Raw genomic sequence first — 72,089 nt, 5'->3', positions numbered from 1 at the left:
TCTCAATCAACCCAAAAGACTCATAAATATCAAAGCTTAATATTTTTTGAAGTTGGAGTGTTTTTTTGGGGGGGATTTGGCTATCTTAGGAGGATATCTGTTTGTGCAGGTAACTATTACTGTGCAGAATTATTAGGCACCTTAATAAAAACCAAATATATTCCCATCTCACTTGTGTATTTTCACCAGGTAAACCAATATAACTGCACAATATTTAGAAATAAACATTTCTGACATGCAAAACCAAAACCCCAAAAAATTAGTGACCAATATAGCCACCTTTCTTTATGATGACACTCAACAGCCTTCCATCCATAGATTCTGTCAGTTGCTTGATCTGTTTACGATCAACATTGCCTGCAGCAGCCAACACAGCCTCCCAGACACTGTTCTGAGAGGTGTACTGTTTTCCCTCCCTGTAGATCTCACATTTTATGAGGGACCACAGGTTCTCTGTGGGGTTCAGATCAAGTGAACAAGGGGGCCATGTCATTATTTTTTCTTTTTTGAGACCTTTACTGGCCAGCCACACTGTGGAGTAGTTGGAGGCATGTGATGGAGCATTGTTCTGCATGAAAATCATGTTTTTCTTGAACGATACTGACTTCTTCCTGTACCACTGCTTGAAGAAGTTGTCTTTCAGAAACTAGCAGTAGGTCTGGGAGTTGAGCTTCACTCCATCCTCAACCCGAAAAGGACCCACAAGTTCATCTTTGATTATACCAGCCCATACCAGTACCCCACCTCCACCTTTCTGGCGTCTGAGTCGGAGTGGAGCTCTCTGCCCTTTACTGATCCAGCCTCTGGCCCATCCATCTGGCCCATCAAGAGTCACTCTCATTTCACCAGTCCATAAAACCTTTGAAAAGTCAGTCTTAAGATATTTCTTGGCCCAGTTTTGACGTTTTATCTTATGTTTCTTGTTTGAAGGTGGTTGTTTTTCAGCCTTCCTTACCTTGGCCATGTCCCTGAGTATCACACACCTTGTGCTTTTTGTTACTCCAGTAACGTTGCAGCTCTGAAATATGGCAAATGGCATCTTGGCAGCTTCACGCTTGATTTTCCTCAATTCATGGACCGTTATTTTGCACCTTTTTTTGCCCAAAACGCTTCTTGCAACCCTGTTGGCTATTTGCCATGAAACACTTGATTGTTTGGTGATCACGCTTCAAAAGTTTGGCAATTTCAAGACTGCATCCCTCTGCAAGACATCTCACAATTATGGACTTTTCACAGCCCGTCAAATCTCTCTTCTGACCCATTTTGCAAAAGGAAATAAAGTCTAAGAATTAAGCACACCTTATATAGGGTTTTAATGTCATTAGACAACACCCCTCCTCATTACAGAGATGCACATCACCTGATTTACTTAATTGGTAGTTGGCTCTCAAGCCTAAACAGCTTGGAGTAGGACAACATGTATAAAAAGTATCATGTGATCAAAATACAACTTGCCTAATAATTCTGCACACAGTGTATGATACTGCTACGTACATACCTATAACAGTTCTCCTATGTACAAGAATATAACTACTATAACATTGGTCCTAGGTTTAATTATATAACTACTATATGTCACGCTCAGGCCCATACTGGGTGGCATGAGCGAGGGAATTGTGGCCCCACTGTGCCACAGACCAGACTACCCTGGAAGAGGTGTGACTAAGCAGCTACCTTGGTGTTCACTGGAGCTTCTGATGGTGAGGTCAGGCTTGTGCGGCAGGTAGCTACCAGGTACCACTCCAGGGTGGTGTGTGGCTGCTGATCCTACTGGGGGACAGAACACAGGCAGGCGGGCACACCTGAGACACTGGCGGGCACAGCTGAGACACTGGCAGGGTGGCGGGCACAGCTGAGACACTGGCAGGCAGGTGGGCACGGCTGAGACACAGGCGGGCACGGCTGATACACTGGCAGGCATGCATGGCTGAGACACTGGCAGGTGGGCACGGCTGAGACTGGCAGGCGGGCACAGCTGGAACAGAAGGGACAGGAACTGACTCGGAAGGCACAGGAACAGGGGCAGGTGTGAGTGGTATATGGGGACAGGTAGGCACCTGTTCAGACTGGAGGAGCAGACACTGATTCAGAAAGGACAGGAACACAGTTATGAGTGATATATGGGAACAGGTAGGGACCTGTTCAGACTGGAAGGACAAAGACCCACGAGGTGTGGGACGAGAGCGGAGCAGAACCGCAAGGAGCAGGGCAGAACTGCAAGGAGTGGAGCAAAGACCAGAACCGCAGGAGGCGGAGCAAAGAGAAGAGCCAAAGGAATCGGAGCTAAGAGCAGAAATGCAGGAGGCGGGGCAAAGAGCAGAAATGTAGGAGGCGGAGCTAATAGCAGAACCGCGAGAGAAGGAGCGGAGCATAGGACGTGGAGCTAAGAGCAGAACCACTGGAGGCAGAGTAAAGGGCAGAATCGCAAGAGGCGGAGCAAAGAGCTCAAGAAAACACACAGTGGAATAGGAAAGGCTACAGACAGGGATACAAATGGACACAGGTATAGGACTAAGTTCAGACAGGATCAGGAATGGGACAAGGGCAAGGACTCAGACCAGGGTACGAGGCCCCACTGGGTGGCTGAAACAAGAGACACTTGGCACAGGTACAGGCCAGGGTACAAAGACCCTCTGGGTGGGTGAAACAAGAGACACTAGACATGGGTACAGGCCAGGGTACAAAGCTTCACTGGGTGGCTGACACAAGAGTATTAGCAAGACAGGACCTGGCACCTCAGCGGCAAGACACTAACTGAGGAAATAAGTTGTTCACACATCCTCCAATGGGTGGGGATGCCTTAAGTATCAGAGGCCTCTCGGCAATTGGCAGGGGACACCTTAGGAAGGTGCACACAGTCTCAATAAGAATCAGGAGTTGCCAGCGCTACTCCCTATGCACACAGCCAGGAAGCATGCACAGAGCAGGCAGGAGACATGAGGCACACAGCATTGAACCGGCAAAAGACAGAACTCACAGCATGGCCCGGAGGAGTGAGTAAGTTGGTGTGTAAAGCAGGTGTGGGATGGGAGGCAATACCGGCAGAGTTGTTACACTATAATACTGCCTCTATGTAGAAGAATATACAGGTGATTCTCACAAAACTAAGTTATCATCAAAAAGTTAATTTATTTCAGTTTTTCACTACAAAAAGTCATTACAGAGTAATCTACAGTATTTCAAGTGTTTATTTCTGTTAATGTTAATTAATATGGCTTACAGTTAATGAAAACCCAAAAGTCATTATCTCAGTAAATTAGAATAATTAACAAAAAACACCTGCAAAGGCTTCCTAAGCATTTAAAAAGGTCTCTTAAGGTACCTTCACACGAAACGACTTTACAACGAGAACGACAACGAGCTGATCGCTGCAGCGTCGCTGTTTACATCGCTGTAGAGATGTCAAACACAGCAGCTCCAGAACGACGCAGGAGCGATCCTGTGACGTAGCGGTGACGCACTTATCGTTCTCACAGGTCGTTAGCTCCATGTTTAACATTGCTGGCATCGTTGCTTTTGCTGTCAAACACGACGATACACGGCGATCTGACGACCAAATAAAGTTCTGGCCTTCTAGCTCCGACCAGCGATATCACAGCAGGATCCAGATCGCTGCTGCGTGTCAAACACAACGATATCGCTATCCAGGACGCTGCAACGTCACGGATCGTTGTCGTTCTCGTTGTAAAGTCGTTTCGTGTGAAGGTACCTTAAGTCTTTTTCAGTAGGCTCCACAATCATAGGGAGGACTGCTGACTTGACAGATGTCCAGAAGGCAGTCATTGACACACTCCACAAGGAAAGTAAATTTTGCATTTCATTTTGAAATCAAGGTCCCAGAGTCTGGAGGAAGAGTGGAGAGGCACACAATCCTAGCTGCTTGAGGTCTAGTGTGAAGTTTCTTCTTATCTGCATCTTCAAAACATTTCTAGAATTCGCCCTTTTCTTACTTTCGACTCTGCAAAAACTCTTACTGTCTCACTTATTCATTCTCGTCTGGACTATTGTAACTCTCTACTAATCGGCCTCCCTCTTACCAAACTCTCCCCGCTCCAATCTGTCCTGAATGCTGCTGCCAGGATCATATTCCTCACCAACCGTTACACCGATGCCTCTACCTTGTGCCAGTCATTACACTGGCTACCGATCCACTCCAGAATCCAGTACAAAACTACTCCCCTCATCCACAAAGCACTCCATGGCTCAGCACCACCCTACATCTCCTCTCTGGTCTCAGTCTACCACCCTACCCGTGCCCTCCGCTCCGCTAATGACCTCAGGTTAGCATCCTCAATAATCAGAACCTCCCACGTGCTGCGCCGATTCTTTGGAATGCATTACCTAGGTTAATACGATTAATCCCCAATCCCCACAGTTTTAAGCGTGCCCTAAAAACTCATTTGTTCAGACTGGCCTACCGTCTCAATGCATTAACCTAACCATCCCTGTGTGGCCCATTAAAAAAAAAAGCATAATCAGGTTCCTCGCATCATGTTCTCATACACTTTATGTAGTTAATAGCACTCTGTGTCTGTACTGCTACATACTTAGGCAGTTAACTGGTTCATGCAGCTTTACATGAACACCCGATTCTTACACTATGACTGGTCCAAATAACTAAAGCAATTGTTACCATCCACCTCTCGTGTCTCCCCTTTTCCTCATAGTTTGTAAGCTTGCGAGCAGGGCCCTCATTCCTATTGGTATCTGTTTTGAACTGTGATTTCGTTGTACAGACAATAGACATTACAGCATAAGTCCCCTCTATAATTTGTAAAGCGCTGCGGAATATGTTGGCGCTATATAAATAAAAATTATTATTATTCTTATTATTAAGTTTCCACAATCAGTGAAGACATGAGCAATAACTGGAACATACCACAGAGTTGTCACAGAAACACGGACATATCGACTCTATCATTGAAGCCCGTTGCTTTCTTCTAGCGCGTGCGTGCCCTTCGTGTCACAGGATGTACAATCAAGGTTGGATCAGTTTTGCATTAAGTACGAGATTTTATTTCTTGCAAAGCTAGGCACGTGGTATATGTGATATTCTGCCCTTGTGAATTTTTTTTATGTCAGTAAGACTATTAGACCATTATTTGTCCAGTTTGGGGAACATTTCAATTCCATCCACTCAGGTAAAGGGGTTCCTCATTTGATAAGCCATATGTTAGGCGCCGGGATTCTCCCACTGCACGGGTAGATCCCAAGCCTTGTCTCCCTCTGTGGTCTCCCATTCTTCTTCGACCACAGTGGAGCCTGCTCAGCAGAGACGTCGGTCTCAGCATCTTGCTCAGACTTGTGCTGTTTGTTTAGTTACTGCTGGCTCTCCAGTTACAGCTATTGTAACGAGCAATAGGCGGCAGCGAACAGACATTCCTGGGTCTAAATCGATAAATCAATCCACCGAGCATGCTCATGAAACGACCTCTCATTGGTGGTCAGTTGTCAGCTGCTCAGGTAATGTGCCGGCTCTGGATTGGCCCGTGAGCAAGGTCCCTTCTGATTGGCACAATCTATAAAAGGATCTTTGGCGTGCCCATTGGTGCACTAAGATCATTTATGTTACATGCGTGTGTGGAACACTACGGTAGTGTGGACTTGTTTGCGTGTGCTCAGGGCAGGCGTATGGCCTTTAGAATTCTGGCTTCTCCGTAGAGGAGTTCGTGCGTGTGCTCAGGGCGGGTGTATAGCCCTTAGAATTCCGGCACCTCCGGAGAGGAGTTCGTGCGTGTGCTCAGGGCGGGCGTATAGCCCTTAGAATTCCAGCACCTCCGGAAAGGAGTTCGTGTGAGTGCACACGGTGTGACTGTGTCCACTACCTGTTCCCTTGCCCCTGAGAGGGTAGCACTCACCTGAGTGCTAACGGGGATTTCACATAGCGCCACTTCCACTAGCGTGGCGTCTAGCTGCACCATATTTTTTCTACCTCTCTGTGAAGCTAACAGAGCCGGGTAATTACCTTCAGTTCACACAGGGTGACATTTAACCCTGTGTGCTTTCTAGATCGCTTGTCGCACACGTCCGCCATTGTTCACTAGCTGCGGTTTTACATCTCTGCACAGTGGGCCCCGGGTTGCGATCGCACTTCATCTTTATTTATATTTAGTGCGATCCGCCAACCCTAACACCACATGAGACAGTGTCACGGAGGGAACCTGGAAGCATTACGGTTTGCGGGCTTGGAGAGGGTCGCCTTACCACCGCAGAGAGGCGTTCTTCATAAGCTTCTTCTCAGACGAGCAGCAAGGTGGATCCTGCGAACACGTGCACTAGAAGCAACAGGCTTCAATGATAGTCGATATGTCCGTGTTTCTGTGGCAACTTTGTGGTATGTTCCAGTTATTGCTCATGTACATATTGTTCACTTTTTAATTATATGTTATTATTATTTGTATTCATTGTTTTTTTCACTCTAGTGGGTAATTGACGTCATTCATTATTGTGAAGGCGTCAGGGAGAGGGGAGGGACTTCACCTGCTCTTGGTATATGGACCTCCTCATTTCCTCTCGCCTGTAGGACCCATAGAAGCGCAATTGTGCAAAATGGCCGTCGTCCGTGTATCCAACGCATTTCTCCCCTGCTGAAGATGTTTTAATTGTCTGAATAAAGCATGGATTTTACAGGCCGGTGAGTGCCACCCTCATCTTTTTCTGCTATATGAGTTTTGGAAATGTTTTTTCTTGGGTGAGCACCCGTAAGTCCTGGCTTATATGCCTATAGCGTTTAAAACCCCAGAGTCAGGTATACCAACTTGTGTGGTGCAGCGGTGCAGATCGCTTGCTTCTTCGCGTGGACTACTATAATACTGTTCCTATGTTCAAGGATATAACCAGGCTCGGACTGGCCCACCGGAGAAGTGGAGGATTCTCTGGTGGGCCCAGGCACTGACACCTGCTGGCATACTGGCCAGCAGCTGCCTAGGGCCCCCACTGCTTCAAGGGCCCCCTCTGCTCCAGGAGCCCCTAGGCAGTGGCTGAGGCCCCTGAGTCAAGGGGGCCTGTCCTGTGCCAGCCTGGCAGCAGCTGGAGACAGGATCCTGTCCCCGCTGCTAAAGTAAAATGAATATTCATGCTTCCCCACGCCCCTATGGCATGAATACCATTTCTCTTTAATAGCGGGCAGCGTTAGCCACAGGCTGCAGCTAACACTGCCCACATGTAAAGCCCCTCCACCACACCACACACACACTCACACAAAGCACTGCACCACATACACACACGCAGGCACACAGACACACAGCACATCCTGGCATTCTGCTTCCTGTCTGAGACAGCCCAGCTCGATGACGTCATCATCCAGCGTGCTGTCTCAGACAGAAAGCTGCCGGGGAGGAAGAGGGTGCCGGAATGTGCTGCTGCTGCAGGGAGGTGAGCTGTGCTGTGTGCCTGCATGTGTGTATGTGGTGCGGTGCTCTGTGTGTGTGTGTGAGAGAGCGATGCAGTGCTTTGTGTGTGTGTGTGTGTGTGTGAGAGGGGTGGTGGGGAAGTACAATGATATTGGTGGGGGGAGGCAATGATGCAGGTGATGGGCAATGATGGTGGTGGGGGGAGGCAATGGTGGAGGTGATGGGCAATGATGATGAGGGGAGGCAATGATGGAGGTGATTAGGCAATGATGGTGGGGGAGGCAATGATGGAGGTGATGGGCAATGATGGCGGTGGGGAAGGCAATGATGGAGGTGATGGGCAATGATGATGGTGGGGGGAGGCAATGATGAAGGTGATGATGGAGGTGATGAAATGAACAATGATGGTGGTGGGGAAAGAGGCAATGACGGAGGTGGTGGAATGGGCAGTGATGGTGGTGGGGGAGAAGGCAATGATGGAGGTGGTGATGGGGTTGAGAGGGGCTGCATTATACTTTATGAGGGGACTACATTATATTCTGTGGGGGGACTGCATTATTCTCAGGGGACTACAGTACATTATATTCTGGGGGGCTACATATTACTATATGAGGGGGCTACAGTATACTCTATGGGGGCTGCATTATATTCTGTGGTGGGATACATTATACTATATGAGGGGGGGCAGCATTATGCCCTATGAGGGGGCTACATTATATTCTATGGTGGGGACTGTGTTATACCTGAAGGGGTTGCATTATATTTTGTGGGGTGCTGCACTATATTCTATGAGAGGGGGCTGCATTATATTTTATGAGGGGGGCTACATTATATTCTGTGAGGGAGGCTACATTATATTCTATGAGGGGGCGACATATTCTATGAGGGGGCTACCCCTCTATGATTCTACCTCAACACCTGCTACATAATTAAGACGTGTACTACCTTATATTATACCCTAATATTAGCGTGTTTTACCACACAATTGGTGGTCTTGTAATTATTTCTAAGTAGCTACATAGTGGGCCCCAAGAATGATTTTCTCTGGTAGGCCCAACCTGCTCCAGTCCGACGCTGGATATAACTACTATAATACTGTACCCTATGTACAAGGATATAGCTACTATAATACTGCTCCCTATGTTCAAGAATATAACTGCTATAATACTGCCCCTATGTACAGGAATATAACTACTATAATGCTACCCCTATGTACAGGAATATAACTACTATAATGCTACCCCTATGTACAAGAATATAACTACTATAATACTGCCCCTATGTACAAAAATATAACAACTATAATACTGCCCCCTATGTACAAGAATATAACAACTATAATACTGCCCCCTATGTACAAAAATATAACAACTATAATACTGCTCCTATGAGCAAGAATACATTAAAAACTTTTATTCTCAAGGGAAAAAAAAGTCATTGTTCCACTTCTGGTAAAATAGTTCTTTATTTTAAGTCCATTAAAAATTTGCAAAAATTACAAAGGATGCATAGACAGGGCAAGGGAGCAAGACGCGTTTTGAACACTCACTTGCGTTCAGTATCACAGCTTGGCTACACAATCAATAGGATTTACTAAGTAAAATAAAGAACTGTTTTACCAGACACTGGAACAACAACTTTTTTTTTCCTTGAGCATATTATATGGTGTGGATCCACCTGGTTCCGTGCAAGCTGTACTTCAAGTACTGGGTGAGCTGGCTTTCTCTTTACTACATATAAAAACTTTTATGCACAAAAATTACAAAAGTATTCTATTCGTGATACCTTTATTGGCTAACAAGAAGAATTATATTTTCAAGCTTTCAGGGCACAGAGGCTTGTTCTGCAGGCAGGTTTACAAATTAATTACTGAGAAAAGAGTACAAAATGTATGAAATGTTACAATAGGACATTTGTGCATAGGGTGGATGGGGTGATGCATCCTAAAGATACAAATGGTGAACCTGATAGTTTAGTTATCTGGAGTCAGTCTGGTCAAGGGTGAAATGTGTCCATGGGGTGAGTCATAAATCCAGGTGATAGATTGAGTCCTATTGTCAAAGAGTTTAACATCCTTATCAGTTTGAATTCCAAGATTGTCCTCTCTCCTTAAAATGAACTTTCAGTGTTAAGACTTTTAAATCCATCATAAAGTGTCCAGGTCCAGAGAAATGTTTTCTCACAGATGTGTCCAGCTCATTCTTCATTGTGTGCCTGTGTAGGTTCATCCTTGTTTGTAGTTTTTGCATGGTTTTCCCAATATAGATACCTCCTGGGCACCATGTACATTGTAAAATGTACACCACATTGGAGGTGCGTATGGAGGGGTCTGCAGAGATCGCTGCTAGCCGAATGATCACTTGTCTGGCAGCTATCAATTATGCTTGGGGGTCCTATTTTTTTTTGTTCTCTTTTTCTACATATATATATTTTTTTTTATTACAACATTAATAATAATACTGATGATGATATTGAAGACAATGCAAGCTCTAATTAACTGTATAGAACTTGAGAGTAGGGAGAGGGTAATTGGATGGCTTCACGTGCTGCGTGATGAAATGCAGGATAGGAATTTCTGTATGAAGGAACAGATAGGCTGACTCAGAGGAAAATAAAATCTCCTACGGAAACTAAACCTCGCTATCGAAACTGAAACCTTGAAAAAAAAGTCTATGTGCAGCGGAAAGAGGGGATTCCCTGCCTGGCAAATACCCAATTATGTCTCTGTCAGACAAGAAACTCTTCACAAGAGAAAGACAACACATCACCCAGAGAAAGCAGCAAAACAGTCACCAGGAAAGGGGTACTCCCTCCCTTCCTGCTTGTTGACCACAAAGTGAGGAGGAGTGCACGCAATAAAAAAATCTATTATGTTGTATCAGTTGTTGAAAATGTCTAAAGGTACCGTCACATTAAGCGACGCTGCAGCGATATCGACAACGATGCCGATCGCTGCAGCGTTGCTGTTTGTTCGCTGGAGAGCTGTCACACAGACCGCTCTACAGCGACCAACGATGCCAAAGTACCCAGGTAACCAGGGTAAACATCGGGTTACTAAGCGCAGGGCTGCGCTTAGTAACCCAATGTTTACCCTGGTTACCAGTGTAAATGTAAAAAAACAAATACTACATACTTACATTCTGGTGTCTGTCCCCCGGCGTCCGCTTCCCTGCACTGTGTGAGCGCCGGCCCTAACAGCAGAGCGGTGACGTCACCGCTGTGCTCTGCTTTACGGCCGGCACTGACACAGTGCAGGAAGCTCTGAGCAGCAGCGCGGACGCCGGGGGACGTGACAGACATCAGAGGGTGAGTATGTACTGTTTTTTTTTACTTTTACAATGGTAACCAGGATAAATATCGGGTTACTAAGCGCGGCCCTGCGCTTAGTAACCCGATATTTACCCTGGTTACCATTGTAAAACATTGCTGGCATCGTTGCTTTTGCTGTCAAACACAACGATACACGCCGATCTGACGACCAAATAAAGTTCTGGACTTTCAGCAACGACCAGCGATATCACATCGGGATCCAGATCGCTGCTACGTGTCAAACACAACGATATCGCTGCAACGTCACGGATCGCTATCGTTATCGCTGCAAAGTCGTTTAGTGTGAAGGTACCTTAATTCTCAATGTATGTGAAATTTTCTGCTTATTGTAGATCCACCTCTGTATGACGGCCATAAGAACACTCATGCAGTGATGTTTTCAAATGTTTTCTTACAGCATAAGGGTAGAATTGAAGAGGGGACAGCCATTTAAATGTTTAATCACAGATTCTATAGTGAGAGGCTTCAACCACTAGAGGGACCTCCGACACAGAAGAGATACCTGCCACCAAAGAAACCTCTACCAAAACAGAGGTCTATGCCACAAATGAGGCTCCTAGCACTCTACCATTCAAGATGTTCTTGTAACCAAAAAGACATCAACCATCAGAGATACGGCTGCAACCAAAGAGGACCCCACAAGTGAAGAATCCTCTATCGCCAAACAAACCAGTGTTACCCAACTTCAGTCCTCAAGAACGTCCAACAGATCATATTTTCAGGATTTCCTTAGTATTGACAGGTGGATAGAATTATGGCTTTTGACTGCACTAAAAAGATCTTTACCACTAAAGAGGTTCCTGCCACAAAAGAAGGGCACCTACCAAAAGTGATACGTATGCCACCAGAGAAATCTCGGCTACTAGAGAGGTGCCTACCACCGAAGAGGTAGTCTCTTATCAGGTAGGTCCGCTGTCATCACAGAAGCCCCTACCAAAAGAGAGGCCCCTATAACTTGAGACCTCTATCGCCAACAATTCCTGCCACCAAAAAGGCTTCTACCACCATAGAGGCCCCTACCACTAAATGCTTCTACCACCAAACAGATTTCTTACCTGTCAACAGGGAGGTCCCAACTGTAATTCCCACACAGCCCTTCATATAGTATAATTGCCCCAAAAAGTGCTCCATACAGTAGTCTTCCATATAGTATAATGGGAAAATCAGCCGCACTCTTATGGTATATCTTTGCAAAAATGTGATGTATTTATTCACATGTGTTGAGACAAAAATGTATATATATATACACACACACACAGCAGGGAGTATAAACGGAGTAGTAACGTTTCGACCCTGCCTCGGGTCTTTCTCAAACTGCGTTTTCTAGATAGTGTGCAAAATAAGAAGTGTGGTCCCTTTAAGGGCTCCTCTTGTTGTGGTGTGCAGGACGTCCTGACACCACAACAAGAGGAGCCCTTAAAGGGACCACACTTCTTATTTTGCACACTATCTAGAAAACGTAGTTTGAGAAAGACCCGAGGCAGGGTCAAAACGTTACTACTCCGTTTATACTCCCTGCTGTGTGTGTGTATATATATATATATATACATTTTTGTCTCAACACATGTGAATAAATACATCACATTTTTGCAAAATTATACCATAAGAGTGCGGCTGATTTTTCTATATTGGACTTATTGTTGGGTTTTTCCCGAGTACAGCCAGCACCAACTTAGCTGAGTGCGCTCCTTTTTTCTTAATATAGTATAATGGGAACACATAGTGCTCCATACAGTATGATAGCCCCACATAGTCCTCCATACAATATAACAGCAACACATAGTGCTTCATACAGTATAATGGGCCCACATAGTCCACCATACAGTATACAGGCCCCACCTAGTGCCAAAAACAATATAATGGCAACACATAGTGCTCAATACAGTATAATAGCCACACATAGTGCTCCATATAGTATAATGGATACAAAAAATGCAACATACAGTATAATGGCCCCAAATATTGCTCTATACAGTATAATAGCTACAAAAGTGCTCAATACAGTATAATGGTCCCACATAGTGCTCCATACAGTATAATGTCCCCACATAGTGCTCCACAGAGTATAATGGCCTCACATAGTGCTCCATACAGTATAATGGGATCAGCATAAGAGTATAATGGCCTCACATAGTGCTCCATACGTTATAATGGGATCAGCATAGTGCTCCATACAGTATAATGGTACCACATAGTCCTCCATACAGTGTAATGGACCCACATAGTGCTTTATACAGTATAATAGGCCTTGCATAGTGCTCCATGTAGTAAAATGGGCCCACATAGTGCTCCATACAGTATAATGGCCCGGGGCAGACACAGACAGCTTGGGACCGCTGTACAGGAAATGTGTCTGGGCCCCCTCCTTTTAAGGCGACAAAGCTCTCTGTCAACCCAATTATTGCCTTCCGCCCCATCAACCCCATCATTGCCCTCTCCTCCACCTACACACACACAGACACAACACCATTCACATCTCTACACTAAGGGACTGTGCTATACATAAGTGAGTACACTATATACTAAGGGACTGTGTTAGACATAATCGATAATAACATCTTCCTCCACCTCCCCCTGTTCCTAAATCCATTATAAATCCCCCTTCCTCCAATCCCAATCCCCCACACCCCTCATTGTCCTCCTCCCCCCGCATCCCATTATTGCTCTCTCCCCACCCCCATATTTGCCCTCTTCACCACCTCCATTACTTTCTCCCCACCACCCCATTATTGCCCATTCCACCACCTCCATCATTGCCTCCTCCCCACCACCCCCATAATTGTCCTTTCCACCGCCACATCATTGTCTTCTCCCCACCACCCCATCATTACCCATTCCACCACCTCCATCATTTCCTTCTCCCCCCACCACCCCCATCATTGTCCTTTCCACTGCCACCATCATTGCCTTCTCCCCCACCACCCCATCATCACCTATTCCACCACCTCCATCATTTCCTCCTCTCCCACCACTCCCATCATTGTCCTTACCACCACCATCATCGTCTTCTCCCCACAACCCCCATCATTGCCTTCTCCCCACCACCCCAGCATTACCCATTCCATCACCTCCATCATTTCCTCCTCCCCACCACCTCAATCTTTGTCCTTTCCACTGCCATCATCATTGTCTTCTCCCCCACCACCCCCATCATTACCCATTCCATGACCTCCATCAGTTCCTCCTCCCCACCACCCCCATCATTACCCATTCTATGACCTTCATCATTGCCTCCTCCCCCACCATCCCCTTCATTGTCCTTTCCACCACCACCATCATTGTCTTTCCCACCACCCCCATCATTGCCCATTACACCACCTCCATCATTTCCTCCTCCCCACCACCCCCATTATTGCCCTCTCCATCAACCCAATCATTGCCTTTCACCCCATCACCCCCATCATTGTCCTCTCTGTCAACCCAATCATTGCCTTCCGCCCCATCATTGCCCTCTCCTCCACCTACACACACAAACACTGCACCATTCACCTCTCTGCACACACAGACACACACAGCACCATTCACCTCTCTGCACGCACACACACACATACACAGCACCATTCACCTCTCTGCATACACACACGCAGAGCACCATTCACCTCTCTGCATACACACCTCACCGCACTATTCACCTCTCTGCATTCACAGACACAGCACCATTCACCTCTCTGCACACTCAGACATAGCACCATTCACCTCTCTGCATACACACACACACAGCACCATTCACCTCTCTGCATACACACACCTCACCTCTGCGCTCGGTATCCTGAAGCTACAGCATCGCCAGCAGCTTCCTGTCTCGCACAGCCGCGGCACTCAATGATGATGTCATTCAGCCGCTGCTGTGTGTGAGCCAGGAATCAGGATGGATCCATTTCCTGCAGCTCCGCTGCTGCTGCCATTTTCTCCTGCAGGCAGCGGAGCTGCAGGGATTGCTCCCTGCCTGCCGCACATGAGGGCAATCTGGCCAGGGGCCCCTCGGGGCTGAATAAACTGGCCAGATTGCCCTCTGTGCCCCGGTGCAGCCGCACCGGTTGAACCAGCGATATGTCCGCCCATTAATCGCCCATGTAGTGCACCATACAGTATAATGGCCCCACACAGTGTCCCATACAGTATAATGGCCCCACCTAGGGCTCCATACAGTACAATGGCTCCATATAGTGTTCTATAAAGTATAATTAGCTTCACATTAAAAAATATAAATACTCACCACTGCCTTCCCTCCTCCATCATTGTTTTCAACTGTATCTGCATCTAGGATGCCAATATAGTTGAAAGTGCGATGCTGAGTGAATGTGCAATGCCGGGGCCTAATATACTCGGGGGACCCGTCCGGCATCGTTGGCGAAATATACTCACTCTGCGGGCCAGAGTTTAAAATATGGAAACTAGAAAGACCTCTACCACCAAAAAGGTTCCTGCTACGAAAGTGGCCTCTACCACCAGAGAGGCATCAAGCAAACCTCTACCAACAGAGAAATCTCTTCAACTAGAGAGGCATCGACTACCAAAGAGGTGACCTGCCACTATACAGACCTTTACCCCCATACAGGTTCCTGCCAGAAGAGATGTGTCGACCTCCAAAGAGGTGACTATACAAACCTTTACATCCTGCCACCAGAGAAGGTTCTACCCCCAGATAAATTTCTGTTCTTAGATAAACATTTAGCTCCTGGCCCTTTATGTGAAATCAGCAAAAAGGTTTCTCAAAAATCTCATCACTTCCAGTGCTAATAGTTTTGTGTCCATCAGACTTAAAATTTCAAATATTTGTATTCTTTCATTTTATTGGAAGAGAGACATTTATAGCCTTGCGGATGCTGATATCTGATTGGCTGTTGTGGACAACATTGTCTTATTTTGTAAGAAAAGTTCATATCATTTATGCTGATTGTGTTGATGTCATAATTAAAGGCAGTCCTCACCAGCAGAATATCTCTACTTAATGCACAATGTAATGCCAATTTTGTAATGGTTTTACACGCCGTTTACTCCACTGGTTGCCCATCCACTTTAGAAAATACCAGTACTATAAACTTATCATTCTCACACACACCTCTAGAGCTACAGTGTTGCATTGCCCTACATATTCTCTCTTAGCTCTGTCTGCCATACTACTTGGGCTTTACATTTTGCCAATGATCCAAGACTAACATACTCCACTACTTAGTAACATAGTTAGTAAGGCCGAAAAAAGACATTTGTCCATCCAGTTCAGCCTATATTCCATCATAATAAATCCCCAGATCTACGTCCTTCTACAGAACCTAATAATTGTATGATACAATAATAGTAACATAGTTAGTAAGGCCGAAAAAAGACATTAACTTGAACCTCCTCCTTTCTCCAATAGTTTTCTCAAGCTACACCAGTTCTCTGGAATGCTCTACCCCAGACAATCTGGTTCTTTCTAAACATCCACAATTTATAGAAAATCTTCTTAGGCAGATTTATCACATTTACCAATCTTATATTTTTCCATTTCTTTCATGCACTCAATAATGCTTACATCTGTATATACACAGATAGAGGTTGGTGACTGGTTCGTGCATAGATATTACGTAGTTTATTATGGAGCACACAATAGCTGGAGCATACAAAACAAGCACTTCCCAAAACTACACTTCCGCTGTGTAATCTGCTTGAAAATGATGTAGTGCGCACATATTTTATTTAAGAAGAATGCTCAGGTTTTTTGGAAGTTTTCCTTGACTTCACCACTAGATGTCTCCACAATCAGTAAGCAGTCAAAAATAAATGATCTGCTAGAAGGAAAATAAAACTGATCCGGAAGATCCCATAGACTGGATTCACTTTCCACTTTTGTGACATCCATATTCATTTTGGAATATAACTGTGAAGATGGAGCCCAATTCTGAGCAAAAATATCACCAAGACAGAGGAGACAACAACCTTCTGCCTACTGACAATGCCTCCAGTCAACACTTGGACGTTCCTTCTCCTTCTCTGTGTCAGTTCCATTGTCTACTCCAAGAGCTGCATATGGCTCCAAGACAATCACAAAGATCTTTCCATCCAGATGCTTAACAAATTCCATGCCATGGTGAGCCTCTGGCGCTTCCGTCCTTCTCTATCTTTCCTGTAGTCACCTGCGGCGGTGCACAAGGCACAATTATACCATGGTCCATTTCTCCTGCTGATTACACAATGTTATATTTTTTGTTTCAGATTCCAGAGAATGAGACCTCAGACCACTGTGTGACCAAAATTAAACCCAACGACACTCGCCAGTTTTACAACATCAATCAGGTAAATATTACAACAGCAGGATTCAATATTAAAATTTCATTTTTTACAGGAAACAACTTTTTGAGAATTATAGTACATTGTATCAGAAATGAATCTTACTTTTGTATTCTTTTTGGTAGTTTTTCATTAAATTGTACATCTCTTAAAAGAACGTATGTCATATAGAGCGATACTTCAGGTTATCTTTCCACTTGCCCAAAACTTGTATTGCACAAAAAAGAAATACGTCAGAATCATTATGTTCAACAGGACAGTAAGATTCACACAATCTCCATCTGTCTGTCCCGCTGAAAAAAAAAATCCAAATGGAAGCATGTAGAACCGGTGATTAACGGACACTTTTACCCCTTACTGTTGCAGCCAGTAATGGCCATTTTTCAAATCTGACCTGTATTATTTTATTTAGGAATAACTTTGGAATTCTTTTACTTCTCTAAGTGATTGTGAAATAGTTTTTTTTGTACTTCATGTTAGTTTTGATATTATTCATTTCAAAAAGACGATTTGGAAAACTTCCCATTTTAAATTCTCAAAAACTGCAGTTCATAATGAACATTTCCCATATATCTAATTTATGTTGGCATCATGTAATTTTAGGATGTTAAAATGTATAGATATTTAAGTGCAGTTTTTAAACTTTTGAAGGCATTTTCAAACAAGTTTTTTTAAGGACCAAAAAAGGTTAGTTATGCTTTAAAATAAAAGAAAACAAGAGACCTTTCATCTTCAGCTAGCACCAAACAGTTGCCCCATTGCAGAAACGTGTCAGTTGTAATATATAGCTGATATCTGCTGCTGATAGCGCAGACTTAGAAGCTCACCATACACCAACCCTGCTCGATACATGTATGATGGTTTACAGTAACTGTAATAAAGCTGAGCAATTGGGTTTTATTCATTGATGTAGCCAGTAGAACCTTCCATAACTCTTTAGAGAATGACACCATCCACAGCTCCAGGTGAAATGATCATGCTGAAATATTTGCAGGTGGAATCTGTGGCCCATCTTTGATCTCTCTAGAGAGGATGACACCATCCACAGCTCCTGGTATATTAATCATGTTGACAATAAATTTGCAGGTCGAATCTGTGGCCTGGTGGGTCCGTGAACTTTTTGAGCAAATGCTCCAGTTCTACACAAAACATCAGGAGAAGCTTGTGAGCAACCAGACGGCCTGGAAGCAGCTTCAGGAGGAACTGTATCACCAGGCGAATCTACTGGAGGACTGTGTAAGTTCTCCTCTAATTGACCTACAGCTATTTTGAGTGTTACTCTGGACAGTCACTAATCGACAGGTTTTTATTTCTCCCCAGACCTCCGAAACCACAGGAAAACGTGAGAAGAGGATTTGGAATAAATATTTCAGTACGCTGGAAAAGATTTTAAAAGAGCAGGTAATGGTTCTTCAACTTACGTACCTTTGATTTGATCTTATTGCAAATATCAACAGGATCAGCAGACAGTTTTGACTCTGCCCTGACAGACTTTGTGTGGGAAGAGAAGGATCAAACCTTTTGAATTTCAGAAGCTGATCCTTTCATTCTCCAGAAGACAAGCCACCAACAAAACAAAGGAATCTTGCAGTGACTCATTCAGAGAAGACACAGAAGCGCTAGGTCGAGCTGAAGATTCATGTCTATAGGCCCCGTCACACTTAGCGACGCTAAAGCGATCCCGACAACGATACGACCTGTCAGGGATCGTTGCTGCGTCGCTATGAGGTCGCTGGTGAGATGTCAAACAGTGAGATCTTCCCAACGACGCAGCAGCGATGCGGCGACCTGTAGCGACCTGTACAACGATGTCGTTGGTCGTTGTGACCCTGTCACATGGCAGCTATTATGACGATTCAGACCTCGATGAGGGACGTCCTGTGTGACGTTGTAGTCAACGAGGTCGTTGGTAAGGTGTCAAACACAGCGATGTGTGCTACCCAGCGGGACCTCAACAATCAAAAAAAGGTCCAGGCCATTCCGACACGACCAGCGTTCTCACAGCAGGGGCCTGGTCGCTGCTACGTGTCAAACATAGCGAGATCGCTACTGAGGTCGCTGTTGCGTCACAAACTTGTGACTCAGCAGCGATCTCGCTAGCGACCTCGCTTAGGCTATGTTCACATTAGCGTTGTGCGACGCAGCGTCGGGCGCCGCTGCGGCGACGCATGCGTCATGCACCCCTATATTTAACATGGGGGCGCATGGACATGCATTGCACTTGCGTTTTGTGACGCATGCGTCACTGCGGCGCACGCGTCAGGGCGCACAGGACGCAGCAAGTTGCATTTTTTGTGCGTCCAAAATCAAGCAAAAAAAGGACGCATGCATCACAAAACGCTGCGTTGTGCATACGTTCACATTTGCGTTTTGCGTTGCGTCGCCGACGCTGCGGCGCACAACGCAAATGTGAACGTAGCCTTAGTGTGACGGGGGCTTATGAGAAGAGTTTGGAGAGATAGCAATTGGCCAAATGACTTTTCATTTAACAGCTATCTAATGTGCTTACGGGCCTTTAGATGGATATTAACTACTTTTCACTAAAATCCACACTATAGCCCATGTGGAGTTGGCCAGAAGGCACTTGAAGGCTATCTCCACCATCACAACAAATTTTCTCTCCAATGCATCTAATATGAAAAACTAAGCAACTTAGTTAATCATTTTATTAAAAATGTCTAATAGTTTTGTACAAATGGGTCCTGAGCAAGAATATATATTTTGTTCTCAGCAGACAACAAAAATACCCCTGTGTAGTCAGATACGCAGTCATGCTCCATCTCACTTGTGCTTGGGCTATTGCCAGTCTACTAAATGTAAATTAGTAAAAAGTAAAGCTTGAGAGGTTCTGCAATGAAAAATTGGAGAAAATCTCCAAATACAATTGTGGTGGGTTTATAGTGTCATACACAAGGAAACCTAAGGCTGTAACCAGGGATTGAATAATTTTGCACAAAGTTTTATGAAGCCAATTTCATTTTGTTATCATTATGTATTGGTTGATTACAAAAGAACGTTTTATCCATAATAGGTTGTCAAGGTAGAAAAAGTTTTGGGGATCAAAAACCTTCTGATTGCTCTGTATGTCTTACTGGTTGCCTTTTCACATGTGACTTTTCCATGACAAGTAGATTGTAGAATTTAACCATTTTTACTCTACCTTTCTATTTTACAGGATGACACTGTCTGTGCTCAGTGGATAACCCATGTAAACATCAATCGCTACCTCCTGCACGCCACTAAACTCTCCACAGTCATGAGGAATAGACCTGCTCAGTAGTCAGACAAGGATCTCCAGCCCGTGCTCCCACCGAGTCTTCTGCTATTTATTTATCTATTTTATTATTTATCTATTTATTTTATATTCTTGTGTTTTATATATTTTGGAATAAAATTTATTTTTTGTAAGAACGTCTCACTAGTCTTCACCAGGGCCAGACTGGCCATCGGGCAGTTCTGGCAAATGCCAGAAGGGCCAGTGGCAGTAGTGGGCCGCTCGAGTGTGCCGCTGCCGGCGCACTCCCCGCCCCGCATTCAACAGTTAAATGCAATGATGGAGGAGAGAGCGTCTGCTGATGCTCCCTCTCCCATCATTCCCCGCTCTGCCTGGCGCTGACACTGCTTGTGCGCGATGACGTCATATCATCACGCACCTGCTGTGTGTCGGGCGGGCAGACTGCAGCTGCTGAGACCGGAGCCAGGAGCAGCGCTGGGCACGAGGAGAGGTGAGTAGAGTGTTGTTTTTTTTTATTATATATATATATATCAATGAGTGATAACTGAATTGTGGGGCTTTTGGAGGTAGCTGTATTACATTCTATGGGGGCTGGCTGCATTACATTCTATGGGGGCTGGCTGCATTACATTCTTTGGGGCTGTGCTGCATTACATTCTATGGGGACTGTGCTGCATTACATTCTATGGGGGGCTGTGCTGCATTGCATTCTATGGGGGCTGTGCTGCATTACATTCTATGGGGGCTGTGCTGCATTAGATTCTAGATTCTATGGGGGCTGTGCTGCATTAGATTTTATGGGGGCTGGCTGTATTACATTCTATGGGGGCTGTGCTGCATTACATTCTATGGGGGCTGTGCTGCATTACATTCTATGGGGGCTGTGCTGCATTACATTCTATGGGGGCTGTGCTGCATTACATTCTATGGGGGCTGTGCTGCATTACATTCTATGGGGGCTGTGCTGCATTACATTCTATGGGGGCTGTGCTGCATTACATTCTATGGGGGCTGTGCTGCATTACATTCTATGGGGGCTGTGCTGCATTACATTCTATGGGGGCTGTGCTGCATTACATTCTATGGGGGCTGTGCTGCATTACATTCTATGGGGGCTGTGCTGCATTACATTCTATGGGGGCTGTGCTGCATTAGATTCTATGGGGGCTGGCTGTATTACATTCTATGGGGGCTGTGCTGCATTACATTCTATGGGGGCTGTGCTGCATTACATTCTATGGGGGCTGTGCTGCATTACATTCTATGGGGGCTGTGCTGCATTGCATTCTATGGGGGCTGTGCTGCATTACATTCTATGGGGCTGTGCTGCATTACATTCTATGGGGGCTGTGCTGTATTACATTCTATGGGGGCTGTGCTGTATTACATTTTTGGGGGGCTGTGCTGCATTACATTCTATGGGGCTGTGCTGTATTACATTCTATGGGGGCTGTGCTATATTACATTCTATGGGGGCTGTGCTGTATTACATTCTATGGGGCTGTGCTCTATTACATTCTATGGGGGCTGTGCTGTATTACATTCTATGGGGACTGTGCTGCATTACATTCTATGGGGGCTGTGCTGCATTACATTCTATGGGGGCTGTGCTGCATTACATTCTATGGGGGCTGTGCTGCATTACATTCTATGGGGGCTGTGCTGCATTACATTCTATGGGGGCTGTGCTGTATTACATTCTATGGGGGCTGTGCTGCATTACATTCTATGGGGGCTGTGCTGCATTACATTCTATGGGGGCTGTGCTGCATTACATTCTATGGGGGCTGTGCTGCATTACATTCTATGGGGGCTGTGCTGCATTACATTCTATGGGGGCTGTGCTGCATTACATTCTATGGGGGCTGTGCTGTATTACATTCTATGGGGGCTGTGCTGCATTACATTCTATGGGGGCTGTGCTGCATTAGATTCTATGCGGGCTGGCTGTATTACATTCTATGGGGGCTGTGCTGCATTACATTCTATGGGGGCTGTGCTGCATTACATTCTATGGGGACTGTGCTGTATTACATTCTATGGGGGCTGTTGTTATGGTTCTCAATGGCAAGAGAACATAGCCCAGCATACATAGGAACTAGCTCTTGGAAGGATGGAAACTTAAACTGACCATGAACTAAACCTGCCGCACAACTAACAGTAGCCGGGTAGCGTAGCCTGCGTTTTATCCCTAGACGCCCAGCGCCGGCCGGAGGACTAACTAATCCTGGCAGAGGAAAATATAGTCCTGGCTCACCTCTAGAGAAATTTCCCCGAAAGGCAGACAGAGGCCCCCACATATATTGGCGGTGATTTAAGATGAAAATGACAAACGTAGTATGAAAATAGGTTTAGCAAAATCGAGGTCCGCTTACTAGATAGCAGGAAGACAGAAAGGGTACTTTCATGGTCAGCTGAAAACCCTATCAATACACCATCCTGAAATTACTTTAAGACTCTAGTATTAACTCATAACATCAGAGTGGCAATTTCAGATCACAAGAGCTTTCCAGACACAGAAACGAAACTGCAGCTGTGAACTGGAACAAAATGCAAAAAACAAACAAGGACAAAAGTCTGACTTAGCTGGAAGTTGTCTGGTAGCAGGAACATGCACAGAAAGGCTTCTGATTACAATGTTGACCGGCATGGAAGTGACAGAGGAGCAAGGTTAAATAGCGACTCCCACATCCTGATGGGAACAGGTGAACAGAGGGGATGATGCACACAAGTTCAATTCCACCAGTGGCCACCGGGGGAGCCCAAAATCCAATTTCACAACAGGCTGTGCTGTAATGCTGGATACAGCTGTGATTATATGTTATATAGTCCTGTTACACTCCCCTCAATTCTTGTAACCTACAAGTGTACAAAGATATTATACAGTCACCATGTGACAAGTGGGCCTGTGTACCTTCAAATGCCAGGGCTGAATTTTAGTCCCAGTCCGGCCCTGGTCTTCACCATGCCATTATAAACTTGACCGGATCAGATAATTTCTCTAAAGTAAGATGGATGAAACCACATAAATCAACAGAACATATCTACTGGATAAAGTGGTGAGCTCAAAGTAGACTGATAACATTCAGGGTGTAGCCAATACAAGGGGACACAAGATTCGGATGCAAGTGAGCTTAGATGAACTATTAACCTGGAGTGAGGTTTAATGGGCAGCAGGATGCTGATAGAGAATAGTGTGCTGGAGGGAAGCAAGGGACGAGCAAGAAGAGTAATAGGCAATGCCTGCCATAGAAAACCATTACAGGGGGAGGGGTGTTGAGATTGGCATTGCAGCATGAAGCAGCATTACAGGAGTGCTGTGGATTCACCTGAGAGTTTATCCGGACTTTCACATACTCAGTGATCTGATTTGCAACATGTCAAACATCCATCAGTTTGTTTCTCCTCTCCCAATTGCTTGATATGGCTGGTGCACAGCTGTATTGGTGACTTTTTCATCATCTATGGGCCATGCTGGCCCCTTCCTCAATCGCAGGCTCTTCACATCTAGTTGGCAGCGATGCACGGTGAGCCCTGTTCCACTAATCCCCTAGCATATGCTGTGTCTTACCTGGAGGCCTCTAATTGTGAACACTAAGTTCCATATGTGGGACTAGTGAGCGGATGTCTTCCTGTGGGAAAGTCATCTTCCTCCACCTAATCTTGTCTCTGTACCTTCTGTTGCATCAATGACTACCATATTAAGCCTGGCGCTTCCAGCTGTTTTCAGGGTCGCAGTTGCCTCTCTAGATTGGATAGAAACATCACCCACAGCCCTTCTGCCACTTTCTTTGGATCGTACTCTGGCTGAATTGTGGTAAATGGTGAAAGCACTATGAGTCGCCCGCAGGGCAGTGGGGTACTCGGTACTGGGTCCAGTCGCAAGGGGGGATGTCACGGTGGCTGCGACCCAGTCCGTGGCCCTGGGCCTCAACGTTTTAGGGGAAAATGTTCAAAGTTTTTTGTGACGCCACCTGTGGAGTTTGGTCAGTAGTAGGACCGACGCTGCATTGAGGTCCCCTGGGGGATGTTGCGACAGCACAGATGTTACACTTCCCACAGGTGAAACGGGGTCCCCAGGGGTCCTATGTAGGGCGTGGATGATATAGCTGGTAAATAAATGGAGGAGACAAGCTGTAAGTCTTTACCTGGTTTACTATGGTTGATAGGCCACAGTCCAGGGCACTGGCAACAGGTGAATTAGGAGTCCAGGCAGGCCAGAGACAAGTGGAATCCCCTTGACAGGTAAGGTATAAGCCTTCCACTCTGCGCTTGCTGTAACTGAGGGCCCTGCTGCCACTAAGTGATCACAGGTACCTGTTTGGTAGGCAGCTCGAGCTGTGCTTACTGGGGTCTTTTCACGGAGACTCCAGGCTCCAAGGTGCTGCTGTACCACAGGTGAATATGGGCAAAGTCCATGTAAACCTCTGCCTTCTGGTTCTCTCTGTGTCTTATAGTTCCACAAAAGCCTCGGGCTCCCGGTACCCGGATTCTGCGCACTAACTCCCTGGAGGCCTACTCGTTGCCTCCTGGAGTCCTGTATCTCCTCAGTGCTCCCTTCCTGTCTGTCTTCGCTCACAGACTTTCTGTACAGACTGAACTGACTCCTCCAAACCAGGATCTTTATCCAGGGAAGCTGCCCTAAAACAGCTCCCCCTCCTGGCCTGGATTTGGAAGGTGTTGTGTGTGTGATAACCTGCCAAATGGAATCTCACTTGTCTCCAGGCATAGCACTACCCTCCCCGTGAGGAAGGCAGCACTACTGTGGTACTCGAACTCCTGGGGTGCCACAACTACCTATTAGGTTGGACTGAAAAGCACACATTTCTCAAGTTGATGAAAAGCTTATGAAAGTCATCCAGGAGGTCCAACAATCTGTTCATTCTCTGGATGAAAAATGTGCTAAAGTGGAACAAACAAACTCATTTTAGGTTCCAAAAATGTCTCATCTTTCTGATACCAGTGATACACATGCTGTACAGATTAGAGAATTTTAACTACAGTACATATAGATGATCTTGAAAATAGAGGCTGTCATAATAATTTCAAGCTAAGGGCGGTCACAGTATCTATTCCACTTGAGGACCTTCATGACTCGTTGGTCACTATCTTCAACAAGATCCTTAGTAGACCATCTGATGGAAATATTCAACTGAATAGAGTCCATGAAATAGGAGGCCTTAAGTTCAGAGACACTAACTGCTTGAGCAATGTGATTTGCAGGGTGCACCTCTATAAACAAAAATAATATATTGTGCAATGAGCTGGGGAGATGAGACCTGTGCAATGTAATGTTGTGGAGAATACTATTAATTTAAAGTTTTCCTTACTTACCATTTATCTGTGCAGAATGATGAGTCTGTTCAGGGCCGGCGTCAGCACCCGGGCAAGTGCCGGGGCCCTGAGCAGGCAGGGGCCCCACTCGCCGTCGGGACACTGGCGCGCTATAGTGTCAGCCCCCGCGAGTGGAACCCCCCCTGCTCCGGGCCCCGGCACTTGCGATACCTCTCCCGGTTCCAGCGCTGCAGCGTCTTCCATCCTCTGTGACGTTAGGGTCAGAGGGCGCGAGGACGTCACTAGTGTGCTGCCTCTGCCTGAGCAGTCGCAGCACAGAGAGCAGGAAGACACCGACGGTGAGGAGTCCAGAGCACAGCAGCGTCAAGCAACAAAAGGTGAGTATTTCATTTTTTTTTAATATTTGGAGCAATATATGGGGACCATCAGAAGGGGCCCATATACGAAGCATTATATGGGGCTAATTCTATATGGAGTATCTTATGGGGCTAATAATATAGGGAGCATCTTATGAAGCCAATTCTATAGGGAGCATTATATGGGGCCAATTTAATATGGAGCCAATTTAATATGGAGCATCTTATGGGGCCAATTCAATATGGAGCAGTATATGGGGCCAATTACACATGGAGCAGTATATGGGGCCAATAATATATGAAGCATCTCATGGGACTAATTATATATGGAGCATTTTATATGGCCAATTATATATGGAGCATTATATGGGGCCCATTATACATGGAGCATCTTATGGGGCCAATTATTTTTGGAGCATTATATGGGGCCCATTCTGTATGGAGCATCATATGGGGCCCATTCTGTATGGAGCAATATATGGGACTCAGTATACTGTATGGGGCCGATCATATACTGTATGGAGCATTATATGAGGCCCATTATATATGGAGCAATAGACGGGGCCCATCATATACTGTATGGAGAATTATATGTGGCTCACTATACTGTATGGAGCATTATATGGGGTCAACTCCGTTTTGAGCAATATATGTGGCTCATTCTGTATGGAGCACTCTGTGGTGCCCATTATACTGTGTGGAGCATAACATTGGGCTCATTATTCTGTTTGGAGCAATATATGGGGCTCATTATTCTGTATAGAGGACTATACTGTCCGGTTTCTGAACTAATGTAGAATGTACAATAGATATCACTCATTTAATGTAAGAAGTAAGTGAAATCTTTGGCATTGTACTATACCTATATTTCTCTGCCGTATCGGTGCATTATGAATTGTGGTATGTGTTAAAGGGGCCCACCGGGACTCTTTCGCCTGGAGCCGGCCCTGAGTCTGTTGCTAGAGGAGGCATTTCTGTCTCTGCCAATTATCGCTGGAATCACCCCTTCTATTTCATAATGAAGAAGTATGGACATAACTTCAGGGTCAAATCATCTGAGGACCTTTCTGAGGCATTCCTTTCCTGGACGTGTCTCCTGTCCAGGTTCTAGACCTAACTTTATCCTCAGTATTTCACCCTTACCTACAGTCAATAGGTAGGGACAGTTGCCTCACCGGAGCAGCACAACGAGATTTCGGACACAAAGAAGAGCACAATCCTGAGCAGCATCCGGTGGCGATCCACACAATCCACAGCTACATTTTATGCATCTCACTATAGTGGAGTTTATTTTCCTCTTTTCATTCTCTCCGTTTCAGAACTCTGGTCTCATACCTTTTATAGGAATGGGATCTATTATCCATGTTTTTTTCTTTCCTTTTTTTTCTAACTAATATAATAGGGTTTGTTTTTGTTGAACACTCAACCTGATCTCTTCATGACTGTAAGCTCTTACGGGCAGAATCATTACTCCTCTTGTTTCAATTGTTGAATTATGTGTTGTTTTTGACATATGATTATGTTTGTACATCTACCATCTGAATTGTAAAGTGCTCAGAAATATGTTGGAGCCGGATAAATACGATCATTAAATTTAATATTATTAATAATACTTTTTTCATACACCCATTAGGACCAGGATGCACTCTCAGACTATGTTCATACAACATTTTTTTTAATCTCAGGAGAACCCATCAAGATTTTCAAGCAGAAGATGGGTGTTTTTTTATTTTGCTGAAGTGTGTTTTGTGTATTTTTTTCAGTCATTTCTTGACCATTTTTACAACCTTTTTTTGCTGCCGTAGGTTTTTTTTAAGGTGTTTTCTATTGTTTTCATGACATTTATTCGCTGTTGTTTTCCAGTTGTTTTTTTCACTCCATTGAATAATGAACAAACCGCTGATGATTTTTTAATCAAAAAAATTGCAAAATGCTCCACAATATATCCGGGCTATTTTTCAGCTTTCCCATTGACTTGTATTATAAGGTACAAAGTGTCTTCTGAGCGGAAAGTCTCAGAAGAATGAACATGTCAGCTGTTTGTCATTTTTTAGAGACTAGTAGCGGTTAAAAGACGTTAAAAAACCTGAACATGTTCACAGCAAGTAATTTTTTACATAGAAATGCGAATGTTAATTGTTTTGAACGTTTTCTGATAAGTTTTTATGGCAGATTCCTCTCTGGATTCTTCCTGAAAATGACAATGTGTGCGCACATACTTTATTTAAAAAGAACGTGCTTAAGAGGTTTTGCCTGACTTCACCACTTGGTGTCACTACAATCAGTAAGCAGTCCCAAAAATTTATGTAAGGAAAATAAAACTGATCCGGAAGATCCCAGGTCTTTAGATCACATTCACTTTTGTTACATCCATTTTTATTTGGAATATAATTGAAGATGGAGCCCAAGGCCAAGCAAAAATATCACCACCAAGACAGAGGAGACAACAACCTTCCATCTACTGGAAATGTCTCCAGTCAACACTTGGACGTTCCTTCTCCTTCTCTGTGTCAGTTCCATTGTCTACTCCAAGAGATGCATATGGCTCCAAGACAATCACAAAGATCTTTCCATTCAGATGCTTAACAAATTCCATGCCATGGTGAGCCTCTGGCGCTTCCGTCCTTCTCTATCTTTCCTGTAGTCACCTGCGGCGGTGCAGCTAAAGGTGGTGCACAAGGCACAATCATACCATGGTCAATTTCTCCTGCTGATTTCACAAAGTTATATTTTCTGTTCCAGATTCCAGAGAATGGGACCTCAGACCACTGTGTGACCAAAATTAAACCCAACGACACTCGCCAGCTCTACAACATCTCCCAGGTAAATATTACAAAAAGCAGGATTCAATGTTAAAATATAAGTTTTTACAGTACACACCTTTTTGATAACTATAGTACATTGTATTACAATCGTAATTTTTTTATTTCTTTATTAGGTTTTTCATTAAATTGCACAATTAAAAAAACGAACAATACTACAGGTGGTCTTTCCATCTGCCAAAAACTTACATGGCACAATAAAACGGGATCATTTTGTTCAATGGGACAAAGACTCGCTGCTTGTTTGCTCTGTTGAAAAACGGAATCCTAATGGAAGCATGTCAATTGGGAATTGACAGATAGTTTAACCTCTTGCCGTCGCAGCCAGTTTTTCAAATCTACCCTCTGTTATTTTGCGTAGGAATAACTTTGGAAAGCTTTTACTTATCCAATTAATTTTAAAAAAATTGTGACACAATAAGCTTCTTATTAGTGACAAATGTAAGTCAATATGTTTTGATATTATTTATTTAAAACAGAAAATTTGGAAAAACTTCCAATTTTTAAATCTAAAAAATGACACTCATGAAAAAACTGAAGTTCATAAATAACATCTCATGTATATCTATTTTATGTCCAGATCACAGCAATTTTTAAAACTTTTTAAAACATTTTCAAATAACTTTATTTTTATGCTTTAAAATAAAAGAAAACAAGATACTTACAGAAGCCCTTTCCTCTTCAGGTAGCATCAAATGATTGCGCCCATTACAGAAAAGTCTTGGTTGTAATATATAGCTGATATCTGCTGCTGATAGTGCAGAGATAGAAACTGACTCTGCATAAAGCCTGCTCCATACATGTACACCGGTTTAGGCTACTTTCACACTAGTCCGTCGGTACAGGCCGTTGCAAACCCGCGGCCCGACTTACCGATGGACAGTGTGTTAATGTAGCACAACGTGGGCAGCGGATGCAGTTTTACAACGCATCCGCTGCCCATTGTGAGTTCCGGGGAGGAGGGGGCGGAATTTTGGCTGCGCATGCGCGGTCAAAAATGGCAGACTCGACACACAAAAAAACATTACATGAAACTTTTTGTGTGCCGACGGTCCACCAAAACACGACGCAACCGTCGCACGACGGATGCGACGTGTGGCCATACGTCGCAATGCGTCGCTAATGTTAGTCTATGGGGAAAAAACGCATCCTGCAGACAACTTTGCAGGATGCGTTTTTTCTCCTAAACAACGCATTGCGACGTAGGCAAAACTACGCTAGTGTGAAAGTAGCCTTACAGAAACTGTATTGAAAAAAAAAAGGATTGGGTTTGATTCATTGATGCAGAGAGTAGGACCTTCCATAACTGACCTCGGTATAGAGGATGACACCATCCACAGCTCCTGGTGTGATAATCATGTTGACATATTTGCAGGTAGAATCTGTGGCTCAGTGGGTCCGTGAACTTTTTGAGCAGACTCTCCAATTCTACACAAAACACCAGGAGAAACTTGTGAGCAACCAGACGGCCTGGGAGCAGCTTCAGGAGGAACTGTATCACCAGGCGAATCTACTGGAGGACTGTGTAAGTTCTCCTCTAACTGATCTACAGCCATTCTGAGTGTTACACTGGACAGTCACTAATTGACATGTTTTTCTTTCTCCCCAGACCACTGAAACCACAGGAAAACGTGAGAAGAGGATTTGGAATAATTATTTCAGTACACTGGAAGAGATTTTGAAAGAACAGGTAATGGTTTTTCAAATTATGTTTGATTTGGTTTGATCTTAAGGCTATAATCGGCTAAACCTGCATATATCCACAAGATCAGTAGTTTTTGACTCTGCCCTGACAGATGTTGTGGGGAGAGAGAAGGATCCAAACTGTTGAATTTTAGCAACTGATCCTTTCATTCTTCAGAAGACAAGACACCAACAAAGGAATCTTGTAGTCGCTCATTCATACGTAGAAGACACAGAATCACCAGGTCCAGCTGAGGATTCCTGTCTATGAGAGGAGTCGGGGAGATAGCATTTGGCCGAAGAACGTTTAAGCCAACAGATATCTAATGTGTTTGGGGCCTTTAGACGCATAAAAGCCACTACTCACTAAAATCCACACGATTATCAATTTTGACATTGGCCTGAAGGCACTTAAAGACTTTCTCCACCATCACAACAAATTTTCTTTCCAATGCATCTAATATGAAAAACTAAGCAACTTAGTAAATACTTTTAATAAAAATGTCCAATAGTTTTGTGCAAACAGCTCTTAATCAAGAATATGTGTCCTTGGCAACAGACAACAAAAATATCCCTGTGTAGACAGATACCGTACTAATGCTCCATCTCACGTGTGCTCAGGTTATTGCCAGTCTACTAAATCAAAGATGTCAAACTCATACACAGAGTGCCAAAATTAAAATCTTGGATAAAATTTTATAAAGATATTTATTAAAAAAAAGTCTACAATTGAGGACGTTTTTTTGCTATCATGAACTATAACAATTAATTTTTTCATATGGAAACTGTCATGTTTCCACCCCTCAGTGCGTCTGGGATACAGTTACTGACAGTTCAGCCATCCAATCTGGTACAGGGGCTTGCTGAGGCTGTCAGTACTCTGATTGACAGCTTAGTCATCCAGTCTGTGCAGGGGCGTGCTAAGCTGTCAGTGTGTTGATTGACAGCTTGGCCGTCGAACCTGAGACTGGGAGGTGCTGACTGTCTCCAGGTGTTCATTGTCCCAGGTGAATGCCAGGCTACTTAACTGGGTTGTTTCTCACAGACCTCTCCCAGACGCACATTCAGCTACTGTGTGGTTTGTTCTCTCTGTGCCTTGCTTTCTGTTTGTTGATGTTTTGTTGCCTGACCTTGAACCTCGTTTTGACCATCAGTCTGTTTAACCCCTTTTGCTCTGATTTGCTATCTCCTGGTATTCTGACCTTGGAATGTTACCTGACTATGCCTTTATCTCTTCCTTCTGTTTATAACGTACCCTCCTGGTTTTTTACCTCGGACTCCTTGACTATCCCATCTCACGGTTGTCCGTGAGAGGTGAATCAGCGTCACAGAAACAAACTTAAAGGGGCTGTCACATGAGCAAAGTACATTTTAATTAATAGATCTTAGAATAAAGTATTGGAATAATATAATATGTTATATAAAAGCAGTAACATGCATATGACCCAATGACCTAATTTAAATATGTAATAACAAAGGATAGAAACCTTAAATAACACAGATAATAAAGTATGATGCAAACAATAGTGCCCCCTAACACAGTAAGATACCCCCACAGTGAATTCCTTTACAGTACCCCCTCACGTACAGTATGATGACCCTACTGTACCCTCACTCAATCCCCTCGACAAAGAATGTTGACCCCATCACACTACTGTTCTCCAATATGTAATAACAAAGGATAAAAAACCTTGAATAACACTGATAATAAAGTATGATGCAAACAAAAGTACCCCCAAACACAGTGAGATACCCCCACAGTGAATTCCTCCACAGTACACCCCACACGTATTGTATGATGACCCTACTGTACCCTCCCTCAATTGCCTGGACAAAGAATGGTGACCCCATTACTGTTATGCAACTGTAATCCCCATAGAGCCCTCCATACAGTATAATGACCATAAAACGTGCTCCATACAGTAGAATGGGCTCCACATTGTCTTCTATACAGTATAATGGCCCCACATAGTGCTCCATACAGTATAATAGCCCCAAATAGTGCTCCATAGAGATAATGGCCATAAGAAGTGCTCCATACAGTGTAATGGCCCCACATAATGCTATATACAGTATAATAGTCACAAGAAGTTCTCTATACAGTTTAATGGTCCCACATAGTACTCCATACAGTATAATGGCCCCAAATGGTGCTCCATACAGTAGTATAATAGGCCCCACATAGTGCTCTATACAGTATAATGCTCCCACATAGTGTTCCGTACAGTATAATGCCCCCACTTAGTGCTCCATATAGTACAATAGGCCCCACATAATGCTCCATACAGTATAGTGGCCCCACATAGTGCTCCATAAAGTATAATATCCCCACATTGTGCTCCATACAGTATAATGGCCCCATATAGTCCTCAATACAGTATAATGAGCCAACACAGTGTTCCATAAAGTATACTTCACCCCATATTAAAAAAAGTAAATACTCACCTCTGCCTGTTCCTTTGCTGCTCCAGTCTCTTCATGGTGCCTTCAGATCCTAGATACAGCAGGCGCGTTCTCTCCTCTATCATTTCTTTGAAGTGTATGTGCATCTAGGATGCAGATATAGTTGAAAGTGCAATGCCAAGCAGAAGACCCACCCGGCATCGCGGGCTAAATATATTCAAGGGACCCACCCGACGTCGCAGGCCAAGTATATTCACTATGCCTACCAGATTTAGCTCATAGTTTGACATATGTGTACTAAATGTTAATTAGTAAAATTAAAGCTTGAGAGGATCTGCAATGAAAAATTTGACAAAATATCGACATGTGCCAGGTTTATAGTGTTATACACAAGAAGACCTGAGTTTGTAACCAGGGGTTTAATACTTTTTCACACATTTTTATAAACTTGATTCAATTTTGTTATTATAGAGAAGTGTGTATTAATTGATTACAAAAGAACGTTTTATCCATAATAGGTTGTCAAGGTAGAAAAAATGAAGGGGAGCAAAACTTTCTGATTGCTCTGTATGTCTTACTGGTTGTCTCTTTACACGTGACTCTTTCCATGACAATTAAAATGTAGCGTTTAACCCTTTTTATTCTATCTTTCTATTTTGCAGGATCAAGCAATCTGCGCTCAGTGGATAATCCATGTAAACATCAATCGCTACCTTCTGCACGCCACTAAACTCTCCACAGTCATGAGGAATAAACCTGCTCAGTAGTCCGACATGGATCTCCAGCCCGTGCTCCCACCACGTCTTCTGCCACTTATTTATCTATTTTATTATTTATCTATTTATGACTATTTATCTATTTATTTTACATTATTGTATTTTATATCTTTTGGAATAAAATTTATTTTTTGTAAGGACCTTTCACTAGTCATTATCATGCAGATAATTTATCTAATGATATGGGGATGAAATCATAGATATCAAGAGAACATATCTACTGGATGCACTGGTGAGCTCAAAGTAGACTGATGATGTGACGCCCCAGGGTCCTGGTTGTCACAGTGGCATTGCTTTCCTCACGGGGAGAGTGATGTCACACTTGGAAGCGATGGAGGATTCCTTTTAACAGGTAATTAGAACATACAACACCATTCTGACTTCAGGCCAGAAGGGGGAGCTCTACACCCGACTTCAGGGGAGCTGCTCTCTCTTTGGTCGGGAGGAGGAGTTGCAGTTGCTAGGCGGTTAGGAAGAGTTTGTCAGTTGGTGCCAGACAGCAGACAGGAGCAGTCTGAGGCAGAAGGACAGGTGAGGGGCCGTACAGCCTGAAGTGCTGTAGCTCCTAGATAGCGAGATACAGAAGGAAGAACAGCCTTTAGCTAACGTGCCGGAAAGCGAAGCACAGGCGAGGACACCAGGGGGAGGACAGCAGCAAACAGACTGTCTCCCTGGTAAAGCGCAGACACTGGTAGCCGGAAGATCAAGGCTTTTGTGGGACTCTAAGACACATAGCAGAAACCGGCAGGACAGCTGGATTATGCATCGCCTGTTCACCCTAACACCCAAGAGTCACAGTGACAAATAGAGCCCGGGTCATGATAGAGACCCTGTAAAAAGGCCTGAGTCACCTGTCATACCGGTTTGTGTCCCACTTCACTAAAGAACAGAGATAACTGAGAGGACCTTGCTACAAAGCCATAGGCAGTAAGGGACTATAATAACACAGCGCTAGAAGGAAGGCTTTTAACTCCACCTGATAAAGCTGGACTCTGGACTCGCTTCCAAGCCGGCCGGACCCTGCCTGTACCTGTGATCTCGTGCCCTGGACTGTGGCTGCCTGCTACCATCAGTAAACCAGGCAAAAAGACTACACCCCTGTGTCCTCTGTTCTTTACTGAACCATTCACCATCTTCCATCTATTCACCGGGATCCCTGGGGACCTACTTCACCTGTAGGAAGTTATACTATCTGGCTGCCATAACACTGCCCCAGAGGACCCCTTTAAGCAGCGTTGGTCATCCCTGACTGAATACCACAGGTGGCTTCACGAACTTTATTTCAAAAACCCCTTTAAAGACTGTCCCTTTTGCTTGGGCGCCCATGGCCACAGACCGGGTTGCTGCCACCGTGACCACCCCTTTAATTGCGACCAGACCTGGTACCGAGTACCCCGCGGCCCTGCCGGGCGCACCAATGACATTCAGGATGTAACCAATACAAGAGGATGCACATTTCTGGTGGAAGTTAGCGTAGAGGAACTGTTGACCTGGAGTGAGGTTTAGTGGCCAGCAGGGTGCTGATAAAAAATAGTGTGCGGGAGGGTAAGCAGGGGTAGAGTGAGAAGAGCAATAGGCAATGTCTGCCATAGAAAACATTACTGAGGGGTTGGGATTGGCATGGCAGTATTAGGAAGCATTAGAGAAGTACTTTGGGCCAACTTCCCTGCTTATCAGGACTTTCACACACACTCGGTTATCTGATTTGCAACACCATGTGGGAAATGTGCATTATCACCTACAGTTTTGTTTGTGTCATTTTTGAGATTTAAAAATAAGTTTTTACAAATTCTGTTTTAAATGAATAATATCAAAATATAGTGACTTATATTTACCAATAATATAAAGTACAATGTGTGAAGAAAAACATAACAATTTTAGAATCATGTGGATAAATAAAAGCATTCCAAAGATATTCCTTCACAAAATAATATACCGTAGGTCAAATTTGAAAAATGGCCAAAACTGGCTGCGACGGTAAGGAGTTAAAGTGTCTATTAATCCCCGTTCTAAATGTTTCTATTGGGATTCTGTTTTTCAGTGGGACAGATAAATGGAGACTGTAAATTTTTCTGTCCTGTTGAACAAAAGTATCCTGGTGTATTGTGCAAATCAAGTTTGTAGCAAGTGGAAAGATCATCTGTAGCATCAATCTCTTTGACGTAAGTTCTTTTAAGAAATTTGCAATTTAATGAAAAAGTACCCAAAAAATTATCATTGTGATAGTATGTACTATAGTAATTAATACGTTTTTCCTGTAAAACTTATATTTTAACATTGAATCCAGCTTTTTGCAATATTTACCTGAGAGATGTTGTAGAGCTAGAGAGTATCATTGAGTTTATTTTTTCAGAAAATTTATGTAGTATAAGAGAATAGCACAGCGGGAATAAGCACTAAACATAATGATTTTGAATGCTTTTAATTTTCTACCCTCATATCCATAAAAAGTTATTACACCGCAAAGTGAAAAAAAGCATTTTTCAGGCAAAGTACCCTTCGCCAGGAAAGGAATAGGATATGTGGAATGTCTTTCTTGGGTGAAAAAAATGCAGAATGTTCCCTTGTAACAGTATATTGAAGGGATGGAGTCACTGGACCGTCTAAGGATCCAGAGACAGAGAGTGGAAATTACTTAGGTCCATCCATCAGTTTGATTCTTCTCTCCCAATCACTTTATATGGCGACTGTAGCTGTAATGGTGACTGTTTCATGACCTAAGGGCTCACAGAACCCCCTCCTAAATTGCAGGCTCTTCACATCTAACATAGTAACATAGTTAGCAAGGCCGAAAAAAAGACAATTGTCCACCAGTCCAGCCAGCGGCAATGCACAATGAGCCCTGTTCATTAATCCTGTTCCACTAATCCCTCGGCACATGCTGTGTCTTAGGGTACCGTCTCACTATACGATTTACCAACGATCACGACCTGCGATACGACCTGGCCGTGATCGTTGGTAAGTCGTTGTGTGGTCGCTGGGGAGCTGTCACACAGACCGCTCTCCAGCGACCAACGATGCCGAGGTTCGCTGGTAACCAGGGTAAACATCGGGTTACTAAGCGCAGGGCCGCGCTTAGTAACCCGATGTTTACCGTGGTTACCAGAGTAAAAGTAAAAAAAAAAAAACCGTACATACTCACCATCTGATGTCCTTCAGGTCCCTTGCCGTCTGCTTCCCGCTCTGACTGAGTGCCGCCGTACAGTGAGAGCAGAGTGCAGCGGTGACGTCACCGCTGTGATCTGCTCTCACTTTCCGTACGATTCTCAGCAGGGTCCCTGATCGCTGCTGCGTGTCAGACACTGCGAGATCGTAACTATATCGCTAGAACGTCACGAATCGTGCCGTCGTAGCGATGAAAATGCCACTGTGTGACGGTACCCTTACTTCTGGAAGCCTTTAATTGGGAACAGCACAATTCCTGGGGGATCGCCATCTTCCTCCACCTAAACTTGTTTCTGTATCTCCTGTTGCATCAATACCTCCCATGTTAAGCCTGAAGCTTCTAGCTATTTTTAGGTTCTCAGTCCCCTTTTGAGCGGGAGAACCAGGGCCGTAGTCGTGGCATAGTATATCTGGTTACACGTGCCCAGGCCTCCTGTCACATATAAACAATGTCCCCTCTGCAGCATACCTTTTGCTTCACCCTCTGCACCATCTGGGTCTCATCAGGCTGGCTGAATTTCCGCTGCTTCCGTTGTTGTACAATAAGAGACAGAGTCCTTTTCAAACTTAAAACAAAGAACTTTACTCCTTGCTTGTCGCAGCACATTCTTGTCAGTTACATCATCAGCATTAGGTTCCATACAGTTCATGTTCTCCACTCTCCCTACGCTTTATCCTACGTCCTTCAGTACATTACGGGGTCGTATCGCCTCTTGCTATAACACACTGTCCTCTCTGTGCAAGCTCACTACGCCTGAGAGTTCCCTCGTCCGTTTCGCATCGGTACGGAGGGCGTCTGCCCATGCTATGATCTGCCACATGGCGAGCAACCTGTGTCCCTGAACTGGTCAAGGAACGCTTCTCAAGCTCCTGTCCCAAACTGCGGTAATGCTGCTGCTTCAGCTGCACTTACAGTTAGGTCCATATATATTTGGACAGAGACGACATTTTTCTAATTTTGGTTATAGACATTACCACAATGAATTTTAAGCAAAACAATTCAGATGCAGTTGAAGTTCAGACTTTCAGCTTTCATTTGAGGGTATCCACATTAAAATTGGATGAAGGGTTTAGGAGTTTCAGCTCCTTAACAAGTGCCACCCTGTTTTTAAAGGGACCAAAAGTAATTGGACAATTGACTCCAAGGGTATTTCATGGACAGGTGTGGGCAATCCCTTCGTTATGTCATTCTAAATTAAGCAGATAAAAGGCCTGGAGTTGATTTGAGGTGTGGTGCTTGCATTTGGAAGGTTTTGCTGTGAAGTAAACATGCGGTCAAAGGAGCTCTCCATGCAGGTGAAACAAGCCATCCTTAAGCTGCGAAAACAGAAAAAAAAAACATCCGAGAAATTGCTACAATATTAGGAGTGGCAAAATCTACAGTTTGGTGCATCCTGAGAAAGAAAGAAAGCACTGGTGAACTCATCAATGCAAAAAGACCTGAGCGCCCACGTAAGACAACAGTGGGGGATGATCGCAGAATAATCTCCATGGTGAAGAGAAACTTCTTCACAACAGCCAACCAAGTAAACAACACTCTCCAGGAGGTAGGCGTATCAATATCCAAATCTACCATAAAGAGAAGACTGCATGAAAGTAAATACAGAGGGTTCACTGCACGGTGCAAGCCACTCATAAGCATCAAGAATAAAAAGGCTAGACTGGACTTTGCTATAAAACATCTAAAAAAGCCAGCACAGTTCTGGAAGAACATTCTTTGGACAGATGAAACCAAGATCATCCTCTACCAGAATGATGGAAAGAGAAAAGTATGGCGAAGGCGTGGTGCAGCTCATGATCCAAAGCATACCACATCATCTGTAAAACACAGCGGAGGCAGTGTGATGGCTTGGGCATGCATGGCTGCCAGTGGCACTGGGTCACTAGTGTTTATTGATGATGTCACACAGGACTGAAGCAGCCGAATGAATTCTGAGGTATTCAGAGCCATACTGTGTGCTCAGATCCAGCCAACTGCAGCCAAACTGATTGGTCGTCGTTTCATACTACAGATGGACAACGACTCAAAACATAAAGCCAAAGCAACCCAGGAGTTTATTAAAGCAAAGAAGTGGAATATTCTTGAATGGCCAAGTCAGTCACCTGATCTCAACCCAATTGAGCATGCATTTCACTTGTTAAAGACTAAACTTCAGACAGTAAGGCCCACAAACAAACAGCAACTGAAAACCACCGGAGTGAAGGCCTGGCAGAGCATCAAAAAGGAGGAAACACAGCGTCTGGTGATGTCCATGAGTTCAAGACTTCAGGCAGTCATTGCCAACAAAGGGTTTTCAACCAAGTACTAGAAATGAACATTTTATTTAAAATTATTTAATCTGTCCAATTACTTTTGGTCCCTTTAAAAACAGGGAGGCACATGTTAAGGAGTTGAAACTCCTAAACCCTTCATCCAATTTTAATGTGGATACCCCCAAATGAAAGCTGAAAGTCTGAACTTCAACTGCATCGGAATTGTTTTGTTTAAAATTCATTGTGGTAATGTCTATAACCAAAATTAGAAAAATGTTGTCTGTGTCCAAAAATATATGTATGTCCATCCGGACTCTGAGTGGCTGGGTATCTTGATTACTGTTGCGGAGCTGTCCGCTCTACACGGGCACTAGGCCCCTACTGATTGCAAACAGGAAGACACTTTAATCTTAATAATAATAATCTTTATTTTTATATAGTGCTAACATATTCCGCAGCGCTTTACAGTTTTGCACACATTATCATCCCTGTCCCCGATGGGGCTCACAATCTAAATTCCCTATCAGTATGTCTTTGGAATGTGGGAGGAAACCAGAGTACCCGGAGGAAACCCATGCAAACATGGGGAGAATATACAAACTCCTTGCAGATGTTGTCCAAGGTTGGATTAGAACCCAGGACTCCAGTGCTGCAAGGCTACAGTGCTAACCACTGAGCCACCGTGCTGCCCTTCTTAACACAATCTTAACACAGACAGCCCCTCCTACATAACTATGTATAATATTGTGCCCCATCTAGTGTCCTATTTAGGGTCCTACACGTACCCTATCACTACTGAAATATACATATAGCAAAATGGAATATATACATATCTCACACGTAGCAAAATACTATATACATAGCAGCATAACAACTATACACCTTTAAGTGGGGTAGAGGCATGGCACCCCCTTACACCCTCTCTACATTGGACAGAAACATCACCTACAATACCTGATCATCTCATCCGCCACTTTCTTTGGTTCGTACTCTGGTTGAATTGTGGGAAATGGTGGGATCACTACCCACCAAGGTGGATTTGAAAGCACAAATTTCCCATATTGATGAAAAGCTCATGAAAGTCGTCCAGGAGGTCCAACAATCTGTTCATTCTCTGGATGAAAAAGTTGCTAAAGTGGAACAACCAAACTCAATTTATGCTACTAAATTGTGTCATCTTTCTGATACCAGTGATGCACATACTGCAGATGAGGGACATGTTGAAAATAGAGCACGTCACAATAATCTTAAATTGAGGGATGTCCCAAAATCTATTCCAGTCAAAGGTGTAGCTAGGGGTTCAGCTCAGGGGGATGAAACTTCTCAGTGAGCCCCAGGGGCTGGCTGGCATTTTTCAGCCTGGGGGGCAATCACAAGGCAGTGGCCCTTCAGTTGCGGTGGCCCTACTTTTCCCTAATAATCTCTGGCCACTGCATAAAAGTAGCAGAGATAACAGGCTTTAAAAACAGGCTGGTTCATAGATATGGGAACAGAACGGAGCTTGCTGCATAGATATGGTAGCAGAACCAAGCTTACTCCAGAGATATGGGAGCAGAACCGAGCTTACTCCGGAGATATGGGAGCAGAACCGAGCTTACTACTGAGATATGGGAGCAGAACCGAGCTTACTCCAGAGATACGGGAGCAGAACTGAGCTTACTACAGAGATATGGGAGCAGAACCGAGCTTACTACTGAGATATGGGAGCAGAACCGAGCTTACTACTGAGATATGGGAGCAGAACCAAGCTTACTACTGAGATATGGGAGCAGAACCAAGCTTATTCCAGAGATATGGGAGTAGAACCGAGCTTACTCCGGAGATATGGGAGCAGAACCGAGCTTACTACTGAGATATGGGAGCAGAAACGAGCTTACTCCAGAGATATGGGAGCAGAACCGAGCTTATTCCGGAGATATAGGAGCAGAACCAAGCTTACTACAGAGATATGGGTGCAAAACAGAGCTTACTACAGAAATATGGGAGCAGAACGGAGCTTACTACAGCAGTATGGGAGCAGAACCCAGCTTACTACAGAGATATGGGAGCAGAACGGAGCTTTCTACAGAGATATGGGAGCAGAGCGGAGCTTACTGCAGAGATATGGGAGCAAAACAGAGCTTACTACAGAGATATGGGAGCAAAACAGAGCTTACTACAGAGATATGGGAGCAGAACCGAGCTTAAAACAGAGATATGGGAGCAGAGTGGAGCTTACTGCAGAGATATGGGAGCAGAACCCAGCTTACTACAGAGATATGGGAGCAGAACCGAGCTTACTGCAGAGATATGGGAGCAGAACGGAGCTTACTACAGAGATATGGGAGCAGATCCGAGCTTACTGCAGAGATATGGGAGCAAAACAGAGCTTACTACAGAGATATGGGAGCAGAACAGAGCTTACTACAGAAATAAGGGAGCAGAACCGAGTTTAATAAGTCTACTACATGGAACCAAGCCTGCTACATAGAAACTGGAGCAGAACCGAGATTATGGCATACATACGGTACCATAATCTAGATTACTACATTGATACAGTTCTAGAACCAAGTTTACTGCTTAGATATGGTGCCATAACGGAACTTACTTACAAACATACAACAATACGGCTACACAGTGCCTAGTACTATCACCACTACACAGAGAATACATATTATAATATCACCATTACCTCTACATGAAACTACATTCTATACAAAGACCAATAATACCACCATACACCCTTTACTATGACTGAATCACATTTAGCTGCTACTAAATTTAAAAAAAAATGTTACCTAAAAAGAGCAATATTACAACCTAACAGTAACCGTATATTGGTAGATACCAGTTCCACAGAACAACTGATTACAGTACAGTTATATATAGTAACTTACACATGACGTTCTTTCTGATTCGGATCGTTCACATTTCTATCTGGCCCAGACCAACATGACAACTTCTCCAGCCAGGACTCGTCTGCACAGATTACAACAAAGGCACATTTGACTTCTCACATTTCTAGCGCCGTCTCCATCTATTCCCAACCTACAAAAACTTCCCAATCTGTGTGCACCTAACATCTGTTAGCCAGCATAAGTACATGTGGGGGTTGCCTGGTTGCTAGGGAATCCCCACATGTACTTTTGCTGGCTAACAGATGTAAATCATTCAGCTGCGGCGCTGAAAACTAAATCTCCGAGCACTGAAAAATACTCGGAGGACACCCGAGCGTACTTGGGAAATCTCGAGTAACGAGTATATTCACTCATCACTAAACAAATACGAACGCACCATGTCCAGACCACATATTACCACCACATGATGACCAATAATACCACATACAATGAACAAATACTGCCACACCATGACCAGACCACATATTACCACCACACAGTGACTGAATACTACAATACTGATCATTAATTTAAAAAAAACCCACAATACTAAGTGCTATTTACACGAACTCTGTATTTACTGTCAGTGTACATGTAACACAGTGATCACTGGTGACATTATACACAGGAGCTCTGTATACAGTGTCAGTGTACAGGTAATACAGGGATCACCAGTGACATTATACACAGGAGCTCTGTAAAAAGTGCCAGTGTACAGGTAATACAGTGATCACCACTGCCAGTGACATTATATACAGGAGCTCTGTATATACTGTAGTATACAGTGTATAGTGTCAGTGCACAGGTAATACACTGACTCACCAGTGACGTCTCTAGCTGAAGTCCTTCATCTTTGCTTTTCTCATTCATGCAGCACAGACCGCCATCGCTTCTTCCAGCCAGGACTCGCCTCTGCATAAAATAACACAGTTATCTAGAGCACCGCTTTCAGAGCACATTCCCCACTTTTTCCCTTTCTTCTACACTACACATCTGAATACAGAGATACAATCAATATATAATTGGTTATTATGCAACCTCATAGATTGCAAGCTTACGAGTCCCCCATCATGTGCAGTCCCCCTTACCCCCACTTCATGTGCAGTCCCCCTTACCCCCACTTCATCATGTTCAGCCCAACTCCCCCACTTCATCATGTGCAGCCCAACTCCTCCTTCATCATGTGCAGCCTCCTTTAACCCCCTAATTCCATCATGTGCAGCCTCCTTTAACCCCCTAATTCCATCATGTGCAGCCTCCTTTACCCCCCCAAATTCCATCATGTGCAGCCTCCTTTAACCCCCAAATTACATCATGTGCAGCCTCCTTTAACCCCCAAATTCCATCATGTGCAGCCTCCTTTAACCCCCTAATTCCATCATGTGCAGCCTCCTTTACCCCCCAAATTCCATCATGTGCAGCCTCCTTTAACCCCCAAATTTCATCATGTGTAGCCTCCTTTAACCCCCAAATTCCATCATGTGTAGCCTCCTTTAACCCCCCCCCCAAATTCCATCATGTGCAGCCTCCTTTATCCCCCAAATTCCATCATGTGCAGCCTCCTTTAACCCCCAAATTCCATCATGTGCAGCCTCCTTTATCCACCCAAATTCCATCATGTGCAGCCTCCTTTAACCCCCCAAATTCCGTCATGTGCAGCCTCCTTTAACCCCCCAAATTCCATCATGTGCAGCCTCCTTTAACCCCCCAAATTCCGTCATGTGCAGCCTCCTTTAACCCCCCAAATTCCATCATGTGCAGCCTCCTTTAACCCCCCCAAATTCCATCATGTGCAGCCTCCTTTAACCCCCCCAAATTCCATCATGTGCAGCCTCCTTTATCCCCCCAAATTCCATCACGTGCAGCCTCCTTTAACCCCCCAAATTCCATCATGTGCAGCCTCCTTTATCCACCCAAATTCCATCATGTGCAGCCTCCTTTAACCCCCCAAATTCCGTCATGTGCAGCCTCCTTTAACCCCCCAAATTCCATCATGTGCAGCCTCCTTTAACCCCCCAAATTCCATCATGTGCAGCCTCCTTTAACCCCCCCAAATTCCGTCATGTGCAGCCTCCTTTAACCCCCCAAAATTCCATCATGTGCAGCCTCCTTTAACCCCCCAAATTCCTTCATGTGCAGCCTCCTTTAACCCCCCAAATTCCATCATGTGCAGCCTCCTTTAACCCCCCAAATTCCATCATGTGCAGCCTCCTTTAACCCCCCCAAATTCCATCATGTGCAGCCTCCTTTAACCCCCCAAATTCCATCATGTGCAGCCTCCTTTAACCCCCCCAAATTCCATCATGTGCAGCCTCCTTTATCCCCCCAAATTCCATCATGTGCAGCCTCCTTTAACCCCCCAAATTCCATCATGTGCAGCCTCCTTTATCCCCCCAAATTCCATCATGTGCAGCCTCCTTTAACCCCCCCAAATTCCGTCATGTGCAGCCTCCTTTAACCCCCAAAATTCCATCATGTGCAGCCTCCTTTCACCCCTCCCCACTTCTTCGTTTGCAGTTACCCACCATTTAATTAAAAAAAAAAAAAAAAAAAAAAGTTTTTTTTATACTTACATCACCACTCGCTCCCTTGCAGCGCCTTTCTGCTAGCGTCCTGGCCGGGACATGTCGGCGCGTGCGCGATGACGTCATCGCGCACGCCCGACACCTGACCCGGAAGCATAGAGAGATATCATGGAGGGAGCAGGAGCTGTGCAGCCGTCAAGCTGACAGCCGCGCACACAGCTCCCGAACCCGGCGTGGACGTGTGCGCCGACTGTGACTGCTGCCGGCCGCTTCACAGTGCAGCGGCCGCGTCACAGTGCAGCGCACACGGCCGCGCACAATTTGATGTGCGGCTCTACAGCCACCACCAGGCGGCCGGCCCTGATCAGCTGCTGGGGGAGCGGCCCGGGGGGCATTTGCATCTTTGCCACCCGGCCCAGTCCGCCCCTGGTGAGCCCTATCCAGTTAACCGTGTGGAACTACAGTTGCAGACCCTAATAATGGGGATAGGGGAACCTCAGCAGATAAAAATGCTGTTAATAAAAATAAATCTCTACAAAGACTAACACTGATATTATCACCATACGGTGACCATATGGTGGTAGAGACCTGTCCTGCAAACCATATACGGTAAGTGATCACAATTCAATCATAGAAAGGACTTATTATGACGTTCTTTCTGATGGAGTTCTTTTCTTTTCCTGTCTTTTCCATCTTGCCCAGATCGACATAACTTGTCAAGCCACAAATTGTCTTACAGTTGAATTTTCACATTTTCAGCACGGTCCCTATCTATTTCCAACTTGCACAAACTGCTGATACCCAAATGCTGAGCCGCTGCTGCCATATGTGTCCCTATTATTGCACCTCCTACGTGGCACAAAAACAGTGCTCTTCTTACTGCCCCACATAATAATGCCCATAACCGTGCCCCCACATAGTAATGTCCACCACTGTGCCTTTTATAAAGTAAATGCCTCCTTTATGCCCTCTATATGGAAAAACTGACCGCAAGAAACCCCCATAATAAAGCCCTGTTTAAGTGCCCTAAAAAACAATGTCCACATTTTGACCCCTAGAAAGTAGTAATGCCCATGTGTGCCCCTTTGACAGTCACAATACCCTGAGTACCCTATAACAATAAGTGCCCACTTAGCACAGTATGATGGGCCCACAGCTCCCCCTACACAGTATGATGTCCTCCAAACTTTGTGATTCCCCATAGTAGTCCACACACTGTATGAAAGCCCATCAGTAGTCTCCACACCTTATAGTATCCCCTTAGAAGCCCCCACTCTCTGTGATGGCCCCCTTAGTAGCCCTCACTCTGTATGAGGGTCCCCTTAGCAGCCACTAATTTATATGAGGGCCCCTTTGGTAGCCCCACTCTATAAGAGGGCCCCTTTAGTAGCCCCCACTATATATGAAGGCCCCATTAGTAGCTCCAACCAAATATAAGGGCCCCCTTAGTAACCCCCAGTGTTTATAAATGCCCCCTTAGCAGTCTTCAGTATTTATGAAGGCCCCCTTAGTAGCTCACACACAAAATGGCCCTGACACAATATTAAAATAAGCATCATATACGCACATAAACTGGCGAGTCCAGTGGCAGACAGAAACAGGTTCCAGATAGACAGAAGTGGTGCTGTCATCGCACTGGGACTCTGACGTCCTGTACATGTTGCCTAGCAATGACCTCATCATGTTTCTCCACCTGGCAGGCCTAAAGCGACCTACGGCCTACAAAGCAGGGAGCAATACTGCAGGGAGACCATGTCTCCCTGCTCTCAGGGAGACCATGTCTCCCTGCTCTAACGCTTAATTTATCTGTATTGGAGCACTGTGCACCCCAGTTGGGGGGGGGGGGCAGCAGCTCCGGGTGGACCCCTCTGAGCATGGGGCTTGGGGAGACCGTACCCTCTGCCCCTGATAGCTATGCTCCTGATTCTACTTGAGGAACTTCATGACTCGGAGGTCACCATCTTCGAGAAAATTCTTAGACGACCTTCTGATGGAGATATTGGAGTGGAAAGAATTTATCAAGTACGAGGCCCTTAGTTCAGAGGCACTAACTGCCCACTCATTACGATTTGCTGGGTGCACTTCTATAAAGAAAAGGAAGATATTGTGTGAAAGTCTGTGAGATGGGGCCTGTGGAATATAATGCTGTGGAGGTGACTATTATTCCAGATTTTCCTTACCTTATTTTATTTTTTTTATCTTATTTTATAGGGTTTGGTTTTATTGAACACTACTGTGTTAGGTGGCCTTTAGGTCATTGTCTGTTAGGTTCGCCATAAAAGCTTTAATTAATGCGTGAGTTAAAGATCAAGTAAAATTCAACTAAAGTCTGTCGTGTCACAGTTGTGTCCTTGGAGTAGGCTGAAGCACTTACAGCAGATTGGTCCAATTAATAGAGCTTAAAAAATTGTAGGTACTTTCCAGATCACCATTAAATTGAATTGTTTAACAGTTTTTTTGATCAATGCTGGCTTTTGTTATATATTAAGAACTTTTTTAATAAATATAATTTATTACTGTACTTGTTTGCTGACAAAATTATGGTCTGAAGACAAGTTTTTAGCACCAAGACCTGGAGCTTACCTGATAGCAGTTATCAAGATATGGCCTTGTTGGTGTTTTATAGGACATATGTTACACTGCAGTTACAGAGAAGAATGTCTAGTTTTGAATCGTTTTCTGACGTTTTGTGCCCACACCTTAAAAACTGATATCTTCCATCATTTTTTGGGGATGCCCTTATATAAAGATCATATGGATCTTTGTCAAAGACCACTAACATCGCACTTTTTACAGCTACAGTATTTTATTCCAGCTCCTGAATGGGCAATCTTTAGTAATTTTTCTTACAAAGATTGGATAAGAAAATTAAATATTTTTTTTACATTTGTGTCAGTACCACTAGGAAAATATACTATGTTATCTGCCAACCCAAGCCCAGTCCCTTTATCTTTAGTTTTAGAGAAATTTGAATAGCTTTTCTGAATGAACTGCCTCAATACCGCTACTTAAAGAAAAAATTGACAAAACGCTTTTTTGCTACTTGGAAAATCTTAATTAATACTCTTTCATTACAAACACATGGACTTCATTGTACAAATGTTTTTAGTATACAGAATGGTATGCAGTGGAACTACTTGGTAGTCATGTTGAGGAGAGCCATAAGATCAAATATTAATTAACCTCAAGACTTAAGACATAAGAGATTGAGAGAAGCAACCCATAACGTGTATTGTTTAACCTTACATAAGTTTTCCCAGATCAAAGTGAGACACTAAAGATGGCTGCCATTTCCTGTATCAGCATGTCATGTGCTGGTGTCCAAGATGACGCCCACCCTGATGACCTCATGGATCCACCCACCCTGATGACCTCATGGTTCCACCCATGGACTTGCTCATTGCCCAACCCACTAACCAATGGAATACATCCGATCACTCCCATTTTAGAGCTAACCGAGCCCCCTTACAGGAGATATATAACCTTGTGTTCTGACTGAATAAAGCCCCTTGGAGCTGAGCTATAGATTGATCAAGGAGAGTTCACATCTGACTGTGTGTTGTCATATGTTTATTTCTTTTGGTGCGCACCTGATCAATATCCATTAGGCCAGGAGTAGGCAACTGAAGTGAAGTGAACATTTTATTAATTGTTCAACCCAACAGTCACACAGAAGATACAGCAGGAGGAAGGATCATCCCTAAGTGTAGAATTGTGGATATGTGAGAGGGCATGAATGAGGATAACCAATAGGACTGGACTAATGATTCACCTAACTCTGCTGGAAGGAACATTAAAGTCCCATTTACACTTGCCGACTGTGGCTGCTAAATGACTACTGATTGATGGGTAACGTGGGGACATTAATTGCTTGGGATACAGTTCACATTTGCCACCTACATGTGCTTCTCACAAAATTAGAATATCATCAAAAAGTTAATTTATTTTTAAGTTCTTCACTACAAAAAGTGAAACAGATGTCCAGAAGGCAGTCACTGACACACTCCACAAGGAGGGTAAGCCACAAAAGGTAATTGCTAAAGAAGCTGGCTGTTCAGATTATATTCCAATTTTGTGAGACACACCTGTGACTAGTGCTAATTTGGGCCACTATATAGCTTGAAACAAGACAAACGTGAAAAAGCAATATACAAAATGCACGAAACATGGAGGGTGCAGTGATCAATGTCCAGTCACCCGCTGATTGAGTGTTTTTCTCATTCATTGGGCAATGATCAGCTTTTAATAAGCTTATGATGGAGAACAAGCATTTTAAGGATCACTAGCTCCCAATTATCAACTCATTTAAATGTGTTTTCATATAGTCTCAGAATTTCTTAATGGTGTTATAAAATAATTTGCAACTTCCACCTAAATGTTCTGTTAATTTGCAAATTGCATATAACAGTCAAGAGAACTGTCAGTACATGCGAAACAATCAGTTACCAATTGAAAGCGCCATACCAGGTGTGATGCATTGTACAGGGGAAAGGGTGTGTCTACTTCACTCACCTCTGGGGAGGGAAGAGAATGACCCAACAGGGATCGGCACTCTGGCGCCACCACTTACCCCAGGTCAGTCAGGGAACTGCACCTAGGGCAAATAGTCACCGGAGAGACTTCCCTTATAGATACGAGTTATTGAGGAGCTCACAGTGAGGGGGGAATATACATCACCAGTCCAGGCTGGAGACATATTTGTAAATCTCCCGGCCATCACTGTCAGAGTTCCTCACTAACACAGTACGCTGTGCAGCCACCAGTTCCTCGTTGGATATAAGCCCCGTCTGACAACAGGTTAATATCTGGTCAGAAACCAACCCCAGGTAGCATATTATAACCAACCGAGCATGCGGACGCGGGGATTCATGAATCAAAATAAAAGAGCAGCCCAAGATTAATTTTGTATTTAACCGTCGAAAGGCACACTAGAAAGATACAGGTGTTAGGCGCCAGGATTCTCCCTCTGCACAGGAGGGATCCCAAGCCTTGTCTTCTCCTGCGGTCCCCCATTCAGTCTCGACTGCAGTGAATGCTGCCAAGCAAAGATGTCGGTCTCAGCATCTTGCTCAGAGCCGGTCTGTATGCTTGGTTGCTGCTGCCTCTCCATGTTCAGCTATAGTAACTGGATATTCTCAGCAGTGTGCAGTCACTCCTAAGACTAAAGGTACCTTCACATTAAGCGACGCTGCAGCGATAGCGACAACGATGCCGATCGCTGCAGCGTCGCTGTTTGGTCGCTGGAGAGCTGTCACACAGACCGCTCTCCAGCGACCAACGATGCCGAGGTCCCCGGGTAACCAGGGTAAACATCGGGTTACTAAGCGCAGGGCCGCGCTTAGTAACCCGATGTTTACCCTGGTTACCAGCGTAAAATGTAAAAAAAACACAGTACATACTTACATTCGCGTCCCCCGGCGTCCGCTTCCTGCACTGACTGAGCGCTGGCCCTAACAGCAGAGCGGTGACGTCACCGCTGTGCTGTACTTTCACTTTCACTTTACGGCGCTCAGTCAGTGTGGGAAGCGGACGCCGGGGGACGCGAAGGTGAGTATGCAGTTTGTTTTTTTTACATTTTACACTGGTAACCAGGGTAAACATCGGGTTACTAAGCGCGGCCCTGCGCTTAGTAACCCGATGTTTACCCTGGTTACCAGAGTAAAACATTGCTGGTATCGTTGCTTTTGGTGTCAAACATGACGATACACGCCGGTCTGACGACCAAATAAAGTTCTGAACTTTGTTCAACGACCAGCGATATCACAGCAGGATCCTGATCGCTGCTGCGTGTCAAACTAAACGATATCGCTAGCCAGGACGCTGCAACGTCACGGATCGCTAGCGATATCGTTTAGTGTGAAGGTACCTTAAGTCCAGGTTTCACTCTACTGAGCATGCTCGTGGTTCGACTTTTCATTGGTTGTCGCCTGTCACATGCTCAGGTCCTGGTCTGGCTCTGGATTGGCCAGTGAGCAAGGTCCTGTCAGATTGACAGAAACTATAAAAGGATCTTTGGCGCGCGCCCGTCGGTACACTAAGATCATTCACGTTCAGTCTGTGTGTGGAACCCCACGGTAGTATGGACTCTGCTGTATGAGCTCAAGTCAGGCTCAGTGCCTTTAGAATTCCGGCTTATCCAGAGAGGAGCTTGTGTGTATGAATTCAGGGCAGGCGCTAGTGCCTATAGAATTCCGGCCCCTTCGGAGAGGAGTTCTGTGTGTTATTGGAGTCCACTACTGGTTCCCTTGCCTCAGTGAGATAGCGAACTCCTGTGAAGTCAACAGGGTTCGTGTTAGCGTCTAATCACAGCTCTGCTGCAGACCATCTTTCCATTGCTGTGTGCGATTGGCACAGCCACGTGCTTCTCCACTGAGTAACGTTAACTCGGTGCGAGTCTGTCACACTCGCTGCAAGTCTCGCCATTGTCCTTTTAGCTGCAGTTTATCATCTCTGCACGGTGGACCCCGGGTGGCAAACGCACTTCATTATTATAATTTATTTAGTGCGTGTTGCCCACCCTAACAACAGGTATATATATACAAGAACAATATATATGTAAGTATACAGTCAGGAGTGTAGTACAAGGGTAGGGTACAGATAGATTACAATTGCTGTGTTATGTAGCATGTTACCACAGGGAGGCGCTGATGAATCACAGGTCCAATCTTTGTTACATGATTCTCTGGCCACGTCAGCTAATGGTCCTCTTGCCAATAGAAAAACTGAGTCCAAAATGAGGAGCTGCCTATTATCCCCTAGGCTGCTCCCTCCCACACTCTGCGCCAACCCCTGGGCCATGCAGCATCTCTCCTCCCATATCTGAGAGCATGGTTTTCTGGCGAGAACCGTGGATGCCCATAACTTTCCTCCCAAAGCTCTAAATGGGACGGCGAGAGAATAGCACATGCAAAAAGCCTTATGGACCGTACACACAGATCCATTTTTAATATAGATGTATTTTTGGACCAATGATATGTAACACCCCAGGTAACCGATTGTTACAGTGGCATTGCTTTCCTCACGGGGAGAGTGATGTCATGCTTGGAAGTGAGGAAGGATCCCTTTAACAGGTATTTAGCACATACAACACCATTCTGACTCCAGGCCAGAAGAGGGAGTGTTATGACCTGGTGGCCTAGGAGCAGCATGGACGAGCTCTGGAGTAGGTGGCCTCTATACTGACCGCAGACCCTGAACTTAACACCGCAACTATAAGTAGCCGTGGGATGTTCCTGTCACTCCCTCGACACCTCGTCACAGCCGGAGGACTAATTACCCCTAAAGAAAGAAACAGGAAAACTATCTTGCCTCAGAGAAAATCCCCAAAGGAAAGACAGCCCCCCACAAATATTGACTGTGAGAGGAGAGGGAAATTACAAACGCAGACTGAAAACAGAATTTAGCAAAGGAGGCCACGCTACCTAAAAAGAAAAGACAGGACAGAGTACTGTGCGGTCAGTATTAAAATACTACAAAAATCCACCACAGAGAATACAAAAATCTCCACACCTAACTAAAGGCATGGAGGGTAACTCTGCGACACCAGAGCTTCCAGCTTGGCTGAATAAATCCTTACACAGACAAAGCTGGACAAGAAAAAACATAGCAATTCACTGAACTATAAAGTCCACCGCATGTGGACTGCAAAAACAAAGCCAGGACTTATCTTTGATGATTTGGACAATCCAGCAGGAGAAACCAAGCAGAGATGTGAATCCTCCAGAAAAACAATGGACAACTGGCACTCACTAAAGGGTGAAGCCAGACTAAATAGCCCCGTCCAAAGTGGAAGCACCTGATGACTGCTGTGAAGGACAAACAGCAGCACTACCACTTATAACCACCGGAGGGAGCCCAAGAGCAGAACCCACAACAGAATTCACAACAGTACACCCCCCCTTGAGGAGGGGTCACCGAACCCTCACCAGAGCCCCCAGGCCGATCCGGACGAGCCAAATGGAAGGCACGAACCAAATCGTCAGCATGAACATTGGAGGCAACAACCCAAGAATTATCCTCCTGGCCATAACCCTTCCACTTGACAAGATACTGAAGCCTCCGTCTTGAAAAACGAGAATCCAAGATCTTCTCCACAACATACTCCAACTCCCCATCAATCAACACCGGGGCAGGAGGATCAACAGAGGGAACAACGGGCACCACATATTTCCGCAACAAAGATCTATGAAAAACATTATGGATGGAAAAAGAGACTGGAAGGGCAGAACGAAAAGACACTGGATTGATAATCTCAGAAATCCTATAAGGACCAATAAACCGAGGCTTGAACTTCGGGGAAGAAACCTTCATAGGAACATGACGAGAAGACAACCAGACCAAATCCCCAACCCGAAGCCGGGACCCCACACGCCGACGACGGTTGGCAAAACGCTGAGCCTCCTCCTGAGACAACACCAAATTGTCCACAACATGAGCCCAAATCTGCTGCAACCTGTCAACCACAGAGTCCACCCCAGGACAATCAGAAGACTCAACCTGCCCTAAAGAAAAACGAGGATGAAACCCAGAATTACAAAAGAATGGTGAAACCAAGGTAGCCGAACTAGCCCGATTATTAAGGGCAAACTCGGCCAATGGCAAGAAAGCCACCCAATCATCCTGATCGGCAGACACAAAGCATCTCAAATAAGTTTCGAAAGTCTGGTTAGTTCGCTCGGTTTGGCCGTTTGTCTGAGGATGAAATGCGGAAGAAAAAGACAAATCAATGCCCAGCTTAGCACAAAAGGACCGCCAAAACCTAGAAACAAACTGGGAACCTCTATCAGACACAATATTCTCCGGAATGCCATGCAAACGAACCACATGCTGAAAAAACAACGGAACCAACTCAGAAGAGGAAGGCAATTTAGGCAAAGGTACCAAATGAACCATCTTAGAAAACCGGTCACAGACCACCCAGATAACAGACATCCTCTGGGAAACAGGAAGATCCGAAATAAAATCCATAGAAATATGCGTCCAAGGCCTCTCAGGGACCGGCAAAGGCAAAAGCAACCCACTGGCGCGGGAGCAGCAAGGTTTGGCCCGCGCACAAGTCCCACATGACTGCACAAAAGAACGCACATCCCGTGACAAAGAAGGCCACCAAAAGGACCTACTAACCAAATCTCTGGTACCAAAAATTCCAGGATGGCCAACCAACACAGAACAGTGAACCTCAGAAATAACTTTACTAGTCCATCTGTCAGGAACAAACAGTTTCCCTGCTGGACAGCGATCAGTTTTATCAGCCTGAAACTCCTGAAGAACCCGTCGCAAATCAGGGGAGATGGCAGAAAGAATCACCCCCTCCTTCAGAATACCAACCGGCTCAAGAATCCCAGGGGAATCAGGCAAAAAACTCCTAGAGAGGGCATCAGCCTTAACATTCTTAGAACCCGGAAGATACGAGACAACAAAATCAAAACGGGAGAAAAACAGGGACCATCGGGCCTGTCTAGGATTCAGCCGTTTGGCAGACTGGAGGTAAATCAGATTCTTATGATCGGTCAAGACCACAATACGGTGCTTGGCCCACTCAAGCCAATGTCGCCACTCCTCAAATGCCCACTTCATAGCCAACAACTCACGATTGCCGACATCATAATTGCGTTCCGCAGGTGAAAACTTTCGAGAAAAGAAGGCACACGGTTTCATCAAGGGTCCATCAGAATTCCTCTGAGACAAAACGGCCCCTGCCCCAATCTCAGAAGCGTCAACCTCAATCTGAAAAGGAAGAGAAACATCCGGCTGATGCAACACAGGGGCAGAAGTAAATCGGCGCTTAAGCTCCTGAAAGGCAGAAACAGCCTCAGAGGACCAATTAGCTACATCAGCGCCCTTCCTCGTCAAATCGGTCAGGGGTTTAACCACACTGGAGAAGTTGGCAATGAAACGGCGATAAAAATTAGCAAAGCCCAAAAATTTCTGAAGGCTCTTCACGGATGTGGGCTGGATCCAATCATGAATGGCCTGAACCTTAACCGGATCCATTTCTATACATGATGGAGAAAAAATGAAGCCCAAAAAAGAAACCTTCTGTACTCCAAAGAGGCACTTAGACCCCTTCACAAACAAGGCATTATCACGAAGGACCTGAAATACCATCCTGACTTGTTTCACATGAGACTCCCAATCATCTGAAAAAATCAAAATATCATCCAAATATACAATCATGAATTTATCAAGATAATTCCGAAAAATATCATGCATGAAGGACTGAAACACAGATGGGGCATTAGAGAGTCCGAATGGCATCACAAGATATTCAAAATGGCCCTCGGGCGTATTAAACGCAGTTTTCCATTCGTCACCCTGCTTAATACGAACAAGATTATATGCCCCTCGAAGGTCAATCTTAGTAAACCAACTAGCCCCCTTAATCCTGGCAAACAAATCAGAAAGCAAAGGCAAAGGGTATTGGAATTTGACCGTGATCTTATTCAAGAGGCGATAATCAATACAGGGTCTCAAGGAGCCATCCTTCTTGGCAACAAAAAAAAAACCTGCTCCCAATGGAGAAGAAGATGGCCGAATATGCCCCTTCTCCAAAGACTCCTTTACATAGCTCCGCATGGCGGCATGTTCAGGCACAGACAGGTTGAAAAGTCGGCCCTTAGGAAACTTAGAGCCTGGAATCAAGTCAATAGCACAATCACAGTCCCTATGCGGTGGAAGGGAACTGGACTTGGGCTCATCGAAAACATCCTGGAAATCTGACAGAAACTCAGGAATTTCAGAAGAGGGGGAGGAGGAATTTGACATCAGAGGAACGTCATCATGAACCCCCTGACAACCCCAACTAGTCACAGACATAGATTTCCAATCCAACACCGGATTATGTACCTGTAACCATGGAAACCCCAGCACAATAGCATCATGCAAATTATGCAACACCAGGAAACGACAATCTTCCTGATGGGCTGGCACCATGCACATGGTTAACTGTGTCCAAAACTGAGGTTTATTTTTAGCCAATGGTGTAGCATCAATACCCCTCAAAGGGATAGGACTCCGCAAAGGCTGTAAGGGAAAACCACAACGTCTGGCAAATTCTAAGTCCATCAAATTTAAAGCGGCGCCTCAATCCACAAATGCCATGACAGAGAATGACGATAATGAGCAGATCAGGGTCACAGATAACAGAAATTTAAGTTGTACAGTACTGATGGTAACGGAATTAGCGATTCTCTTGGCACGCTTAGGGCAATCAGAAATAACATGAGCAGAATCGCCGCAGTAAAAGCACAACCTATTCTGACGTCTGAATCCTTGTCGTTCCGCTCTAGACACAATCCTATCACACTGCATTGGCTCAGGACTCCGCTCGGAAGACAATGCCATAGTGTGCACAACTCTGCGCTCACGCAAGCGCCGATCAATTTGAATGGCCAGAGACATAGAATCACTCAGACCTGCAGGCGTGGGGAAGCCCACCATAACATCTTTAACAGATTCAGAAAGACCCTTTCTGAAAATTGCCGCCAAAGCATCCTCATTCCACTTAGTAAGCACAGACCATTTTCTAAATTTCTGGCAATATGATTCTGCCGCTTCTTGACCCTGACACAGGGCCAACAAGGTTTTCTCAGCATGATCCACAGAATTAGGTTCATCATACAATAACCCAAGCGCCTGAAAAAAGGTGTCTACATTAAGCAAGGCCGGATTCCCAGATTCCAGGGAAAATGCCCAATCCTGCGAGTCGCCACGCAGCAGAGAAATTACAATTTTTACCTGCTGAATGGGATCACCAGAGGAACGGGGCTTCAGAGCAAAAAACAGTTTACAGTTATTTTTAAAGCTCAAAAATTTGGACCTGTCCCCAAAAAACAGATCGGGGGTAGGAAATCTAGGCTCTAAAACAGGAGTCTGCACGATATAATCAGAAATACCCTGTACTCTAGCAGCAAGTTGATCCACCCGAGAAGCAAGTCCCTGAACATCCATGTCAGCGCCTAACTCTTGAGCCACCCAGAGGTGAAGAGGGAAAAAAAAACACAACAGAGTACAGAAAAAAAATGGCTCAGCACTTTCTTTCCCTTCTTTTGAGATGCGGTTAACTCATTGTTGGCCAGTTGTACTGTTATGATCTGGTGGCCTAGGAGCAGCATGGACGAGCTCTGGAGTAGGTGGTCTGGAGTACTGACCGCAGACCCTGAACTTAACACCGCAACTATAAGTAGTCGTGGGATGTTCCTGTCACTCCCTCGACACCTCATCACAGACGGTGGACTAATTACCCCTAAAGAAAGAAACAGGAAAACTATCTTGCCTCAGAGAAAATCCCCAAAGGAAAGACAGCCCCCCACAAATATTGACTGTGAGAGGAGAGGGAAATTACAAATGCAGACTGAAAACAGAATTTAGCAAAGGAGGCCACGCTACCTAAAAAGAAAAGACAGGACAGAGTACTGTGCGGTCAGTATTAAAATACTACAAAAATCCACCACAGAGAATACAAAAATCTCCACACCTAACTAAAGGCATGGAGGGTAACTCTGCGACTCCAGAGCTTCCAGCTTGGCTGAATAAATCCTTACACAGACAAAGCTGGACAAGAAAAAACATAGCAATTCACTGAACTATAAAGTCCACCGCGTGTGGACTGCAAAACCAAAGCCAGGACTTATCTTTGATGATGTGGACAATCCAGCAGGAGAAACCAAGCAGAGATGTGAATCCTCCAGAAAAACAATGGACAACTGGCACTCACTAAAGGGTGAAGCCAGACTAAATAGCCCCGTCCAAAGTGGAAGCACCTGATGACTGCTGTGAAGGACAAACAGCAGCACTACCACTTATAACCACCAGAGGGAGCCCAAGAGCAGAACCCACAACAGAATTCACAACAGGGGAGCTCTACACCTGACTTCAGGGGAGCTGCTCTCTCTGGTTGGGACGAGGAGTCAGTTGCTAGGCAGTTGCTAGGCAGTTGGGGGAGTTGGACAGGTGGTGAGAGGAGAGCGAAGGGAGAGGAAGGAAAGCTGGGGCCGTGGAGACGAGTGATTCTGTGGCTCCTGGGAACGAAAGAGAAAGCAGATGAGTCTGTAAAGTGACTGATTGGGGAAGTGGAGCGCAGGAGAGTGAAGAGCTGGAGAGAGAAGCTGCGATTTAGCTTCCTCCACGCTGAGAGCAGATATCGGTAGCCGGAAGACCATGGTTGCGGGGGTAACTTCATGCCCCATGGCAGAAACCAGCGGACAGCAGATTGTAAGTTGCCTGTCCACCATTAATGCCCGAGGACACAGTAGCAGATAGAACCCAGGTCGTGATAGAGATCCTGTAAAAAGGCTCGAGCTACCTGTCGTACGGGTTGTGTCCTACCAACACAGTGGGACAGAGAGAAAACATGAGGCCCTTGTGTGAGGCCTAAGGCAGCAAGGGACTACAACATCACAGCGCTAGTAGGAAGGCTTCCAACCCCACCTGGTTAGAGGGATTCCCAATTCGCCTCCAAGCCGACCGGACGACACCAGCATCCATGATCCGGGACCCTGGACTGTGGCTGCCTTAAACCAAGTAAAGAGGCAAAGAGACTGCAACCCTGTGTCCTCTGTTTTCTTACTACACCACCGACCACCATCTCCTCAACTACACCGGGAGCCCTGGGGACCTTGCTTCACCTGTGGGAAGCCATAAAATCTCAGCTGCCATAACAACACCACACACAGAAGACCCCTTTCAGCAGCATCGGTCATCCCTGACCGAATACCACAGGTGGCATCACTAACTTTTATTATTTCAGAAACCCCTTTAAAGACCGTCCCTTTAACATGGGCACCCAGGGCCATGGACCGGGTTGCCACCGCCGTGACACATCACTTTAAGTACTGGACCCAGTACCGAGTACCCCACGGCCCTGGCGGGCGTTCCAGATCCTCTATGGTACCATGTGCTGTATTTAAACAATGAACAACACATGGACCAGTACAATGCATCTTTTGGTGTACTATCCATTTATTTGGACCATGGCTGCCATATCAATCCACAGCACCCCGCAATTGTGACCCCTCCCACTAAGGGGTAAAAGTTCTCAGAGTTGACTTTGAAGCTAGGTGCAATCCTAGAGAATGTGACACTGCATTTGATCAGTATACATGCCATCCATATACTTCCTTTTTCTGCTGTGTATTTGTCCGCTTGCTATAAGCCTTTTTTTCTGGTTTTGTGTCAACACCGAAATGAGAGGAATAACAAGATTATAATAAACCCGTTTTATACCAAAATTCACAAAATGGTGAGTTCTGCAGTCCATGTGCACATAGTTCATGATTTAATTGATATAATTAAACTGGTATTATCAAGATGCTTCTTGAGCAACTCAGAGCTATGCAGTCTCCTTATTTCCTTGTTGCTTGGGGGCAGGCACTCCTACTAGAATGATAGTTCTGGTCAGGAGCTCCATCCTGCTAATAAACACTAACTGGTATTTCTTGATTAGCGTATAGAAATAACAGTAACTTTGAACAAGCACACGGCTCAGGATAGTGAGAGCCGTGATTTTTATAACTGCCATGGGAACTGCCAATGCTGAAGGCCAGGGAATTGTGATTTTTTAGCACTGATAAGAGCCCTGTCAAAACTAAAGGTACCTTCACACTGAACAACTTAACAACGATATCGCTAGCGATCCGTGACGTTGCAGCATCCTGGATAGCGATATCGTTGTGTTTGACACGCAGCAACGATCAGGATCCTGCTGTGATATCGTTGGTCGGAGCTAGAAGGCCAGCACCTTATTTTGTCGCTGGATCTCCCGCTGACATCGCTGGATCGGTGTGTGTGACACCGATCCAGCGATGTCTTCACTGGTAACCAGGGTAAACATTGGGTTACTAAGCGCAGGGCCGCGCTTAGTAACCCGATATTTACCCTGGTTACCAGTGTAAATGTAAAATAAAAAAAACACATACTCACATTCCGGTGCCGGCGTCCGCTTCCCTGCACTCCTCCTGCATCCTGTGTCAGCGCCGGCCGGCCGTAAAGCAGAGCACAGCGGTGACGTCACCGCTCTGCTTTGGCCGGCGCTTACACAGGATGCAGGAGGAGTGCAGGGAAGCGGACGCCGGGCACCGGAATGTGAGTATGTGTTTTTTTATTTTACATTTACAATGGTAACCAGGGTAAATATCGGGTTACTAAGCGCGGCCCTGCGCTTAGTAACCCGATGTTTACCCTGGTTACCCGGGGACTTCGGCATCGTTGGTCGCTGGAGAGCTGTCTGTGTGACAGCTCTCCAGCGACCACACAGCGACGCTGCAGCGATCGGCATCGTTGTCTAGATCGCTGCAGCGTCGCTAAATGTGACGGTACCTTAAGAGGAAGGTGAGCAGCTAACTGTTGTATAGAAATCAATTGGCGGGAATAGAGGTGGCTGGGATGTAACTATTCCTCACACTTGGCCAGGCTCTGGTGGCCAAGCTCCTTGGAAGCAAGCTTTAATCTATGTAAGATAAAAGCTGTCATTGCTGAAACATGCAAGTCAATTTAAAACTTGCTTTCATCCTAACTATAGCAAATTAATAACATAATAATACCACTTTAACAAAACTACAAACACAATTTATCATTTGAGTACATGCTTGTTTGCTGATATTGCCGGGAGATGTTTGATGAGTCAATGGAAGAATATCTATTGTTATACAAATCCACTGGTTGTCTGTTTGATCATCTGGGGTATTAAACTTATTCAGTTATTTCACCTCTTAAACCCCCTCACTTTGGCCATTTTTTCAGTTACACGACAAAGCAACTACCGTAGTTTATCAGAATAATTTTTATGTAATTGTAGAAAGGAAACAGAAGAAATTTTCCAAAAAAGGGAATTTGGAGACCCACTTACAGTATCTCCATATCACAAACGTTGATGAAGATCATAGATGTTGATGATATTGACCTTATTTCTGAATTTTTTTCTTTCCTCAGATTGTTTGGTCATCCAATGCTTGAAGCCTCTATGTCAGCAGAAAAAGTCTGCAATAATTTGCACAACTTAAGCTAACTGATTACCCACAGTGTTGTTCAGTAGATTTGGTTTCCAGTACCATCTCTATGCTGACAACACCCAATTATACACCTTTTCTCCTGTTATTACGCCAACCTTTTTAGAAAACACCAGTGATTGTCTTACCGCTGTCTCTAACATCATGTCCTCCCTCTATCTGAAACTGAATCTGTCAAAAACTGAACTCCTCGTGTTCTCTCCCTCTACTAACCTACCTTTGCCTGACATTGCCATCTCCGTGTGCGGTTCCACCATTACTCCAAAGCAACATGCCCGCTGCCTTGGGGTCATCCTTGATTCCGAGCTTTCATTCACCCCCCACATCCGATCACTGGCTCGCTCTTCTTATTTGCATCTCAAAAATATTTCTAGAATTCGCCCTTTTCTTACTTTCGACTCTGCAAAAACTCTTACTGTCTCACTTATTCATTCTCGTCTGGACTATTGTAACTCCCTACTAATCGGCCTCCCTCTTACCAAACTCTCCCCGCTCCAATCTGTCCTGAATGCTGCTGCCAGGATCATATTCCTCACCAACCGTTACACCGATGCCTCTACCTTGTGCCAGTCATTACACTGGCTACCCATCCACTCCAGAATCCAGTACAAAACTACTACCCTCATCCACAAAGCACTCCATGGCTCAGCACCACCCTACATCTCCTCTCTGGTCTCAGTCTACCACCCTACCCGTGCCCTCCGCTCGGCTAATGATCTCAGGTTAGCATCCTCAATAATCAGAACCTCCCATTCCCGTCTCCAAGACTTTACACGTGCTGCGCCGATTCTTTGGAATGCACTACCTAGGTTAATACGATTAATCCCCAATCCCCACAGTTTTAAGCGTGCCCTAAAAACACATTTATTCAGACTGGCCTACCGCCTCAATGCATTAACCTAACTATCCCTGTGTGGCCTATTAAAAAAAAACAAAACATAATCAGGTTCCTCGCATCATGTTCTCATACACTTTATGCAGTTAATAGCACTCTGTGTCTGTACTGCTACATACTTAGGCAGTTAACTGGTTCATGCAGCTTTACATGAACACCTGAGCCTTACACTATGGCTGGTCCAAATAACTAAAGCAATTGTTACCATCCACCTCTCGTGTCTCCCCTTTTCCTCATAGTTTGTAAGCTTGCGAGCAGGGCCCTCATTCCTCCTGGTATCTGTTTTGAACTGTGATTTCTGTTATGCTGTAATGTCTATTGTCTGTACAAGTCCCCTCTATAAGTTGTAAAGCGCTGCGGAATATGTTGGTGCTATATAAATAAAAATTATTATTATTATTATTATTATTACTATTCAGATTAGCCACACAATGGCTGCTGAATTTCTGTCTCTGCTTTTATACTGGCTACAATCGTCCCGCCTGATTGGTTGAGCTATACCACCATGTGATATGATGCAATGTTGTGGAAAGTGTAAAAGGTGGTGGCCATTTTAGACAACCGAATCACATTGTTCAAATTCGCTGGGTTCACGGACTTCCTAAAAACTCAATATGAATTAGATTCATATCAAATCTATTCGCTTTTCTCTAGAAAACATATACGATGGAATCTGAAAGTAAAATTACCAAGAAACAAAGATATTCCACTGCAATTAGTTATCTCAGGTTTAAACCTAACTCGAAAGGAGAAGCACGTCTACATGTACAAAAAAACTGCATGAAGTCCATTGAGCAGCATCGAACGTCATATAGAATTTTAAAAGTGGCGTGTGCTCCTCACCACAGTGAGGAACTGGAGTAAGATTTGTGGTGTAAAGTACACAACAGCTAGTCATGAATTAAATGAGCTTTTGGCAGAGTTGGCCGAAAATGCCAAGAAAACAACAAAAGTCACAAAATTTTTGCACAATTTCACGTTACGCAATAAATTTTGATACTTTTCGAAGTGTTTTACTCCAAATTTATGTTGTAAACACTTTAATGAATCAAGGCCTTTATGTAGCTGATCCACCCTGTCCACTGGGTATTGATTACAGGTAGTTTTGTGAGATTTTCCCAGAAATTGTGGAATATAAATCTCATCCTATATACCTATATACGAGTGCCATTAAAATTGGACAGAATCTCTATGGTACCACAAGGAGAAAATTAAGTTACCACTATAGTTAGACAAGTACATCCAAACTTACCTTATACAAGCAAGAAAAATTTAAGGGCAGACTTCAATCGTCTGAGGTTCAACTTCATAAAATTGTTCACCACCTCAAATTTAATGAGTCAATTATAGCTTCCCACTATTTTGCCTATTCTAAATGAATTCATTATGACTGCGGAATCTAATCTGAATTACTCAAGATGCTAGTTCCTGATGTGTTTTCTGATGGTAGACATTGGTAGATGAAACTCAATGGTATTGTAGTAGCATAGATACCTCCTTGGCTAAAACATTCGAGAATATGCTATCTACAGATTTTGGCTACGCGCTCAACATTCTGACAAAAATTCAGCAACTTTGCAAAATTCTGAACTTCACTAATGAAACAATGACTTCTGACATCATGTAGTCGAGTATGAATAATGTCACATGTTTTACCAGCTCCACTGGGTGGTTTTAACTATCTAAACCTTGTGACAATTTTTGTTAGTTTTTGTTAGTATTCAGAAAATGTTGGCATGGTGGCTTAGTAGAACAGTATATGGTCCCAACTGGTCCTGTATTCTCTATGAGATAGCCACTGCCAGACTCCTGCCAAGATCAGGTTTTTCCTATGTAGTGATGGTTCAGGATCTGTGTTAAACAGGAAAGAAAGAATGGTGTATCTAAGGCACTAATAAACCCATAATACAGAAAAAAAATCTGAATACAAAAATATTAAATACTTGATTACATGATCAAAGTGAACAGCTAACATTAAAAATGAAAAAAAAGAAAACATATAGTTTTTTGCAATAAGACCAATTAGGTCTCCACAGAATAGTATGTGTGGATCTGATTAATCCCCAAACAAACTAATATAAAACAAAATACAAAGGTACAGGTGCAAAATAAGTAGAGAGTGGCCATAACATGCCAACAGAGATACAAAAAAGCATATATAAGGGATAGTACAAATATCAGATCTTAATATATACTTACCTTGTAATGTCTTCACATCCTGTTCCGTCCAGATGTGTCCAGATCCCAGAATTCCAAGCGGCGGAAGTTCACTGACCGCCATATTGGGACACCCAAGTGATGGGTGTCTCAATATGGAAACTCCTGGTGGTGCCAGCCTCTTGCATGGTACCACCAGTGGAACACCATCGCACCACACACACACACACTGTATATGCTGTACGCAGCCTCTTGCGCAGTACCACCAGCGGAATACTGTCACGAACACTCCGCTGCCGGGATCAGCCGAATGATTCACTGACCGCCGCCATCTTTATACAGGAGGAGCGCATGCGCAGTTTTAACGTGACCATCGCTATCTGTCTGCACAAAGATGGCGGCGGTCTGATTTACTGTGCCTGTGCGAATTCCGCACAGGCGCAGTAAATCATTCGGCTCATCCCGGTGGCAGATGTGCGATGTGTCTACAGGCAGAGGAAGTCGGTCACATTAAAGGGGTTTTCACATGAAGGAAAGTTCATTTTAAAAATTGTCTGTGTCTCACCTTGTACGAGAGCACATGGGGTACACAGGTCAAAGAAGAGATGACATGAGAGGAGAAGACAGCAGATGGGGGAGAGAGAAAGCACACAGGGGTGAGAGAGACAGAGCACAGGGGGGAGACAGTTCAAACAGGACAGCACATGAGGGGAGAACACAGCACAGGAAGGAGAGAGACAGCAGACAAGGGGGATAGCACATGGGGTAGACAGGTCAAAGAAGAGAGCACAGACTGGAGAAGTCAGCACATGGGGAAAAGAGAGAGTGGATAGGTGGGTGAGCACATGGGGGGAGATTCTCAATGCTGCAAAGCCTGCTCCCATCGTGTCATTACCACCCTCCCGATGTGATAGCATCGGGTCTCCATCTAGTCCTATATAAGCGTGTAAAATTATGGTGCCACCTAGAAAGTGTAAGAAGATAGGGAGAGGGTATGAACCCCACATGTTACGCCAACTGCTGTGGCTGTTTCAGGCATTCACTCATTTTAATTTATATAGGGAATTAAACAGTTAATTAGTATTTAGGTTTTGTAATAATTTACAGTACGTACATGCTGCCTAACACAAAAGTCCTTACCTCCCAGACTGGCACCATTTTTCCTGTCTTGTGACCACACTTACCAATCAACTATCACTAATCGTCCAAAGCCTTTTCAATTCTATTAGTGAAAACTTTATTGATAGATGTCACATTATCCCTGAGCCCAGAAAAAGCATTTGTGGTGCTCTTTGAGCCCATTCCATGTCCTTGTGATCTCCACTGAGCCCAGTAAAAGTCCTTGTAATTTCCACTAATCCTAGTGAAAGTGCCACACGAGAGCTCACTGCCACTAGATGTAGCATGGAGTTTCTCCATACAATGTATAATCTATAACAAGTCCGCCAAACTATGGTATAACACATCATCTACGGCACTAATATTTTTGGACATCGTGGGTGAGACTCCAACCTCGGCAGCCTTTATAGCTATGTATATATCATATTGGATCTCACAGCTGTGAACAATACTGACACTTTCCATGAGGAAATATTGTAATGTTGATGCCCATTGTGTCAGTGTCAGTTTTAATTCCTTACTGCAAATGGACGTAACTATCTGCACTGGGGTCCTCAAATGTGAAGAGGGATAAGGAGCTTGGCCCACTCCACGCAAGGTAAATGCGTGCTGTGTTGTACAGCCAGCATATGTCTGTGAATGTAATGTAGCTGAGACCAGAGCTAGCTCCCATCACTGCCATTTAATGATTTGGATGCTGTTGTCAAACACCGACAAGCCCCTACATGGTTATGTTGATGGAAAGATGAAAAAACAGGAAGAAAAAAATAAAACAGCAAAAATTGAAAATAACTTGTCTATTTGGGTTAAAGACAGCCATGCAACTCTGAAAACATTTTTTAGGACAACACTTTTAAAATGTGCAACACCGAAACCTAAACCAATGTTCCTACCCTTACCTATAGATCAACTTTTCTTCGCTTCACCTGCTAAACATTATCAATTTACATTTTTACATCTGACTTTCACAACATGTATTATGAAGGAAATTGACTAAACATAAGAAGAACATTCAAGAATGGAAGTTTTGCTGTAATTCACCACTAGATGTCTCTAAATCAGCAAATGAATGGAATATAAAACTGATGGGGAAGCTCCCCTCTTGGAAGAAAAATTAACTTCTCTGACATCCAGGTATGTTTTGGGGTATATAAGTGTGAAGATCTGAAGATGGAACCCAGCACAAACCAAGGACAAGACCAGGAGAGAGAATCCCAGAACCTACTGCTAAACCTCACAACTTCTCCACATCACATTCTTTGGGCCACAGATAATGTCTCCTGTCAACAACTGGACTTTCCTTTTCCTGCTCTGTGTCAACTCCATTGTCTTCTCCAAGAGATGCATATGGCTCCAAGACAGCCACAAAGATCTCCCCAGCAAGATGCTTAACAACTTCCATCACATGGTGAGCTCCTGGCACTTGTGGGCTTGTTTTTTCTTCCTATAGGCCAGTATTTTCCAAACTCCAGTCCTCAGGGCCCCCAACATGTCATGTTTTCAGGATTTCCTTAGTTTCCTTAGTTTTGAACAGGTGGCCTTAGTTACCTGCAGTGGCGGAGCAATGTGTGGTGTATATAGCACAGTCATCACAATCATACTGTTGTCCATAGAGCTTGGTTCTGAAGTGAAGGTGCTGTACATAATGTGATGTTATTCCTGCCGATTACACATTGCTTTATATTATATTGCAGATTCCAGAGAATGGGATAACAGACGACTGTGTGACCACAATAAGACCCAATGTCACTGATCTCTACAAAATTTATCAGGTAAGGTAATTTTACTGTTACTACATCCTATTTTTTAACTTTGAAAAAAAAAAAAAAGCTTTTTTTTCCTACAGAAAATATAAAGCTTTCAGAGAACAACTGTTTTTTTCTGCATTTGTTTCCAAATGTACTTTTTATTTTACATTTTCAAATTAAGTTGCAAATTTCTGGAAAAAAGGAAAAATGTACTAAATGACTTTAATGTAGCATCCTCCTGTCATAGGCTTACAGTGCACAATAATAAAATTGGGAAAACAGGATGAGAAATGAGACTTCCTCTTGTTCTGTCCTGCTGAAAACGAGGACATTGATGGAAACACATCAGTAGGAGGTCAATGGACACTTCAAATCATAGCATAAGGATATTTTTCTGGATCTAGTTGCAAAAGAAATTCAGAAAAAAAATAAAACTATTGTTTCGATAGTATATCCAGTCATGATGTGTACTTTTACCTCTTTTAGTGATGATCATAGCATCTAATGGTCTTTAATTTTTATATAGAAGTAACTGATGTATGAAGAATTTAAAAAAAGACCATTCATTCATTGACGTAGCCAACAAAATTTTCCACAATTGACCTCCTAATAGGGGATGACTATCTATGATCTTGGACAACTTAAGCACCTGGTCCAATAATCCTTGTGACATTGAATTTACAGGTCGAATGTGCGGCCATTACGGTGAGTGAACTCTTGTACAAAACTGTCCATTTCTACATGAAGCACCAGGAGAAACTTGTGAGCAACCATACATCCTGGGAGCAGCTTCAAGAAGATCTGTATCACCAGGCAAATCTGCTGGAGGACTGTGTAAGTTCTGCACTAAAGGAACTTAGAACCGTCCTTAGTGTTACACCGGGCAATAACTAATGAACATATTTTATTTCTCTCCAGATCTCAAGGACCACAGAAAACTGCACCACAGTCCAAGAAATAGGTGTATATTTCAATGAGCTGGAGAAGATCTTGGAAGAGCAGGTAGTGGCCTCCACAATACTTAGAATTACATCTCTAAAAGTCTGATCTTACAACCAAACAGATTGATCAAGCTCTGATGTTTCTTTAACCAGATTTCAATTCATATGTAGGAAAGTTTCTGATTTGTAAAGACGCTCCCTTGGTAGACAGGGGATTTGCCTACTGTAGAGTTTAACTGTTATATCTTTCTAATTTGCAGGATGACGCAGTATGCGCTCAGAGGATAATCCACGTATACATGAATCGCAATTTACTGCAGGCTGCTCGCCTCTCCAAACTCATGAGGAATAAACAGTTCCATAAAACCATTCAGTAGTCAGACAAGGGGCTTCAGCTGTCGACCTCACCATGTTTTCAGCCACTTATTTATCTATTTTATTATCTATATTTTATTATTTATCTATTTATTTTAAATTATTGCATTTTTCTATGTTTGGTAATAAAATATATTCTTTGTAAGAATGACTCCCTGGTCATTACCACGTGATCCTGAACACAACCGGAATTTACATTTACATCACCAGCAAGACTTGAAATCAAGGAGCCAAGAGAATTTATCTAGTGGATGCAATGCCCAGAACAGAGTAAACTGATGGTATATAAATCATGGACTACTGAGTGAATATATTTTCTGAGCAGTAGCTTGGAGAATCTGGAGGAGCTAGGTTCACCACTTGGATGTTCTAGCAGCTGATTTACCAAAACGTTAGCTGAGACTTCAACACATGAATGTGCACTAACAGAATGGTTTCCTTATTAGAGACATTTTGATTAGCTGTAAATTAGAAATACACATCTGATCCCAGGGGAACAAGTAATGGAGACTTTCCTCACTTTAGGAGTTTAGAGATCTTTTTCAATGTAAAGACTTAAGATTTAATAGCAGGTTTGGTGGAGCTTAACTGTTTACAACTTCAATTCCCCAACAATGTGAAATGTATAGAAAACCAGAATGCAATGATTTGGAAATCTCGTATAGCTATATTTTATTCAGAACATAGGACATAGACCAGAAGGTGCATGTTCGACAATTTTCCCTTTCAACTGAAAAAATTAACTTAGTTAGAAATTGATGGCAGCAACACATCAAAAAAGTTTTGCCTGGGCTATGTCTACCATTGTGTAGTATATCTTCTTCTTTTTCTTCTTTTTAAAACAGTCTGTAAATGTTTGTAAAGTAAGAAGACAATTGCTGGAATTTTGGGAGAGGAATCTTGTCCCATTGTTGTCTGATGTCAGATTCTTGCTGCTCCACAGTCCGGGGTCTTTGCCAGATTTTTAATTTCATAATGCACCAAATGTTTTCTTTTGGTGAAAGGACTGGACTGCAGGCATCCTGCTCATCATTTGAGCATAACTAAAGGATTTGTAATTAAAGTTTTATAAGTAATTGTACTTTCATGTTATAGGTTAAAAGTGTTCCATGAAACTCAGTATTGTAAAAATGTGGAAAGTGCTCTTTTGTTCATTGAGAAATTGATTAAAATCTTACTTTTCAAAGGGGACGCACTCATTTCTGCTGAGTACTGTATAACAGCAGTCTCAATGTATCCTATGTGAAGTATACAGCAGAGTCTCAGTGTATCATGTGTGATGTACACATCAGTCTGTGTATCCTGTGTGGTATATACAGCAGAGTCTAGGTGTCTCCTATGTGATGTGTACAGCAGTCAGAGTGTATCTTATGTGGTGTATAAGCAGCAGTCTCAGTGTAGTGTGTCCTAGATGATGTATATACAGCAGTCTCTGTATCCAATGTGATACATGCACAACAGTCTCAGTGTCTCCTATGTGATTTATATAAAGCAGTCTCAGTGTCTCCTTTGTGATATTTAGCCAGCAGTCTCAGTGTCTCCTTTGTGATATATTTACAGCAGTCTCAGGGTAGCGTTCTATTACATAGTTATGCCCATTTTCTATATTAATGATCACAAACATTTTTATGTGAGAACTTTCTTACTTATGTGTGTTGTTGAATATCACAAAAAAAATGGACACACCTTTTATTTACTCATCAGTTTTCGTTTGTGTGTGTTTCTTTGATTTTGTGGTCCAGGACAACTCTTCTGCCAATGTGATCCAAAGACACCAAAAGGTTGAACACCCTTGCATTAGACTTTGACCCATCCTGTTGATATCGGCAGGTTCCACTGACATTAATCTAATGTGTAATTGTAAAGAGCTGTGGAACATGTTTATGCCATATAAATACAATTATTATTAATAGACTATTATCAATGTGTATTGGGGCCTTAAATGTCTCCCACATGATCTCAATTCTAGTATCTAACCCTTGCGAGGGTTCACAGTCTACAAGGGATGGATGAGGATACAGTAGGTGAGGAGAGAGCTGGTTGTGTAGCATTATGATGGAATGCAGGTAACTGCAGGTTGTTGGCTTGTCAGAAGAGGTAGGTCTTCAAGTTGCTTTTAAAAATTTCCATGGTAGGTGAGAGTCTGATATATTGAGGTAGAGAGTTCCAGAGTAGGGGGGATGCATGGGAGAAATCTTGTATGTGATTGTGGGAAGAGGAGATTGGAGGGGAGTAGAGAAGGAGATCTTGTGAGGATCAGAGGTTACGTGCAGGTAAGTACCGGGAGACTAGGTCACAGAAGTATGGAGGAGACAGGTTGTGGGTGGCTTTGTATGCCATGATTAAGGTTTTGAACTGGAGTTTCTACGCAATGGGGAGCCAGTGAAGGGATTGACACAGAGAGGAAAGGCTGGGGAATAGCGGGGGGACTGGTGGATTCGTCGGGCAGCAGAGTTGAGGATAGATTGGATTGGTGCAAGAGTGTTAGAAGAGAGGCCACAAAGCAGGAAGTTGCAGCAGTTGAGGCAGGAGATGATGAGGGCATGTACTAGTGTTTCTGCAGATTCTTGATTAAGGAATGTATGAATCTGGGACATATTTTTGAGTTGTGGTCTGCAGGAAGTGAAAATGGCTTGGATATGTGGTTTGAAACAGAAATTAGAGTCCACAGTTACCCTGAGGAAGCAAGCTTGTGTGGCGCCCCTGAGGGTCCAGTCACCACAGAGTATTGCACCTCACCCAGAGGTGTGGTATTCTGCTCTCAGGTAAAGAGGGGACACGGCACAGAACCCTACAACTACATCCAACACAGACAATTAAGTCAAGGCCAGGCTGGATAGGAAAGGATGTTGGAGGAGTGGATGGGGTAGGTAAAGTAGGGGAGGAGCTTGTTAGGAACATCAGCTTAGGCGGGAGATTGAGAAAGAAGTGGAGCTGAGTAGACATGGGGGTCTGCAGCTCCTGGCAGACAGAAAATACTGAAACAGTGTAATAACCCTGCTGGTGCAGCGCCCCAGAGTGCTGGTCGTTGCAGTAATGTCGTTCTTCCACCGGGGGAGTGATGTTACGTCTGAAGGCAATATAGGAAATCTCTTTACCAGGTAAACACTATGCATGCAACATGTCCACACTCCAGGCCAGAAGGGGGAGCTCTAAGCCTGTTTTAGGTGAACTCCCCTATAAAACATCCTGATCTGGAGGGAAAGGGAGTTCAGAGTTCAGTTCCTGTCAGGAAGACAGAGGGATGAAGTGATGGCCGGGGGACCACCACGGTGCTGGAAGACTACTGTACACCAGATGAGGTGCAAACAACAAAGGGTAGATTTATTGGAAGGCAAGGAATGAAGGGAATGAGGAAGATGCAAACAGGGGTTTACAATGGCAAAAGACAATTTACAAGAGTAATAAACTGTATCTTTTCCGTAAAATAGTACGGTGCTACAACTATTGCAGACTCAAAATATGTCTAACAAGCAAATGTAAACAATAAACAAGTGATGATGCTACTCTACGTATAACCTTCCTGGCCTTTACTAAGCAGGCCACACGGCTCCCGTGTACTGACTATTGAAGCCTATACTAGGCCCTAACAGTTGCACCAAACAGGAACAAACTCACGGTGATGTTAGAGAATCAGATCCAGTCCCAGTGGGGCCCCCAGCAGTCTAATACGGTGGTGCGCACGGCTTTCTGTCAGCTCTGTGAAACATGGTCTTCTCCTTGCTTCTGGATCCTAGGGATGCTCCTGGAAACTGTAAATCCCTTTCTCTGTATCTTCGTGGCTCTCTTGCAGCTATATCAGGACACAGTTCTTCTCTCTTTCAGCTATCAGCACAAAAAGTCCTCTCTGCAGCAGCCTCAGCTCACACACGCTGCTCCAGCTCCACACCTGCACTCTGCACAGACTAGTTAATTACACCGAATATTGCAGGGGAGAAGCAGAACATTCCATCATGCCAGAAAAGGGGGTACAGCCTCTTAAAGTGACAGCGTGTTCCTTACTGTCCATAACAGCACCACCCTCCTTACAGGGACAGGACCGAGTCCTGGAGCCTGAAGTGCTGCAACTCCTGGAAGAGAACATAAAAGTGAGCATATTGCAGAGAGTGTGCAGGAAAGCAGAGCACAGGAGAGGAATATCAGAGGGAGACCAGCCAGGAGCAGGCTGCTTCCTTCTGAGACGCAGAATCCAGTAGCCAGAATACCAAGGGAGTCATCGTCTCCAAGCCTGGCTCCAGAGACCGGCAGGACAGCTAGTTCCATATTAGTTGCCCGACCTTACACCCAGGAGACACGGTGGCAACTGTGGGGGCCGGGGCGTGATAAAGTCCCTGTAAAAAGCCTCAGGCCATCAGTCATACGGGTTTGTCCTATCCTTACCATCATACCATCAGGGGGACAGAGGAGAAAGAGACATAACATCCATAACACCAACATCAGTTGTGAGGACCTTACCAAGAAGCTCAGCAGGGAGGTACTACAACACCCAGGTGCTAGAGGAAGGCTACT

General features: G+C 44.3%; 1 protein-coding gene and 1 long non-coding RNA gene across 2 annotated transcripts; both read left to right on the top strand.

The window, feature by feature from the left end:
• Positions 1-15,069: 15,069 nt before the first annotated feature.
• Positions 15,070-18,601, top strand: LOC143768128 (uncharacterized). Its single transcript, XM_077256815.1, has 6 exons — positions 15,070-15,203; positions 16,665-16,752; positions 16,878-16,958; positions 18,039-18,188; positions 18,273-18,353; positions 18,443-18,601. The coding sequence occupies exons 1-6, from the start codon at positions 15,070-15,072 to the stop codon at positions 18,599-18,601; spliced, it is 693 nt and encodes a 230-aa protein (XP_077112930.1).
• A 16,976-nt stretch (positions 18,602-35,577) lies between these two features.
• LOC143769231 (uncharacterized) lies at positions 35,578-67,615 on the top strand. The gene is made up of 5 exons (XR_013214284.1): positions 35,578-35,684; positions 66,211-66,288; positions 66,949-67,098; positions 67,183-67,266; positions 67,466-67,615. It is a non-coding gene; the product is annotated as an uncharacterized LOC143769231 (long non-coding RNA).
• Positions 67,616-72,089: the final 4,474 nt, after the last annotated feature.

This window comes from Ranitomeya variabilis, chromosome 4 (genome assembly GCF_051348905.1).
Source record: "Ranitomeya variabilis isolate aRanVar5 chromosome 4, aRanVar5.hap1, whole genome shotgun sequence".
NCBI classification, from domain to species: domain Eukaryota; kingdom Metazoa; phylum Chordata; class Amphibia; order Anura; family Dendrobatidae; genus Ranitomeya; species Ranitomeya variabilis.
Note: the sequence above shows the minus strand (reverse complement) of the source record. Positions and strands in the feature narration are given on the sequence as shown.

What these genes read in the sequence shown, in the direction of transcription:
- LOC143768128 (XM_077256815.1), top strand. Translation starts at nt 15,070, where the DNA reads ATGGAAACTAGAAAGACCTCTACCACCAAAAAGGTTCCTGCTACGAAA. An exon ending in CGAATCTACTGGAGGACTGT is followed by an intron (nt 18,189 to 18,272) that starts GTAAGTTCTCCT and finishes ATTTCTCCCCAG; the next exon opens with ACCTCCGAAACCACAGGAAA. An exon ending in AAAAGATTTTAAAAGAGCAG is followed by an intron (nt 18,354 to 18,442) that starts GTAATGGTTCTT and finishes CTGCCCTGACAG; the next exon opens with ACTTTGTGTGGGAAGAGAAG.